General features: G+C 41.8%; 1 protein-coding gene and 1 pseudogene across 1 annotated transcript; one reads left to right on the top strand and one right to left on the bottom strand.

Annotated features, from left to right (window-relative positions):
- Positions 1-31,710: 31,710 nt before the first annotated feature.
- Positions 31,711-54,489, bottom strand: LOC114203496 (prohibitin-2-like; annotated as a pseudogene).
- A 14,358-nt stretch (positions 54,490-68,847) lies between these two features.
- On the top strand, positions 68,848-71,435 carry LOC114203812 (uncharacterized). Its single transcript, XM_088028567.1, has one exon. It carries the CDS (start codon positions 68,936-68,938, stop codon positions 71,129-71,131), a length of 2,196 nt encoding a protein of 731 aa, XP_087884693.1. The 5' UTR covers positions 68,848-68,935; the 3' UTR covers positions 71,132-71,435.
- Positions 71,436-72,089: the final 654 nt, after the last annotated feature.

Genomic DNA, 72,089 nt, shown 5'->3' with positions numbered 1-72,089 from the left:
TCCTTTATCGCTATAATGGGTTACTTTCTATTGTATCTTTGATCCTTTGGCCTTTACCATAGGAGTCTCTGGAGCCTATGTAAATATTTTATTTTAGAAGGGAGCCAGGCTGTTTGGGTGTAGCAGCTTCTGACCTCCACTCTGAGGCTCTAGTTCCTATGAAAATATAATTCTCAGCGCCTTTGTGGTGCTACTTTTGTCTGCTTGGTTTATCTGGTGCCCCTGGGGCCCCCTTGCTGGTGGTACCTGAGAGGCAGAAAAGCTGAAGTCTCTGTTTTATTCTTAAGTTTTGTCTCATGTTCTTTCTCTGTGATGAGAGCTCATCCAGCCCTATCATATGACATTTTGTTGTCATGTCACTTTAGGCCTCTCTTGGCTGTGACAGTTTCTCAGACTTCCCTTGGTTTGGATGACCTTGACAATTGAGAGGATTACAGGTAAGATATTGGCGTAGACTATCCTTCAGTTGGGGTTTGTCTGATGTTTCCCTCATGATTAAACTGGTGTTGTGAGTTACGGCAGAAAACCACAGAATGCCATTTTTATCAAGTCAAATCAAGAGTACATAATATGAACGTTAAGTTATGATCGGTGAAGCAGGCCGTAATCTCCTGGTTGTAGTCGTGTTTCTTGGGTTTCTCCAAGCGTAAAATTATTCTTTTTACCCCTTTCCACACTCTGAGCTCTGGAAGTCATTAGGAACAGATCACTCTTAACTGATGGAGAGGTATGCATACTTTCCATGAGGGGAGAGTATATGTAAAAATTGTTTGGAATTCGTCAGCATGGAACATCTATTTATGCTCCTATCTATCTGTCTGTCTATCTATCTATCTATCATCTATCTCATCATGTTCTCCTGGATTTCTAAATAATATTTGGATGAGAAGCCAATATTTTCTTTCTTTCTTCTTCTTTTTTTCTTAAATTGTTCCAGTTTTGGCCTTTGGGAGCACTGTCAGTTGGCGCCCAGGTCCCTTTGGTTTACTCCCATTGTATGGGATTTGCTCTTTTAACAATTCCTGCTTTCAGGCTCATCTTGCACATTTCCATGTTGCATGTATTCCAGCCTCATCTTGCCTATGTCCACTTCTAATCCTAGAAGCGGCCAATTCTCCAAGGAACACTGTTTCCTTTTGTTAGGAGAAGGTATTAGAAACCAGTATCTGTGTACCAGGTGTCCACGTTGCTGTTTGGATGAAGTGGCTGCTAGGCCCTCTCAGCTGACAAAACAAAGAAATATATGTGTGCATATTAACTCATATGTATGTGCACACTTCTATACAAATGTCTATACGTAAGCATCCATCTCGATATTAACCCTAATATGAATACATGCTGATGCCTCCAACTCTAATTTGTTATTGCGTGGATCATTTTCGCCTCTGTCCCTCATTATCTGCAAACTCCCACTCTAGTAGGGAGAAATCTGGCCCCCATTATCCACCATCCATTCAATGAATTGTCCGGTTCCGGTACACATGCATAATGGTATCAGTTTTCTTACGCTGTACATCCATAGGCAACAAATTTCTCCACTAGAGTGCATTGCATGTGTAATTTTTTTCTTTTTAGCATTATAGACTTCCTTCATTTCCAAAGGTACTTAGGTCAGCCCCGTTTCCCTCCCTGTCTTAGTGTAGTTTTTCTATACGTGATTGTGGTGAGATTCCCTAATTACATTCTGCATTTCGTCCTGATATCCCCTGACATCCTTAATAATATGTGTCGATTGTGCATACATGAAGTCTCAGTTTTTGTGCAGTAAATTACTGTGGATAATGACAAACGCATAGTGTCAAGTAAGCACCATTACATTATCGCACGGCGCTAAAATAGCACCTGTCCTTTACCTATTCAAGGTATTTACCTATTTACCACTTCACTCTCTCTACTTTTGCCTTTTCCGCAATTTTTTTTTAGTAATTGGATCACACAGAGAATACACACACACACGTGTGTATGTGTGTGTATATATATGTGTGTGTGTGTATCTATATCTATATCTATATAGATTTGGATATATATATAGCCATTCCGGACTGGCTTCTTAAACTTAGCAATAGGAATTTAGGATTCATCCATATCTCTCCGTGGCTTGAAAGATCATTCCTTTCTTTTGTCAAATAGTATTCCATGGTATGGATGCACCAAGGTCATTTATTCATCCATCTGTTGATGCACATCTTGGTTGCTCCCTGTTTTGCAATTATGAATAAAGGTGCTATAGACATTGGTGTGTAGGACTGTGTGCGGACTGACGATGTTGGACTTTGCTGCCGCCCCGTGATCCTGGAAAACAATGAAGGTTAAGAGATCTCCCCCGTCTGTGTTCTAGGAAAGTGCTTACCGCGAGGAGTCTTCCTTCGCCATATGACTCAGGTGAGATTCACAGGCGCCCCCTTGTTTGCTGTGACAAAACCAGACACGGTACCTCCGAACTCCCATTCCTCAGCTCATAAATGATCGGCTGAACTACTTGCGTTTACTGAACACCTGGAGCAAAATACTTGTTAATCAGACTCTGCTTAAGGTTCTGTCCTTTCCCTGGGTTCCTGAACTTTGACCCCCCAGCAGTCGGAGCCAGCGCACAGCCCTTCTGAGAGTAGGCTGGCTTCAGGGTGAAGCATTCCTTGATTCGCTGCCTGTTCACACCACCCTTTCATTCCATTCCTCCACCCTGGGTTCTCTGTGTCCTCTCTATAAAGGAAAGAGCCTTTCGGCCTAACTCTTGGGATGCTTGCTGATCTTATGGTCAGAGTATTCTCTCTGTTATAAGAGTGCCTCTCCCCACCCCTTTTCCTTACCACCATCCCTTGAAGAGTGTTCTCCTTACTAATTCTGGATTTGTACTTTATTTGACTGGAGATAAGTTTCCATTTATATTTTCCAATTCTGAAAATATCTTGCCTTTTTTTATTAATTATGTCATCTGACACCAATTAAAGCAACAAATATGTGACTACTATATAAAATAAGACCCCAGGATTAACACTTTGTTGCATGCACAGTTATCTCGCAGAATATGTGTTTGGAGGGCCAGGGACAGGAGTTTATATTTGCTTTTGCTTTCCTTAAAAAAAGAACCCCACAGCAGTGCAAGTAGGGTCAGGAAGGGAAGGGAGGAAAGGATTCTTTAGGACAAAATGTCCAAGGCTCACTAATCACAATCAAATCAACGGATAGTGGGTTTAGGGGGGAAAAAAGATGAAGGGGATGCTGCTCAGGCCCATTTGTCATCAGTCGCAAAAAGACTTCCTTTGCAAAAGCCCCAAATGGTGACGTATGAAGGTCAGGCTAACTTACACAAGCGGTCATAACGTGTGTCCCTCAAGCTTTTGACCATGTTTGCCACTTCAATATACGTACAGGAGTTGGGCTCCTCTTCTCATTCCTGTCCTTTCAGATCTCCACCGTGTGGTCAAACTGTATGGGCTCTCCCTATCTTCTGCCACATTTGGCCTCCAACATTCGAACAGCGTTTTCACCACCTCCAGATGCTGCTTCTGCTTGCCTGGCTGGCCTTAGCTGTCGGCCTTTGCTTTACACGTTCTGGGGCTCTGTTTTTTTTATTTTATTTTTTTTACTTGGTAACATCTTTTTTTATTATGTTATGTTAATCACCATACACTACATCATGTAGTGTTCCATGATTCATTGTTTGCGTATAACACCCAGTGCTCCATGCAGAACGTGCCCTCTTTAATACCCATCACCAGGCTAACCCCTCCCCTCCAGAACCCTCAGTTTGTTTTTCAGAGTCCATCGTCTCTCACGGTTTGTCTCCCCCTCCGATTTCCCCCCCTTCATTCTTCCCCTCCTGCTATCTTCTTCTTCTTCTTCTTCCTTTTTTTTAAACATATAATGTATTATTTGTTTCAGAGGTATGGATCCGTGATTCAACAGTCTTGCACACTCTGGTTTTTTTAAGTTTCTAAAAATATTTATTTATTTATTTCAGAGAGAGAGAGCAGGAGCCAGCCAGCAGGGGGAGGGGCAGAGAGAGAGGGAACAGGGGAGAAGCAGACTCCCCATTGAGTGGTGCTCCTTTATATTTTAAATTAAAGATGGTATGTATTTGAGAGAGAGCAGAGAGAGAGAGAGAGAGAGAGAGAGAGAGAGGGAGAGAGAGAGAGGAAGAGCACAGGCAGGGAGGAGGGGCAGAGGGCAAGGGAGAAGCAGACTCCCCGCTGAGCAGGGAGCCTGATGCGGGGCTGGATCCCAGGATCCTGGGATCATGACCTGAGCTGAAATCAAGCGTCTGGAGCTTAACTAACTGAGCCACCCAGGCGCCCCTCTCAGGTTCTGTTTTTAGCTGCATAGAAGTTTATAATTGCTGTAACTTCCCTATGACTGACCTTTCTTCATTATAAAACATTTTCCTTTATTTGTGGTATTATTTTTTTGTTTAAAAGTCCTTTTTCCTGGGGCGCCTGGGTGGCTGAGTCCCTTAAGCTTCTGCCTTCGGCTCGGCTCATGATCCCAGGGCTCTGGGATCGAGCCCCACATTGGGCTTGTCTGCTCAGCGGGGAGCCTGCTTCTCCCTCTCCCTCTGCCTGTGCTCCCCCTGCTTGTGCTCTCTCTCTCTCTCTTTCTCTGTCAAATAAATAGATAAAATCTATTAAAAGAAAAAAGTCTTTTTTCCTGGTATTAGCATAGCCACCATAGCTTTTTAGGATTGCTGCTTGCATGATATAGGTTTTTTCCATCCTTTTTCTTTTAACCTGTTTGTACCATCAAATCTAAACTGTCTCTTGTAGATAGCATATGGCTGGATCTCTCTTTTTTTTAATCCAATCTGACAATCTCTGAGGCTTGCTTGGATTGTTTAGTCCACTCACATCTGATGTTATTATTGATGTGGACGAACGTCTGCATTTTGCCTTTGGTTTCCTGTATGTCTCAAGACCTTTTTGTTTCTTTATTCCTGCTTTAATATTGCTGCTTAATTCCTGTTTCTTTATTCCTGCTTGGTTTTTCCTTAAGCAAATATTTTCTAGTGTTATTTCCTTATTTTTAAAGTTATTTATCAGTGCTCTCTTTAGGCCATACCATAGCGTTTTAACTTATCAGAATCTACTCCAGGTTTATATTAATTCCTGGGATATATTGAAATGTTACTTTTATGAAGCTCTATTCCCTCCTTCACCTTTTCGTGATATTATTGTTGCACATATTTAATACATGCTTGTTACAAACCCAACCATTTATTGTTATAGTAATTTATATAGGCAATGTATGAATGTATGTCTACTAAAAGAAGTTGAGAACAGAGAGCAAGTACATATTTACAGTTATTAAACCCTGTGTAGTTCTGTTCATTTCTTCCTGTGGGTTTGAACTACCATCTCATGTCATTTCTTTACAAATACAGCTCTGCTCCCACTGACCTCCTTTGTGCTGTTATTGTCAAATGTATCACATTTCTGATATTAGATGCCCAGCCAGCCGATTATATACATATTGACTTATAAAACCGCTTTTTTATATTTTTTTAATTAAAATATTTTTTAAGGATTTTATTTATTTATTTGCGAGAGAGAGAGAGAGAGAGAGAGCACGCATGATTGGCGAGAGGGAGAAGCAGTCTCCCTGCTGAGCAGGGAGCCCTACACAGGGCTGGATCCCAGGAGTCCAGGATCATGACCTGGGCTGAACACAGACACTTAACCCGCTGAGCCACCCCGGCGCCCCTAAAACCGCTTTTTAAAACAGAGAGGGAAACATGTGCATTTATACTTTGTTTAAAAAGTACATAATTACCTTTAACAGTGTTTTTTGTTTTTTTAAAATGGGTATTTAAATTTACATCTAGGTTTGCTTCCTTTTGGCCTGAAGAAATTCTTTTCCTATTCCTTACAAATAGGTCTCCAGCAGTTGAATTCTCTCAGCTTTTGTTTATCTGGGAGTTGTTATTTTGCTGTTGTTTTTGACAGGTAGTTTTGCAGGATAGAAGACTTTTAGTTGACTTTTTTTTTTTCTCTCCCGTTCAGCACTTTGAATATATCACCCCCCTGTTTCTGGACTCCATTTTAATTTTTTTTCCTAATAAGACATCTGCTGTTAATCTTAATGGGTTTACCGTGTAAGTGATCATTTCCCTTGCTGCTCTCAAGGTTTTCTCTTTGACTTTGGCCCTCAGCATTGTTACTATGATGTGTCAGGGCATGGATCTCTTCATATGTATAGTACGTGGAATTCTCTGACCTTCCTGCCTGTGTAGATTAACATTTTTAGAAAATTTTCGTCATTATTTCTTTTTTTTTGTTTTTTGGCCTGATGAACTGGAACCCCACTCTGCCTGTAGGATAATTACATTTGCACAGAGCTTTACGGATGTCGAAGCACTTCCGTATGCATGACTTGATCCTCACAAATACCCTCTTAGCTTATTTTTTAGTTATCACTTATTTTTTATTTTTTATTTTATTATGTTATGTTAATCACCATACATTACACCATTAGTTTTTGATATAGTGTTCCATGATTCATTGTTTGCCTATAACACCCAGTGCTCCATGCAGTACGTGCCCTCTTTAATACCCATCACTGGGCTAACCCATCCCCCCACCCCCTCCCCTCTAGAACCCTCAGTTTTTTCTCAGAGTCCATAGTCTCTCATGGTTCATCTCCCCTTCCGATTCCCTCCCCTTCATTATTCCCTTCCTACTATCTTCTTTTTTTTTTTAATGTATAATGTATTATTTGTTTCAGAGGTACTAGGTCTGTGATTCATTTTTTTCTACTCCTTTTTTTGGCCTCTTTTGGTAATCTTATTACTTGTAGGTTGCTGCCTTTAAAGGTATCTCACATTTTTGGGCACTCTGTTCCTTTTACTTCATTCTTTTTTCCTCTCTGTTCTTAGCATTGTGTAATCTCTGTTTTCCATTTTGTGTTTTCTTCTGCCAACTCCCATCTATAATTGAGCCCCTGTAGTAAACCTTTCGTTTGGTCAATGTCATTTTTAACTCCAAATTATCCACTGGGTTCTTTTTATAACTTGTATCTCTTTAATGGCTGGTCTCTGTTTCATGAGAAATGTCATGGTAGCTTCTTTTACTTCTTGAAGCATGATTTCCTTTAATTCTCAGAACATATTAATATTGGCAGATTTGAAGACTTTTTTCTATTAAATCCAGCATACCTGCCCTTTCGCAGGCAGTTTCTATTGCTTGTCTTAGTTTCTGTAAATGAGTCACACGTTCCTGCTTCTCTGAGTAGCCCCATTTTTTTTTTTTAATTGGGCAGTTAGGTAGTATATTGTAGCACTCTGGATTCAGGTCGAGTTTCCACCCCCCCCCCCCCACTTCCCAGGGGTTTGACTTTGTTGTTATTTGCTTATTTAATTGTCTAGTGATGTGGCTATTTTAGTTAAGTCTGTTTACCCCAAAGTATGAAGCCTTCGTTGTTACTCCCCAGTCAGTGCAGACTTGGGTGTACACACAGTCACTCGCAATGACGGGAGTTTTCGCAGGGCTCTCTTTGTCTCCTCCTCTGATCTCTCTGCTAAGCTGTCTACCTCATTTGTTGTGACACTCACCTGTTAGGCTCCACTAATTGCCAATTTATTTTTTAATTGTTTTCAACAATGCCCTGGTGGCATAAATTGTGCCACACTCTGATCTGATTCACTTCAGGTGGGAATATCCTTTAGCTGCCTCTGAGTTGTTTTCTTTTAAGATTTTATTTATTTGAGAGGGAGAGAGAGAATGAGAGATAGAGAGCACGAGAGGGAAGAGGGTCAGAGGGAGAAGCAGACTCCCTGCTGAGCAGGGAGCCCGATATGGGACTTGATCCTGGGATTCCAGGGTCATGTCATAACCTGAGCCGAAGGCAGTCGCTTAACCAACTGAGCCACCCAGGCGCCTCCGAGAGGCCTCTTCTTAGCTGCCTCTATCCCTGGTTGTCTCTGGTGAAATAGTTGGCCTATGGTTTTGTTCCTTGTTCTTCATTTGGAGGAGCCGTTATTTTCAAGAACTCTCTTAGGCTTCAATTTTCCCACACTCTGTTTCAAATAAACAGAGAGCTTGGGGGGAGAGCTTAGGAGCTCTCTTTCTTCTGGGCTGCTTCTCCTCCTTGGGAAAGATTTTTGAGCCACTCTTCTGGCCTCTGGGTGAGGCAGTAGCGGGTGGGGGGGGGTCTTCTAGGCTTACTGCTTATATTTGGAACCTCTGTCCTGTGGTCAGACTGGGGCAAGGGCAACCAGGACTGCAGTATTCTCAGCCTGCTGTGGCTGGTGTAACCTCTCAATCGTCTGAGTGGGGACTGATTGGAGAAAGAAAGCCCCTGACCTCTCGGCCTCACTCATTAAGAATTTAACCTCTTCAGTTTGGAATGGGAGGATGGCAAATACTGGTGGCCTGCCCTTACTGGTGAGCTATGGGTAACTAATAGTTGGGAGCTGAGGGGAGAGGGAGCCCCGCCTTCCTGGCGATACCTATCTGGAGGGGTCTAACATCAAACTGAGCTGGAGAGGTAGGAGGGCGGGAACAGATCATGGTTCGAATGCCAGGCTCTCACTGTTTTTACCTAGGTTAGTAGATTTTGGTTTTTTGAGGAAGTGTTTCCTTATTTGCCGTATGTTCTTAGGACAATTTGCAGAGACATTTAATAGTTGTTTTTAAGATAGTTCTTACCTTTCGCTTGTTTCTCTGGCGAGTGTGTCTGTGAAGTTTCTTAAGCTGTCATCTTCTAGGTGGAACTCTGTTTCCTATTACCTTTGATCATGGTTTCTTTTATCATACAGATAGTCCAGCCTGAATAGTTTTACATGTTCCACATTTTGTATTGTTTGAAGAAGGCCTTTCCTACCCAGTATTATAAAAACAACCTGAATTTTCCTTCTAACGCCCTTAAGGTTTTCTTTTTCATGGTAAGCACATTTAATCAATTGGGATGTTTTTGTCTGTGCGTGAATGTTTTGTTACAAGATAGATAGATAGATAGATAGATAGATAGATTTGTTTTTTCTTTTAGAGAGGGAGGGTGGGGTGGGGTGGGGTGGGGCAGGGAGAGAGAATCTTAAGCAGGCTCCACACCCAGCGTGGAACCCGACATGGGGCTTGATCTCACAACCCTGTTATCATGACCTGAGCTGAAATCTAGAGTTGGACGCTTAACCAACTGATAGAAATATAAAGAACGTTTATATTTTTCCCAATGGATAGCCACAGATGTCTCAATTGCAGCCTGTCTCCATGGACTTGAAATGGCAGCCTTATTATGAATTAAATTCTCATATACGCATGGAAGATTCGGTTACATTGACCTATTGGTCTATTTCTGCATCAGTATCCCCCTGTTTTAATGACTGTGCCATCCATTTTCTAAATTGAGACTTACTCTTGTCAGGTTTTGGCATCAGGGTTATGCTAAACTAGGAAAATAATTTAGGTGGCCTTCACATTTTTTAGTGCAATGAGACAATTTATATAATGTGGTAATTATCTGTATAATAATCAGCTGTACTATAGTTAGCTGGTAATATCTAGTATAGTTTCTTTTTAGGAGTCTTTGTTTTCTTTACTAATTTCAGTCTATTGATTACTGCTGTATTCGGGTTTCTTTTCCTTAGGCCAATTGCAATAATTATGTTACTAGAATTTACTGGTATCAATTTGTACAAACGTTCTTAAAATTTTTTAAGGAACTGCAAAATCTCCCTTCTAATTCCTGATAGTGGTTCAGTTATATCTCTGCTCTTATTTTTCATCACGTTTGCCAGACGTGTTTCTATTTGGTTGTCTTTTCAAGGAACCAGATACTGGTTGAATAGATTGCTATTTTATTTTTATTAATTTCTGCTTTATGTGTCTTAATGCCCTCTGTAGTTATTTTGTTGGTATCCGTCGAGCTTCCTAATTGGAATGTTTTCACGTATATTCAGTCTTTCTTTGGAGTGAATGTGTTTCAGGCTGCAAAGTTTACTCTGAGTCGTCTTGGTATTAACTTGCACAGGATTTGTTGGTTGTGTTTTACTATGGTTTATGTACTTTTATATTTAAAAAAATTTGAGTATAATCGAGACACAGATATTACATTAGTTTCAGGTGTACAACATAGCGACTCAACAAGTTTAAACCTCATGTTGTGCTCGCCACACGTGTAGCTCCCACCTGTCACCATACAACGCTATTGCGATATCATTGACGAGATTCCCAATGCTGTATCTTTTATTCCCGTGACTTATGCATTCCATAACTGGAAGCCTGTGGTGTATTTTTAGTGTGTAACTGCTGCTTTGGATTTCTCCTGACCTGAGAATTTTCTTGGAAAGGCATTTGCATCTGTTCAGGTAGATAGCCCTTCTTCTTGCAATTAAATCTATCTTTTGTTGTTGGTTTTTTATTGTACTGTAATGTATGGAATGCCTGCTTTTTGACATCCATTAAGATTTCTTTTATGGTCTGATACATATTTAGTTTGTATTTTCTTCTCTATTTGAATAAGAAGCATATTAATTTTCTTATTCAAATTTCCTGCATTTGAATTTTGTTTCTGCCTGACCTGTCACTTTCTGAGACCTCTGTTAAAGGTTCCACTGGGAGAGTGGATCGAATTCATCTCTCAGCTGACTAAATTTTATGTGCAGATGCATGTCGATTGATTGATTTTTTTTTTTTTAATCTGACAGTTGGAAGTATTTGGCTTCGGGAAATGGGAGAAATGTATTCAGTGGTAGCGTGAGAGAGGTAATTTTCCAAATTCCTTTTATGATTCTACTTCTGACAGCTTGTATTGAATGTAATACGATACACATATACCTATGAAAACATACTAGCAGATTGCTACCCCTGATAAGTAGGGCTGGGGGACGACCTTTGCTTCCTTTTATATAAAAGCACTCTATTTGAATTCTTTTAAAACAATGCATGTTTATAAGAATAACATAATAATATATATGATAATAATGTAATATAATGTAATAATAAAAATAATATTTAAAAAGTAATGGAAAAGAGAAGCAATTCCTGAATGATGTGAGGAACTCCACAGATGATTTGCCAGAGGGAAAAAAATATCAAACTTGCGAACATTATAAAACAATCATTTAAAGTCTCTAGCAACTGTTCAAAGAGTATATAGCAAGTGGAGAAACATTAGTTCATGCAAATGTACTAAATCTCGGTAAGAACCATGAGAGACTGTGGCATTTGAGCCACACATTGTCTCTTCACCTCCTCCCCCTGGCTCAGTATGATGGAAGCTCTACTCTGGGTAGCTACAGCTCAGAAGGTGGAGCTCCTTCTCCTGCCCACCCCCTCCCGTGCCCCGCCCCCCAACTCCAGAGCTACCGCTTCTCTGAGGGAGAGGCCGGCTGCCAGAATTTCTTCTCCTCATTCTCAGCGCTACGTTTCAGAAATTCTATTCCAGGCAAGCGCGGGTGAGAGATCTGCTGCCCCCTTACCCCACCTGGCCCGATTCATAGGACAAAGATAGACTCCAGGTGTGACAGGCTGAGACTACGGGGCCCTAATCACCCTTGCCCCAGCTCGCTTATAAGACAATTGCCACACCAGGAAAGTAAAGCTGACAAGATCGAGAGCTACTAGACTGGCCCAGAGTGTTGTTTGTACAGCAGGGGTATCACTCTGAGGGAAGAGAGCCACCGTCCCCACTACTAGTTCTGGAGCAGCAGGCAGGGCTGCCCAAGGGGAAAGGCAGGCTGTAACTCCAGAGACCTCCGTAGCTCTCTCTAAGGGAGACTGTCCTGAAGGGAACTGAGTTTATTTGGAAAAGCATGGGAAAGTGCAGGCCTAAGGGTACTGTTGATAAGAATGGAGATCTTGGTAGTGAGCTTTTTAAGAGGGGGCTGGTAGCTCTGAATGTAACAAGCCAAACGGTAGGGCATTTGGAATTTTGACAGAGCGAAGGAGGGAAAGAGATACCTAAGAAGAGTCTTCCTAGAGTTGGAGCAGGCATCAAAGAGTGACCTGAAAGATTACCCCTGCAAAGGGTCCCAAAGTTAAGAGGAACTGACTGTGGATCCGTTCATTGCCCAGGGAGGGCATTGTCAATAAAAGGAAAGCAATCAGCTGGAAATTAATGGAGGCTAAGAGCTGGAATTGAGACCAGTCGAGGCAGTCTATCCAGAAGCTTAATGAAACTATCAGGAAAAGAGACTGTGAAAAGCCTCCTGGCCCAAACCACAGTTACCCATGAGGGAGAAGGGGAGTCAGGGAGACTGTGTGCCTGCCCAAGGTCGTGCCCTTTCAGTGGTGACATCGGAAGCTGCACGTTGCAGGGAAATAGACTTCACTAATCTGGTCCAGCCACATCACTACACAAATAAATGGGCAAAACAGCAGGTCCAGAGCAACTACTATATTGTAGCAACACCAGAGCTGCTACAATATAGTACCCAAATCCCCCAGTTTTCAACAAAAATTGTAAGACCCAGAAAGAAATAGGGAAGTGTGACCTATGCACTGGGCAAAAGACAAATCAGGCAACAAAAACTGCTTGTGGGAGGACCCAGAAATGGATCTAGCAGAAAGGGACCTCAAAGCACGTATAACAAATTTGGCCCAATAACTAAGGGAAACTATGCTGAAAGGAATAAAGGAAGGCGTGATGACAATGTCGCCAAATAGAGACTATCCAGAAAGATAAATGATAAAATGAAACCAAATGGGGGAACTTCTGGATTTGAAAAGGATAATGACTGAAATGAAAAAGTCGCCAGAGGGCCTCAAGAGTAAATTTGTTTTGGCAGAAGTAAGAAAGTGAACTTGAAGAGAGATTGGTAGAGATCAGGCAATCCTAAAATCAGAGAAAAACAAGTATAAAGAAAAATTAATAGAGCCTTAGGGAAATGCGCATTCAACATTACATGTCCATCAAACATATGAACATACATGCAATGGGGTATACTAGAAGAGAGTAGACCAATAAAGGAGCATAAAAAATATTCAAAGAACGCGTGGCTGAAAATTGCCTAAATTTGGTGAAAACTAACATGGGCATCTAAGAAGGTAAATGTATTCAATAAGGGATTCATACCCAGATTATGTACCACATCAGAGTAACGTTTTTGAAAACCAAACACAAACTCTTGAAAGCAGCAAGACAAAAATTGCAGGTCCTACACAGGACCTGCAATAAGATTAGCCGATTAGCAGAATATTCCTCATCAGAAATAGTGGAGGGCAGAAGGCGTTGTGCTGATATATTCAAAGTGCTGAAAGGAAAAACCAATCTTGAACCAAGAAACATACATATATATTTTATATATACACAAATATATATATTTATAAAGAGAGAGAGAGCGAGGGCTACTTTTTGCGAATGAAGCTTAAGTATATTCCAGATAAATAAAAATTGAGAGAATTTGTTGCTAGCCGAGCCACCTTACAAAAAATGCTAAAGGAAGTCCTTCAGGTGGAAAGCAAGTGACGCTAGAGAGTAACTTGAATTTGCGTGACGAGAAGTGTCGGTAAAGGTAATGGCGTAGGCAATAATAAATGATAGTATAAATTAAATATATCTTCCTGCTCTGTAAAGACTTTTAAAAAGAATTGCATGAAAGAATCTATATAAAATTTTATTTGTAGGCTAATAGCATACAGATATGTAATTGACAATAAAAACACGAAGGAGGCGGGTGAGAGCAAAGCTATATGGGAGTAAGATAATAACACCAGATGTTAACCTGAATCCAGAGGAGCGAGCAAAGAGAACCAGAAATGGAAAATAAAACAAACTCTATAAACATAGACTCACGCTCCTTCTCTCAGCTTTTAAAAAGTACATTTATTTAAGTTTATTGAAATATATTTGACATATAACATGATGTAAGTTTACGGTGGACAACATGTGGATTTTATACATTTATATCTAGCCATATGATTGCCATTGTAGTGTTAGTTAATACCTGTAGTGTTAGTTAATACCTGTTGGCTATCATGTCACATAATCTTTTTTTAAAAAATCTTTTTTTTTAAAGTCATAAAATTATATAAGTAATGATTATACATGGGCAGAAAGGCACTCCCAGTGACTGGTCCCTCTGGCTCAGTAGAGTGAGTAGGCACAAACACCCAGCTCTCAGTTTTTCCCTGTTAAGGGCCGGACTGTGTATCTAACATCCTAACTTTCCCGGCTGTACCCTTAAGGTCAAGTCTTCCAGTTAGCCTGCATTAGGCATCTGAAGAGACAAAACTCTGTTAGAACTAATAAATTCAGCAAAGTTTGTAGGATACAGAAATCAATATGCAAAAATCAGTTATGTTTCTATACACTAACAATGAAGTATGAGAGCAAGAATTTAAGAAAACAGTCCCATTTACAATATCACCAAATTATATACAATTATATCCTTCGGAATAAATGTAACCAAGGAGGTGAAAGAGCTGTATGCTGAAAAATATGAAACATTGATGAAAAACTTGAAGAAGACACAAATAAATGGAAAGATGTCTTTGTTTTGCGTGGCCCTGGTGAACTTGTGAATGCCGATAAAGATTCCCAGCCCCCACTCTTGACCTATGAAATAGGATTTCTGCTGATGGGCCCAGAAAAGTGTTTTTAGAAGCTCCACATGAGTCCTAACGCAGCTTGTCCAAGGGCTTGCATTTGAGAACCACTGGACTTTTTTCTCATTTTTGCCAGTCTGTGTGTTGTCTCTGGCTTAGATTATAGCACTTGTAACACTCGATTATATCTGTTTACTACGTTGTATTTCCAGTATTATTCTGACAAGCTTCTTGCCTGGAGACATAGTAGGAACCTAAACGTTCTCACATGGTGTCTGCCTTTCCTTTGGTCTTTCTCGTTGAATATTTTCTCTTCTTCCTATCTTGTTTCTGCTTACCCACTGGGTGGGACTAATCTGGCAGTACTTTGTTCCCAGCCTAACCAACTATATATTTTCTTTCTCCTTACAGGATTTCCCATTTCTAACCCTCAGCTGATCTGCCTGCAAGGAAGAGGGGAAATGCCATGGGTTCCAGATTTAAGGGAAATTCAGGATGAAGAAGACCAAAGCACTTGACCGAGTGAGTGAACAAATTATGAAACAGGACATTTTCCAGGGTAGTTTTTGGTGTGGATCCCTTTTTATTAACCCTGGTGCTTATCTGGGGGACTCCTTTTGGTTTTGTTGTTGTGGTGGTGGTGGTGGTGGTGGTTTTACAAAAGCTGAAGTATTTCTTCAGTTTTGGAAATATTGCTTATATCATAAATGTCTCATCTTCATTTTTTCTCTCCTGTTCTTCTGAACCATCTTAAAATTTCTTGCCTTTATGTTTCTCATTTTATTTTCTTCCTCAGCTGTATGTTGTGAGACCCTTCGGTTCAACATCATGAGCCTCAGCTACTTCCTGACTGCTATCCATTCCATCTATTGAGGTTTCTTTTTCTGCAGAGAGAGAGAGAGAGAAAAAAAAAAGGGAGGCTGGATGACTTAATGGGAGGAGAAAGAGATGAACAAAGGTTATGTGGAGAAGAGCAACTGATGTGTCAAATGCTATCGCCCAGGTTTGGAATGTCAAGGAAAGGCAGAGGAAGGTGGCAGGTGCTGTGTCAAGAAATGGTTTAAAGCTTCAGGGAATATGGTATATCGACTGGGTCTTAGCAATGAGTCGGATTTCCGCAGATGAAGGTGGGAGAGGAAGAGCATGACACATGACAGCAACTGCATAAGCTGTGGCCCTGTGACCAAGCAGTGAGGCATGGGGGCATGAGGTGGCGGAGCCAGGGGGGGATATCTACAGTGTTGACTAGATCTATGACTGGGAGAAGCATTCCGGGCCAAGTCCTAGATCAGGCTAAGTAGGAATGGGGAGGCTGACGCTTCAAAGATGCTGCCAAACTGAAGGGATTTCTGGGAACGTATTACCGAAAATCTCCATTCATCTTACATTCCCTTTCTTTTTCTAGGCCTTTTTGTGTTTGGGCTTACTTCCTTGTGAGGTGGGACATGCCAGCACACTCTGGGATGGAAGTGAGTATTATGTCAATATGACAAACAGCTCAGTGTTCTTTTAATTAAGAGACTTTGTTTTTTAGAATAGTTTTAAATTTACAGAAATATTGAGCAGATAGCATAGAGGATTCTCATAGCCCCCATCACAGTTCCCCCTGTTATTAAGATCTTGCGTTAGTGTGATACATTTGTTATAATTAATAAACCAGTACTAACACATAATTATTAACGAAGTCCGTAGTTTACATTGACATTCAGTCTTTGTGTTGTACATTCAGTGGGTTTTGAAAATGCAAAAAGTCATGTAGCCACCATTGCAGTATCAAACAGAATAGTTTCATCATCCTAAAATTCCTCTGTGCTTCACTTATTCACCCTCCGCTTCCAACTCCCGCTACATTGGACCACTGCTAGCCACTGCTAGTTTTGCCTTTTCCAGAATAGCATATAGGTGGAATCAGGCAGTTGTAGCCTTTTCAGACTGGCTTCCTTTCCTTACCAAAATGCATTAATGCTTCCTTCGTGTCTTTTCATGTCTTGATAGCTCATGACTTTTTATCCCTGAATAATATTCCATTGCATGGAATAGCACACTTCGTTTATCCACTCATCTAGAGAAGGGCATCTTAATCGCTGACCAGTTTTGACAGAAAGCTGCACATTTGTGTGTAGGTTTTTGTGTTGACATAGGTTTTCTTTTTTTTTTTAACTGCTTTGTTGAGGTTATGACTGACATACAGAAAGCTGTGCTACTTAATGCATACAACTTGATGTGTTTGGAGGTAAGTATACACCTCTGAAACCATTATTACAGTCAGTGCCATAAAATCATCCATCACCTTCAAAAATTTCCTCTTGCCCCTGGAACCCAGGTTTGACTCCAAAGGTTGAATTCTTTTTCTTTTTTCTTTTTAAATTTTTATTTAAATTCTAGTTAGTGAACATACACTGTAATATGGTTTCAGGAGTGGAATTCAGTGATTCATCACTTACATACAACACCCAGTGCTCATCACAACAAGTGCCCTCCTTAATCCCCATCACCTATTTCACCCATCCCCCTCCCACCTCCGTTCACCAACCCGCAGTTCTTTTCTCAATCCTTAGGAGTCTCTTATGGCTTGTCCCCACCCGTCCACCTCCTGTTTCCCCCATCCCATATGTTCCTCTGTTTTGTTTCTTAAATTCCACATGTGAGTGAAATCACATGGTATTTGTCTTTCTGTGACTGCCTTATTTTGCTGAGCATAATACACTCTAGCTCCATCCACATCGCTGCAAATGGCAAGATTTTATTGACACAAGTTTTCAATCAGTTTGGCATATACCTAGGAATGTGATTTCTGTATCGTATGATAAAACTGTGTTTAAATTTGTAAGGAAATGCCAAAATGACTTCCAAAGTGGCTGTGCCATTTTGCACGTCTTCCCGCAATGAATGAGGGTTCCTGTTGCTCCGCACCCCTATCAGCATTTTGTACATCAGGTTTGTTTTTGTGTTTTGTTTTGTTTTTTTATTTTAGTCACTCTAGTAGATGTATAGGGGTATGTCATTGTTTTAAATTTCAGTCCCCTTACGACATAGATGATGTTGCCTATTCATATGCTTGTTTGCCTTTTCTGTATCTTCTTTGGTGACGTATATTTTCAGCTCTTTTCCCCATTTTTAAATTGCATTCTTTTTTTCTTAATGTTTAGTTTTGAAAGGCCTTTGTGTATTTGGAAATAAGGTCCTTTGTCACATATGTTTTGTAAGGATGTTTTACCATTCTGTGGCTTGTCTTTATGTTGTCTTAACAGGGTCCTTCACAAAACAGAACTTTTTAATTTTACTAAAGTCCAACTTCTCAAATTTTTATTTCATTGTGTCATACTCAAGTGTCATCACCAAACCCAGGGATTTCTAGATTTTCTCCTGTGCTATCTTTTATAAGTTTTCCAGTTTTGGTTCTACATATAGGTCTATGATCCATACTGGGTTAATTTTTATGAAAGATACAAGGTCTGTGTCTAGATCCTTTTTTTTTCCTTTTCTTTCTTCTTCTTTTTTTTTTTTTTTTTTTTGCCTATGGACATCCAGTTCCTACAGTGCCATTTGTTGAAAGACTGTTCTTTTTCCACTGAATTGTCATTTGACTTTATTTTTTTTAATTTTATTTTATTATATTATGTTAGTCACCATACAATACATCATTAGTTTTTGATGTAGTGATCCAGGATTCATTGTTTTCATATAACACCCAGTGCTCCATGCAGTACGTGCCTTCCTTAATAGCCATCACTGGGCTAACCAATCCCCCCTCCCCCTCCCCTCCAAATCCCTGTTTATTTCTCAGACTCCATAGTCCCTCATGGTTCATCTCTCCCTCTGATTCCGCCCCCCCCACCTTCATTTTTCCCTTCGTTCTCCTAAGGTCCTCCATGCTATACCTTATGTTCCCCAAATAAGTGAAACCAGATGATAATCGACTTTCTCTGCTTGACTTATTTCACTTAGCATAATCTCCTCCAGTCCGAATCCATGTTGATGCAAACGTTGGGTATTCATCTTTCTGATGGCTGAGTAATATTCCACTGTATATGTGGACCACATCTTCTTTATCCATTCATCTGTTGAAGGACACCGGGGCTCTTTCCCCAGTTTGGCTATTGCGGACATTGCTGCTATGAACGTTGGGGTGCATATGGCCCTTCTTTGCACTACATCTGTGTTTTGGGGTGCAAATACCCAGGAGTGCAATTGCTGGGCCATAGGGTAGCTCTATATTTAATTTTTTGAGGCACCTCCACACTGTTTTCCAAAGTGGCTGTACCAACGTGCATTCCCACCAACAGTGTAAGAGGGTCCCCCTTTCTCCACAGCCTCTCCAGCATTTGTTGTTTCTTGCCCTGTCCATTTTTGCCATTCTAACTGGTGTAAGGTGGTATCTCAATGTGGTTTTGATTTGAATTTTCCTGATGGCTAATGATGATGAACATTTTTTCATGTGTCTGGTAGCCATTTGTATGTCTTCTTTGGAGAAGTGTCTGTTCATGTCTTCTGCCCATTTCTTGACTTGATTATTTGCTTTTTGGGTGCTGAGTTTGAGAAGTTCTTTATTGATCTTGGATACCAGCCCTTTATCTGTACTGTCATTTGCAAATATCTTCTCCCATTCTGTGGGGTCCCTCTTTGTTTTGTGTGGGGTTTTTCTTTTTAAGATTTTATTTTTTATTTATTTGACAGAGAGTGACACAGCGAGAGAGGGAACACAAGCAGGGGGAGTGGGAGAGGGAGAAGCAGGCTTCCCGTAGAGCAGGGAGCCCGAGGCGGGGCTCTATCCCAGGACCCTGGGATCATGACCTGAGCCGAAGGCAGACGCTTAACGACTAAGCTACCCACGCGCCCCTGCCTCTCTGTTTTGTTGACTGTTTCCCCTGCTGTGCAGAAGCTTTTGATCTTGATGAAGTCCCAAAAGTTCATTTTTGCTTTGGTTTCACTAACCTTTGGAGATGTATCTTGAGAGAAGTTGCTGTGGCCGATGTCAAAGAGGATACTGCCTATGTTCTCCTCTAGGATTTTGATGGATTTCTGTCTCACATTGAGGTCTTTCATCCATTTTGAGTTTATCTTTGTGTATGGTGTTTGAGAATGGTCGGGTTTCATTCTTGTGCATGTGGCTGTCCGATTTTCCCAGCACCATTTATTGAAGAGACTGTCTTTTTTCCATTGCATGTTTTTTCCTGCTTTGCCGAAGATTATTTGACCGTAGAGTTGAGTTTCCATATCTGGGCTCTCTGTTCTGTTCCATCGGTCTACATGTCTGTTTATTGTGTCAGTACCATGCTGTGTTGGTGATCACTGCTTTGTAATATAGCTTGAAATTGGGCAGCGTGATGCCCCCAACTTTGTTTTTCTTTTTCAACACTTCCTTGGCGATTCGGGGTCTTTTCTGAGTCCATACAAATTTTAGGATTGTTTGTTCCAGTACTTTGAATAATGTCATAGGAGTTTTGATCGGGACGCCATCGAAGGTATAGATTGCTCTGGGTAGCATAGACATTTTAACAATGTTTATTCTTCTGATCCATGAGCGTGGAATGTTTTTCCATCCCTTGGTGTCTTCTTCAATTACTTTCATGAGTGTTCTGTAGTTCCTAGAGTAGAGATCCTTTACCACTTTGGTTAGGTTTATGCCGAGGTGTATCTTATGGTTTTTGGTGCTATTGTAAATGGAATCGTTTCTCTAATTTCTCTTTCTACAGTTGCGTTGTTAGTGTATAAGAAAGCAACTGATTTCTGTGCATTGATTTTGTATCCTGCCTCATTACTGAATTGCTGTATGAGTTCTAGCAATTTGGGGGTGGAGTCTTTTGGGATTTTCCACATAAAGTATCATGTCATTTGCGAAGAGAGAGGGTTTGACTTCTTCTTTGCCAATTTGCATACCTTTTATTTCTTTTTGTTGTCTGATTGCTGTTGCTAGGACTTCTAGTACTATGTTGAACAAAGGTGGCGAGAGACACAGTAGATCAGAGCAACGAAAACTAGAATCCGGTTCTTTGAAAGAATTAATACGTTCGATAACCCACTGGCCAGACGTGACCAAAAGAAAAGAGAAAGGACCCAAATTAATAAAATTATGAATGAAAGGGGAGAGATCACGACTAACACCAAGGAAATAGAGTCAATTATTAGAAACTATTATCAACAACCGTATGCCAATAAACTGAGCAACCTGGATGAAATGGATGCCTTCCTGGGAACCTATAAACTGCCAAGACTGAAACAGGAAGAAATTGACAACCTGAATAGGCCAATAACCAGTAACGAGATTGAAGCAGTGATCAAAAACTTCCCAAAAAAACTAGAGTCCAGGGCCTGATGGAGTCCCTGGGGAATTCTACCGAACATTCAAAGAAGAAATAACACCTATTCTCCTGAAGCTGTTTCAAAAACTAGAAACAGAAGGGAAGCTTCCAGACTCATTCTATGAGGGCAGCATTACCTTAATCCCCAAAGCAGGCAAGGACCCCAGCAAAAAGGAGAATTTCAGACCGATATCTCTGATGAATGTGGATTCCAAACTCCTCAACAGAATCCTAGGTAATAGGATCCAACAATACATTAAAAGGATCATCCACCCCGACCAAGTGGGATTTAGCCCCGGGATGCAAGGGTGGTTCAACATTCGCAAATCCATCAGTGTGATAGAACACATTAATAAGAGGAGAGAGAAGAGCCCTATGATCCTCTCAATTGATGCAGAAAAAGCATTGGACAAAATACAGCATCCTTTCCTGATTAAAACTCTTCAGGGTATAGGGATAGAGGGAACATTCCTCATGTTCATAAAATCCATCTATGAAAAACCCACAGCGAATATCGTCCTCAATGGGGAAAAGCTGAGAGCCTTTCCCTTAAGATCAGGGACACATCAAGGATGCCCACTCTCGCATAAGTATTGTTCGACAGTCATTTGACTTTAAATGGGTGGGTCTGTTTCTAGGCTCTCTTCTGTTCCATTGATCTGTTTATCTCTTCTTTTGCTAAAACCACAATCTTGATTAGTGTGGCTTTATAGGAAATCCTGAAGTCATATAGTATCAGTCCTCGACTTGGTTCTTTTTTACTATTATGTTGCTTATTCTGGATCTTTTGCCTTTCCTTACAAAGTTTATTTTTTTTAAAGATTTATTTATTTATTTGAGACAGAGAGAGAGCGCGAGCGAGTTGGGGGAGGAGCGTAAGGAGAGGGAGAGCAAGAATCTCAAGCCGACTCCCCACTGAGCATGGAGTCCAATGTGGGGCTCGCTCTCATGACCCTGAGATCATGACCTGAGGCGAAATCCGGAGTCGGACGGCTAACCGACCGAGCCACCCAGGTGCCCCTCCCTATAAACTTTAGAATCAGATTTTCAATATCCATAAAATAATTTGCTACAATTTTAATTGGGATTGCATTAAATCTGTAGATCAAGTTGGGAAGAAATGATATCTTAACAATATTGAGTCTTCCAATCCATGAACACGGAAGATCCCTCAATAAAGATTTACTTATTTATTTTTCTCTGTCAGACCTTTGTACTTTTCCCTATATATCCTGTACATATTTTATTAGATAAGTATGTCTTTGGGGGGTGGACTGCTAATGTAAATGGCATTGTGTTTTTAATTCCAATTCCAATTGTTAATTGCTGGTTTATAAGAAAAAAATTGACTTTTGTGTATTACCCTTATATTCTACAACCTTGCTGTAGTTGCTGATCAGTTCCAGGAGTTTATTTATTTTTTTGTCCATTCTTTGGAATTTTCCTTCTTTATTGAAGAAGGGTCGACATACAGTGTTGCATTAGATTCAGGTGTAGAACATAGTGATCTGACAACTCTATATGTTATTCTATGCTTACCACAAGTGATAACACTATTACAATACCAGTGACTATATCCCCTATGCTGTACCTTTCATCCCTGTGACTTATTCACTCCATAACTGGATGCCTGTACCTTCCACTCCCCTGTACCCATTTTGTGCATCCTCCCTGTCTCACCACACAGCAACCATCAGTGTTTTCTCTGTATTTATGGGTATGTTTCTGCTTTTTTGTTTCTTTGTTCATCTGTTTTGTTTTTTAGATTCCACACGTAAGTGAAATAATATCATATTTGTCTTTCTCTGTCTGACTTATTTCACTTAGCATAATACCCTCTAGGTTCATCCATGTGGTCACAGATGGCAAGATCTGATCCTTTTTATGGCTGAGTAACATTCCATCCTGTATGTATTTTCATCTATCTACCTATCTACACCACATCTTCTTTATCCATTTATCAATCTGTGGACATTTAGGTTGCTTCCATAGCTTAGCTATGATAAGTAACACTGCACTACATATAGGGGTGCTTATATCTTTTCAATTTGGTATTTTCGTTTTCGTTGGATAAATACCCAGGAGTAGAATTATTGGATCATATGGCCTCCCTCCCTCCCTCCCTTCCTCCTTCCCTCCCTTTCTCCCTTCCTCACTTCCTCCCTTCCTCCCTTCCTCCCTTACTGCTTTCCTTCCTTCCTGCCTTCCTTCTTTCCTTCATTCCTTCCTTCCTTTCCTTCCTTCCTTCCTTCCTTCCTTCCTTCCTTCCTTCCTTCCTTCCTTCCTTCTTTCTGGTATAGTTGCCATACGATGTTGTATTAGTTTCAGGTGTACAACCTAGTGATTCAACAAGTTTATGCATTATGCTGTGCTCACAACAAGCATACCTATCATCTATTACCGTACAAGGATATTACAATATCATTGACTACATTCCTTATGCTGTGCCTCTTATTCCCATGACTTACTCATTCCATAAATGGACGTCTGTGTCTGCCATACCCCTTTACAAAATTTTGCCCATTTCCACACCTGCCCTCCCCTCTGGCTCTATTTTTAAGTTTTTGTGGAACCTTCATACTGTTTTTCACAGTGGCTGCACCAATTTACATTCCCACCAGCAGTGCATGGGGGTTCCTTTTTCTCCACATCCTCGCCAGCACTTGTTAGCTCTTGTCTTTTGGTTCTAGCCATTCTGACAGTTTTGTGGTTTTGATTTGCGTTTTCCTGATGATTAGTGATATTGAGCATCTTTTCATGTGTCTGTTGGCCATCTGTATGTCTTCTTTGGAAAAATGTTTATTCAGGTCCTCTGCCCATTTTTTAATTGGATTATTTGTGTTTTTTTGCTGTTGAGTTGTAGAAATCCTTTATATATTTGGATATTAACCTGTTATGGCATATACCCTTTGCAAATATCTTCTCCCATTTGGTAGGTTGCCTTTTCCTTTTATTGATGGTTTTCTTTGTTGTGCAAAAGCTCTTAATTTTGATAGAATGCCAATAGTTTATTTTTGCTTTTGTTTCCCCTGCCCGAGGGGACATACTTAGAAAAATGTTGGTAAGGCTGATGTCAAAGAGATTACTGCCTGTGTTTTCTTCTAGGAGTTTTATGGTTTCAGGTCTCACGTTTAGGTCTTCAATCCATTCTGACTTTATTTTTGTGGACAGTGTAAGTGGTCCAGTTTCATTCTTCTGCAAATAGCTGTCTTGTTCTCCCGACACCATTTATTAAAGAAACTATCTTTTCCCCCGTTGTATATCCTTGCCTCCTTTGTCAGAGATTAATGGACCATATAAGTGTGGGTTTATTTCTGGGTTCTCTGTTCTGTTCTCTTGATCTGTGTGTCTCTTTTTGTGCCAGTACCATGCTGTTTTGATTACTACAGCTTTGTAGCACGTCTTGCAATCTAGGGTTGTGATACCTCCAGCTTTGTTCTTCTTTATCAAGATGGCCTTTGCTATTTGGGGTCCTTTGTGGTTCCATACAAGTCTTAGGATTATTTGTTGTCGTTCTGTGAAAAATGCTGTTGGTATTCTGATAGGCATTGCACTGAATCTCTAGATCGCCTGGGTAGTATGGACATTTTAACAATATTAATTCTTCCAGTCCATAAGCATGGTATACATTTCCAATTGTTTGTGTTGTCTTCAATTTCTTTCATCGGTGTTTTTTAGTTTTCAGGCTACTGATCTTTTACACCCTTGGTTGAGTTTATGCCTAGGTATTTTATTTTTTGGTTCGGTTGTAAATGGGATTGTTTGCTTAATTTCTCTTCCTGCTACTTCATTATTAGTGTGTAGAAATGCAACAGACTTCAGTGTATGAATTTTGTATCCTGCGACTTTACTGAATTCATCTATTACTTCTAACAGTTTTTTGGTGACGTCTTTAGAGTTTGCTTAGCATCGTGTCATCTGCAAATAGTGTCAGTTTTCTTCTTCATTACCACTTTGGATGCCTTCTATTTCTTTTTGTTGTCTGATTGCTGTGGCCAGGACTTCCAGTATTATGTTGTGTAAAAGTGGTGAGAGTGGACATCCTTGTCTTGTTCCTGATCTTAGAGGAGAAGCTCTCAGTTTTTCGCCATTGAGTATGATGTTAGCTGTGGGTTTGTCACATACAGCCTTTATCGTGGTGAGGTATGTTCCCTCTAAACCTGCTTTGTTGAGGGTTTTTATCAGAAACAGATTTTGAATTTTGCCAAATGCTTTTTCTGCATCTATTGAGATGATCGTATGATTTCTAGCCTTCATTTTGTTAATGTGGGTGTATCATATTGATTGATTTGTGCATATCGAGCCCCCCCCTTGCATCCCTGGAATAAATCCCCCTTGTTTATGGTAAATTATTATTTAATGTATTGTTGAGAGCAGTTTGTTAATATATGCTTGAGGAATTTGCATCTATGTTCTTCAAGGGTATTGGCCTGTTGTTTGTTTTAGTTTTTGTTTTCCTGGAGTGTCTTTGTCCAGTTTAGTATGAGGGTGGTATTGGCCTTATAGGATGTATTTGAAAGCTGTCCTTCCTCTTCTATTTTTTGGAAGAGTATGAGAAGAATAGGTATCAACTCTTCTTTATCTCTTTGGCAGAATTTACCTGTGAATCCATTTGGTCCTGGACTTTTGGTTGTTGAGAGGTTTTTAATTGTTTTTTTGTTTTTGTTTTTGAGAGTCTTTTGATTACCAATTCAATTTCTCTACTAGTAATTCATCTGTACAGATTTTCTATTTCTTCTTCATTCAGTTTTGGAAGATGATATGTTTCTAGGAATTTATCCATTTGTTTTAGGCTGTCCAATTTGTTGGCATGTAAATTTTCACAGTAGTCTGTTAAAATCCCTTGTATTTCCGTGCTACATCAGTTGTTACTTCTCCTCTTTCATTTTTAAAAATTTTAGTTAAATTTGGGTTAGTTAACATATAGTGTAGTTTTGGGAGTAGAATTAAGTGACTCATCACTTACATATACACCCAGTGCTCATTCCAGCAAGTGCCCTCCTTAATACCCATCACCCATTTAGCCCATCCCCCCACCTACCTCCCCTCCCGCAACCCTTACTTTGTTCTCTTAACTATAGAGTGTCTTATGGTTTGCCTCCATCTCTGCTTCTATCTCTTTTTACTTTGCCTTCCCTTTGCGTATGTTCATCTATTTTGTTTCTTAAATTCCACATATGAGTCAAATCATATGATATTTGTCTTTCTCTGATGGACTTATTTTGCTTAGCATACTACCTTGTAATTCCATCCACGACATTGCAAATGGCAAGATTTCATTCTTTTTGATGTCTGAGTAATATTCGAGTGTGTGTGTGTGTGTATGTGTGTGTGTGTGTGTGTGTGTGTGTGTGTGTATGTACATATCTATATCTATATCATCTATCTATCTATATCTTCTTTATCCATTCATCATGCGATAAACACTTGGGCTTTTCCCATAATTTGGCTATTGTTGATAGTGCTGCTATAAACATTGGGGTGCACGAGCCCCTTCAAATCAGCACTTTTGTATCCCTTGGATAAATACCTTGTAGTGCAATTTGCTGGGTTATAGGGTAGTTCTATTTTTAACTTTTTGAGGAAACTCCATACTGTTTTCCAGAGTGGTTATACCAGTTTGCATTCTCACCAACAGTGCAAGAGGGTTCCCTTTTCTCCACATCCTCGCCAACATCTGTCGTTTCCTGAGTTGTTTATTTTAGCCATTCTGACAGGTGTGAGGTGGAATCTCCTTGTGCTTTTGAGTTGTATTTTCCTGATGATGAGTGATGTTCAGTACTTTTTCACGTGTCTGTTAGCCATTTGCATGTGTTCTTTGGAGAAATGTCTGTTCATGTCTTCTGCCCATTTCTTAAGCGCATTATTTGTTTTTTGGGTGTTGATCTTTATAGATTCTGGATACTAGCCCTTTATCTGATATGGCATTTGAAAATATCTTCTCCCATTCCGCCAGTTGCCTTTTGGTTTTGTTGATTATTTCCTTTGCTGTGCAGAAGCTTTTTGTCCTGAAGGGGTCCCATTAGTTCATTTTTGCTTTTGTTTCCCTTGCCTCCAGAGACGTGTCTAGTAGGAAGTTACTGCGGCTGAGGTCGAGGAGGTTGCTTCCTGTGTTCTCCTCTAGGATTTTGATGGTTTCCTGTCTTACATTTAGGTGTGTCATCCATATTGAATTTATTTTTGTGTGTGGTGTAAGAAAGTGGTCCAGTTTCTTTCTCCAGCATGTCGCTGTCCCGGTTTCCCAACACCATTTGTTGAAGAGACTGTATTCTATTGGATATTCTTTCCTGCTTTGTGGCCGATTAGTTGACCATAGAGTTGTGGGTCCATTTCTGGGTCTCTCTGTTCTGTTCCATTGATCTATGTGTCTGTTTACTTACCTGGGTGTTCTCTTTTTTTCTTGATGAGTTTGGCTAAAGGCCTATCAGTTTTGGTTATCTCTTCAAAGAACCAGCTCTTGGTTTCTTTGATCTTTTTACTGAGTTTGTTTGTTTGTTTGTTTGTTTCTTTTTAGTCTCGATTGCTCCTCTGATCTTATTATTTCCTTTCTTCTCTTCACTTTGGGTTTGTTTGTTCTTCTTTTTCTAGTTCCTTTAGGTGTAAAGTTTGATTGTTTATTTGAGACTTTTCTTGTGTCTTGAGGCCGGCCTGCATCACTCTAAATTTCCCTCTTGGAAATGCGGTCGCCGTGTCCTAGTGATTGTGTTTTCATTTTCATTTGTACCCATGTATTTCTTTCATTTCCTCTTTGATGTCTTTGTTGACCCATTGGTTGTTTAGTAACATGTTGTTTAGCTTCCACATGTTTGTGTTTTTCCCAATACTTTCTTAAAATTGATCTCTAGTTTCATACTGTTGTGGTTGGAAAAGATGCATGATAGAATTTCAATCTTCTTAGATTTATTTGAGACATATTTTGTGGCCTAACGTGTGACCTGTTCTGGAAAATGATGCATGGGCTCTTGAATGTGTATTCTGTCGTTTGTGGATGGCGTGTTCTGTAGATATCTTTTGAGTCCACCTGGCCTGTTGGGTCGTTCAAAGACACTGTTTCCTTATGGATTTTATGCCTGGTTGATCTATCCATTGATGTAAGTAGGGTGTTAAAATCCCCTATTATTGTTGAATTCCTGCCAATTTCTCCCTTCATATCTGTTAATGTTTTTATATCTGTTAATGCTTAGTATGCTCTTTATGTATTTAGGTGCTCCAGTGTTGGGAGTGTAGACACTTAGAATTGTTACATCGTCTTGTTGGATTGTTCCCTTTATCATTATGTAATGCCCTACTTTGTGTCTTGTTATAGTCGTTGTGTCATAGTCTGTTTTGTCTGATGTAAGTGTTGCTACCTTGGCTTTTTTTTTTTTTCACTTCCATTTGTATAGAATATCTTTTCTATCCCTTCACTTTCAGTCTGTATGTGTCTTTAGGTCTGAAGTGAGTCTCTTGTAGGCAGCGTATAGCGGGTCTTGCTTTTTTTTATCCATTCCTCCATCCTCTGTCTTTTGATTGGAGCAATTAGACCATTTGTATTTAAAGTAATTCTTGATAGGTATGTATTTACTGCCGTTTTATTAATTGTTTTCTGGTTTTCATAGCTCTTCCCTGTTCCTTTCTTTTTCTCTTGCTCACTTGCATTTGACTGATGACTTTTTTCAGTGTTCTGCTTGGCTTTCTTTCTCTTTATATTTGGTGTACCTATTATAGGTTTTTGGTGTTTGTTTATCCTGAGGTTCATATGGAACATCCTAAGTATATAGCAGTCTATATTACATTGATGGTCACATGAGTTTGGACACTGTCCTTTTTATTTTTGTAAAGATTTTATTTATTTATTTGACAGAGAGAGAGAGAGAACACAAGTAGGCGGAATGGCAGGCAGAGGGAAAGGGAGAGGCAGGTTCCCCACTGAGCAGAGTGCCCGACACGGGGCTCGATCCCACGACCCTGGGATCATGACGCAAACCCAAGGCAGACGCTTAACTGACTGAGCCACCCAGGTGCCCTAGGTAACTTTCTAAGTGAGTGTTCTACTACCTTTACTGTACGTTTACTTTTACTCATGTAATTTATTCATTTCATAATTTTCTTACTTCTAAGTATGGCCCTTTCTTTTCTCCTTCAAGACCCCCTTCCATATTTCTTCTAAGGCCAATTTAGTGGTGATGAACTCCTTTAACTTTTAATTGCCTAGGAGACTCTTTATAGTTACTTGATTTCTGAATGATAACCTTGCCGGCTAGAGTATTGTTGGTTGTAGGTTTTTTGATTCAGCACTCTGAATATATTATGCCACTTTTCTTTGGACTGCAGAATTTCTGCTAAAAAATCAACTGGGAGCCTTATGGAATTTCCCTTGTCCATTACTAGTTTTTTTCTCTCTTGCTCTTTTTTGGTTTTTGGTTTGGGTGTTTTTTGTTTGTTTGGTTTTGGTTTTGTTTTAGAGAAGAGGGGAGAGAGGGGGGAGGAGAAGGAGGAGAGGGAGAGAGAGAATCTTAAGCAGGCTCCATGCCCAGCCCGGAGCCCAACACGGGGCTCAAGTCTCACAACCCTGAGATCATGACCTGAGCTGAAATCAAGAGTTGGATACTTAACCGACTGAGCCACCCAGGCACCCCTCTCTTGCTGTTTTGAAAATTGTCTCTTCATCTTTAATCCTTGGCATTTTAATTATTATGTTTTTTGGTGTGGACCTCCTTGGGGTCATCTTGTTTGGAACTCTCCGTGCCTCTTGAAGCTGGATGTCTGTTTCCTTCCCCAGGGTAGGGAATTTTTCACCTGTTCTTTCTTCAAATTGGTTTTTTATCCCTTTCTATCTCTCTTCTCCTTCTGGGATTCCTAAAATGCAAATATTTGTTCATTTGATGTTGTCTGAAAGATCCCTTACCTATCCTCATTTTTTTAAGTTCTTTTTTTTCCTTTGCTGTTCAGCTTGGGTGCTTTCCATTCCACTTCCAGACTGCTGATCTGTTCTTCTGCATCCTCTGATCTACTGTTGATTCTCTCTAGTGCATTTTTCATTTTGGTTATTGTCTTTTTCAACCCTGATTGGTTCTTTTTTTAATTTTCTATCTCTTTTTTTAAAAGATTTTATTTATTTATTTGACAGAGAGAGAGTGAGAGAGCACAAGCAGAGGGAGCAGCAGCGGGAGGGGGAGAGCAAGAAGCAGTCTCCCCGCCGAGCAGGGAGCCTGGTGCGGGGCCCCAGCCCAGGACGCTGGGATCATGACCTGAGCCGAAGGTAGACACTTAACCGACTGAGCCACCCAGGCGCCCCGATATATTTTCTGTCTCTTTGTTGAAGGTCTCACTAAGTTCATCCACTCTTCTCTGCAGCCTGGTGAACATCTTTATGGCCATGACTTTGAACTCGTTACCAGGTAGATTGGTTATCTCTGTTTCATTTAGTTCTTTTTCTGAGGTTTTGTTTTGTTCTTTCTTTTGGATCCTGTTCCTTTGTCTCCTCATTTGGCTTGACTTTCTGTGTTTGTTTCTATGAATTAGGTAGAACAGCCACTTCTCCTAACCTTGCAAGAATGGCCTTGTGTACGGTCATCCCCTGTGTAGACTGTGTGTGCCTGGTGACTTTGGCTGGATAGCTGGAGCTGTGGCTGGTGTGGGCTGGGATCCGGGGGCAGTCTGTGCTGGGGCTGTCCTGGTGGGATTGCTCGAGCTGAAATGGGCATGGGCTAGGTGGCCCTGGGGCAGGACAGTTGCAGCTGAAGTGGGAGCAGGTGGTGGTCTGCCGGTGCTCAGCACAGTGGATGCCCTCACTGCATGGCGGGAACTGAGGTGGGGCATGAGCTGGTGTGTCCTGGTGGTGTCACTAGAGCCAAAGCAGACATGAGCCAGGAGGTCCCACAGTGCTCTGTGCCAGGAGTGCCCTAGCAAGTCATCTGGGGCTGAAGTGGTGTGGGCCTGGTGAGTTCTGGGTTGCTTTGCCCCTATGTCAGCCGGAGTTGTAGTGAGTGTTGAGCAGGGGTGTTCCACTGTGCAGTGTGCTGGGGCTGCCTTGATGGGACTTCTTGGGCTTGTATGGGCTTGGGCTTGGGCTAGGGCCTGGGGCTCACTGAGGTGGTAGGCCAGCTATGGTGCCTGGCCCCTGCTCCCATCCAGGCTATCAAGGTGGTGGGGCAATGTAAACCATGGCACTTGCCAGGCCCTGCGACCCAGAGAGAGTTCTAGTAGCTCCCCTGCCATTTGGTGGAGTTCTGAGGCAGGATCCTTTATATTCTAGTTGTTCTTTTAAGCCACAGCTTTTTTCCTGTGCCCCAGGGCAGATGAATCTGCTCACGGTCCCTTGGTACTGTCTCTCCCCACTGTAGTTTGCAGCATCGGGGGTGGGATTCCCTTACTGTGTCTCCAACTCAATGTTCTCTATGTGGTCTCTCTATCTTTTGTTGTGCAGAAGTTGTTCAGTCAGCTCTCTGTTCTTCTTTGGGAGGAATTGCTGTATAAGTAGGTATGGATTTGCTATGTCCATGCAGGAGGTTAAGTTCAGGCTCTTCCTACATTGCCTTCTTGGGGCAGAACCCTTTGGAATTTTCTACATAAGAGAATCATGTCATCTGCAAACAATGACAGTTTTATTTCTTCCTTCCCAATCTGTATACCTTTTATTATTTCTTTTTATTGAGAATTCCTGGGATGGTGGTTATCACCCCCAACCTGGAAGGAGGAACCAATACTATACAAAATCACTCAGAAATCGTACTGTCCCAACACCCCTGGCCAACACCGAGAAGAGGAAAGCCATTCCCTTGAAAATTGGCCAGTCTGTGTTCATCCAGGAAGGGCTGGGAGAACAGACACAGAGGGGACTATGACATGATACCAGGGGCAGGATGGGGGTCTGTTGGACCCCACACTGGCTCCTCAAAAGCCAAGGGAGAAGCAGATTCACTTTTTCTCTGGGGGAGGGGAGTTCTTCATCACTAGGCCCATTTCTTACCCTTGCTAAGGCTGTCAGTTTTCAAAGTGAAAATTTCATCCTGTACATTGAGCACAAGGTTTTCAGCAGTGAGACAGACACAATTCTGTGATGTGGCAGTCGTCTTGGAGATGTTCCGGGCTGCCTGGATCTTGCCCAGTTTGATGTAGCCAGGGTTCTTGCTCAGGGCTTCTCCAAGCATCCTGGTGGCCTTGGCCTCACCTTTAGCCTACACAGTCTTCTGCTGCTGTTCCTGCTTTGCTTTTTCCACCTGAAACTGGGCTCCCTGGGCCTCCTGCTGAGCTACTTGTTTGCCTCCCATAGCAGCTGTGTACTCCCTTGGCTAAAGCTCAGCTCTGTCATGACTGCATCATCCAGGATAAGGCTGAATTCCTTGGCCCTCACTGTCAGCTCCCATGAGATCAACAAGGATATCTGGGCCCGCTGGGTAATCAGCTGCAAGGTGTTGAACTTGGCCACACCTCCCTTGAGCACCTCCTTGACAGTTGATGGCAGTCCTCACTCCTCCTAGTCTAGCCCTGGGCACTGGTACATGCTGGGACGCTGCATGGCATTGGGTTGAGACAGCACTCACAGATGCTTACCATCTGCAGGTCTTTGGTGCCTGTGGGAGAGGAAATTTTTTAGGGTCTGGCCGGAATGTCCTAGGTGATGGGGTACTGGAAATCAGGGGATCCTAAGGTGAAGGCCCTCATCCGATTAGAGAAATTGGCTCTGTGCCCACCTTCTATGGTGAAACAGACTCATGGATGCCGTAGGCCATGGCGCCGGCCCCAAGCAGCAACTTCAGCACCTTGCCCGTGTCCCTCTATGTCTCTCAAGCTCTGGGCCACGTCTGATCCTGAGGCCAGTGACCCCAAAGGTGAGAAGGGGGTGCCGGCCTGCCTCTACCCCACTCCAGTTTAGAGATTGCACCCTTCACATGTGGATCCAGGGCCCAAGGTCCTCATAGGAGAAAGGACACCAGAGGTGCCCCAATCTGTATACCTTTTCTTGTCTTGTGTTGTCTTCTTACATTAGCTAGGACGTTGCTGTTGAGGAGGATTGGTGAGAAGGGACATCCTGTCCTTGTTCCTGACGTTAGTAGAAAAGCATCTAGTTAATCACTAAGAAGTGTGATGTTATATGTACATTTTTTTTTAAAGATTTTATTTGTTTTTATTTGACAGAGGTAGAGAGAGAGAGCACAAGCAGGGGGAGCGGCAGGCAGAGGGAGAGGGAGAAGCAGGCTCCCTGCTCAGGAAGGAGCCCGACGTGAGGCTCCCTCCCAGGACCCTGGGATCATGACCTGAGCCGAAGGCAGCCGCTTAACCGACTGAGCCACCCAGGCGCCCCTATATGTACATTTTTATAGATGCTCTTTATTAAGCTGAGGAATTTCCCCAATATTCCTACTTTGCTGAGAGCTTTTATCTTGAATGGCTTTTGCATTTTTGTCAAATGTTTTTTATGCATTGAACGATATGACCGTATGATCATATACTGATGGGATGGATTACCTTAATTGATTTTTGCATGTTGAATCAGATTTATATACCTGGAATAAATCCCACTTGGCTGTGGTACATAATTCTTTTCATACATCATTGGATTTGGTAAAAATCTGTCAGATACTTTTGCATCTATGTCACGAGATATATCGGTCTGTAATTTTCCATTCTTGTAGTGTCTTTATCTAATTTGATCTTAGGGTAATGCTGGCCTCATAGAAGGAGTTAGGAAGTGTTCCCTCTGTTCCATCTATTGAGTTTTTTAAATTAAGATTTATTTATCTGAGAGAGAGAGAGAGAGAGAGAGAGAGCATGTGTGCACGCGAGAGCCGGGGGTGGGAGTGGTAAGGGGCAGAGGGAGAAGGAGAGAGAGAATTTTAAGCCGACTCCCCGCTGAGCACAGTGCCCGATGTGGGGCTCGGTGTCAGGACCCATGAAATCATGAACCTGAGCCGGAACCGAGAGTCGGATGCTTAACCCACTGAGCCACCTATAGGCACCCCATCTATTGAGTTTTTAATGTGCAGAATCATTCCTTTCATTTTTCAAGATTGCTGAATATTTTATTTTGAAATCATGCTGTCAGATTTCTGCTTTTTTAAAAATTTTATTTTATTGTGTCATGTAAATCACCATACATTACATCATTAGTTTTCGATGTAGTGTTCCATGATGCATTGTTTGCATATAACACCCAGTGCTCCGTTCAGTACGTGCCCCCTTTAATACCCATCATCAGGCTAACCCAACCCCCCCACCCCCCTCTAGAACCCTCAGTTTGTTTCTCAGAGTCCATAGTCTCTCATGGTTCGTCTCCCCCTCCGATTTCCCGCCTTCATTTTTCCCTTCCTGCTATTTTTTTTTAACATATAATGTATTATTTGTTTCAGAGGTACAGGTCTGCGATTCAACAGTCTCACACAATCCACAGCGCTCACCGTAGCACATACCCTCCCCAATGTCTATCACCCAGCCACCCCATCCCTCCCACCCCCCACCACTCCAGCAACACTCTGTTTCCTGAGATTAAGAATTCCTCATATCAGTGAGATCACATGATACATGTCTTTCTCTGATTGACTTATTTCGCTCAGCATAATACCCTCCAGTTCCATCCACATCGTTGCAATTGGCAAGATCTCATTCCTTTTGATGGCTGCGTAATATTCCATTGTATATAGATACACCACATCTTCTTTTATCCATTCATCTGTCGATGGCCATCTTGGCTCTTTCCATAGTTTGGCTATTGTGGACATTGCTGCTGGAAACATCGGGGTGCACATACCCCTTCGGATCCCTACATTTGTATCTTTGGGGTAAATACCCAGTAGTGCAATTGCTGGGTCGTATGGCAGCTCTATTTTCAACTTTTTGAGGAACCTCCGTACTGTTTTCCAGAGTGGCTGCACCATGTCATGTGTCTGCTTTAATTTTTTTATTATTTGTAATATAGCCACATATCCACACACGACAACATAAATGTGGTTATATATACATGCTCCCCTTTTTTAGGGCAGTCTACTACTTTCCTTACTTTGGGCTTGAATTTCCACCTCCTTCGTTTCTCAAAAGAAGCCCCTCATTAACTCATTTTAACAATCTAATGTGTATCCTTCTATATTTTTCTGCATTCTTATAATCCATTACAATAGAAATACACATGTATGCGTATGTAAACAAATACACGTTTTTTTTGTCGCTGCTACCAAAATAGTAGCATATTCATCATGCTTTTCTGTATCTTGTATGTTATATGTAACGATAACCTTGTGTAAATGTCTCCGAGTCAACCTGTATTGTTCTAATTCATTGTTTTAAATGGTTGTATAATATTTGTGGTGTGGGTATATTATAGTTTATTTACCCTTCTTGTTTTGATGAGCCTTTCATTTTGTTTCCAGTATTACTATAAACATCCTCAGACATATGACTTTATATACTTGTGCTTATATTTCTATGGAATAGATATCCAGGAGTTGGGTTACTGAGTACAAGGGGTGTGTGTGTGTGTGTGTGTGTGTGTGTGTGTGTGTGTGTGTGTGTGTAGTTTTAATACACGTTTTTACGAGTTTGGGCTCTTAAGTTCCAAAAGTCTTAAGACTTGAGATTTCCCCCCCAATGTATATGAATAACATTTTCCCTGCATCCTTACCAATAAATAGAATTATAACGCTTAATGTTTAACAATCTCATGTATGCAAACTAAAAATCTCATTATTTCTCTAATTTGCATTTATCTCACTCTCATAGAATTTTAGCTCCCTCTGCCCATATTTATTAATTTATTGGCAATTTAGATTGGCTACTCTGGGAATTCCTGATTCTTATCCTTTTCCCATTTTCTTTAAGTTAGGTTGTCTTTCTTCTAGTCAGTTTGTCAGACTGCTTTCTATATAGTTTGGATATTAAAGCCTCATCATCTTTATTAAAATATATTTCCTGATTTGTAGTTTGTTTGTGTATCAATGATATGTTTTGTCATTCAAAAAATTTTAATTTGTATATGTTAGTCTTTAATTTTTTTGAACCTTCAGAGTTTCCAGTGTAGGTGATTTTCTCTGACTCCTCTATGGTACATCTAGCTTCCTAGCTTTTCTTGCAACATTCATATTGTTTTTCCTATAGTTAACTCTAATTCATCTGGATTCTGTGATGTACTGTAGTGTACGTGCTATAAGATAGCAGTTCAATGTTATTAACAGTCAATTATATGTAAATTTAATTACCACCTTCATTTTAAATTAAATTATATGTACACATACGTAATTATATTGGCATTATAGCATATTGGTATCCACTAAGGCAGGTTCCCCTCACTATTCCTTTTCATAATAACCTTGCCTACTCTTGGTCATTTATTTTTCCAAATAAACTTTAGATTATTTTATGCAATTCCAAAATAAGAAATCCTGTGCATTCTAGTTAATATTGAATTAATTATATTCTAGTTTTATGATATCAATGAAATCTTCTCATCCAAGAACGTAGTTGGTCTTTCTAATTGCTCAGATTTTGTTTTCTGCCTTTCCAAGAGATTTTATGGTTTTCTTCATATAATTCTGCTTTACTTGTCAAGTTTATTTCTGAATATTTTGTGTTGTTTCACTCTAGTAAATGGAATGTTTTCCCAGTTCCTGCTTCCTTCCTCCTTAACTTCTGGTATTTAAGCTCTACTCGGAGCATCTTGTTTTAAATATTGTCAAAGGTTCCCACAAGTGGATTGATTTCGGAGATGGTGAAAAAGGTTAAATCACTCGATGATATGGTCCAGTTCTTACCTGGGGGAAACTAGGTAAGTTTATCCAACTATCTAAACATCCTCTGCTGTATGTCTTTCCTTTGTGTCTCCAGTTCCATTTCGTAATCTTCTGCACCCTGCTGTTTGCCCCAGGAGTTGACTTTGCCCTCTGGCTTCTGGATGAGCCTGTCCAGTGGGAAGCCCTGTCAGGTCAAAGGGTAGGAGAGTGATGTTGTGACATTTATGCCACTGAGCTCCCTCTCTGTAGGCTCATCATTGGCTGGCTACATCCCTCAGATGAAGGTGTCAGCTTCTGGATGGTGTCCCTCTATACTTAGGTCTCTTGAGCTTGGGATATATGTTAAAGTTCTTTCCCCTCACTCCTTCGGGCCTGGAGTTGCAAAATCACCCTGCAGTTACTAGCCTGGGGAGGCTGATTATCCTTTTTGTTTTTCTTATACCCCTGCCCGCACCTCATTAGTTCCTTTATTAAACTCTCCTGAAGTTACCCAATTTGAGTGTTATCTGTTTCCTGCTGTGACCCTGACTGATACATACTTGTAACTCCGTGTATTAGTTCCTCCTTCCTCCTAGGGCAGTCTAACTCTGGAGACTCAGAGTAACTTAGATGCACTAGATGGATAAAAGCTTTTGGGTGAACTTCAATACGTAGTTTGAGATGTCTAAGAGGAAACATACTAAGCAAGATCTGAGATGTTTGTCTAAATCTCCTTTCTAAACCAAGACTGTAAGGCTGTTAAGCTTACCTAGGAAAATTCTGTTGTCTAGACCGTACAGGACACTGCCCAGGCTCCATCATTTCTTTCACCTATGGTATTAACTCCCTTCTCTCTAGCAGACCGGAATGCACTCCCAAGGCTGAGTAGGATTCAGTTTTGCTTCTTTATTCTTGCTGCACTGCAGAAACACAAATAGTCTTGCTTTATTGTCTTCTCTCCCTCTTTTTAAAATTCTCGCAGGTTTCAAATCTTTTACATAGTTTCCCAAGTATTATAGCTATAGTAGGAAATTCTATACAAATTGAAATACAAATTGGTGTGCGTGTTGTGCAAAAAAGTAACAGTTCTCAAACTTTGATATCTATTCCAAGATTTGTTATTACTAGCCATGTGAGTGTGACGTTCTGTTTTTAGTCTCTGATTCCTGATTTATGAAACGGAATCCTCCTTCTTGGCTCACTGTGAAATATATGATAGTAAATGGGGAATTTTAAAACAGCATATCGTGTGTGTGTGTGTGTGTGTGTCTGTGTGCCCGCACACGCACACACGCCCAGTGTGGTGGCAGGGGCGGAATCCTGTTTTTCAGTTTGCTCATCCTGTCCTTTAATATGATGGCAAATGGGCATTTGTTTGAATTTGGTAATCCTTTCTCCAGGATTTCAGACTGGCAATTGATTTATTCTCAATATAGAAAACAGTTGATACTTTTTAATTTTATTTTTATCATTTCAGTTGACAAACCCCAATGGACATAATAGAATCTTCTTTTTAACCAAAAAGTACCTGGGGCGCCTGGGTGGCTCAGTAGGTTAAGCGTCTGCCTTCAGCTCAGGTCATGATCTCAGGGTCCTGGGATCGAGCCCCGCATCAGGCTCCCTCCTCGGCGGTGAGTCTGCTTCTCCCTCTCCCTCTGTGATCCCTCTTGCTCTCACTCTCTCTCAGATAAATAAATAAAAATCTTAAAAGAAAAATAACCAAAAAGTACCTGAAGAGGCTAAACCCAAGTGGATTTTGTTGGCCGGAATTCCATGGGCCCTTCTTCAGGACCCTGCCTTTGAAGAAGTGAGTCGGTTCAGAGATATCCCAGGGAAACTCGGCGTGGGAAAGACTGGCACCCATTCCTTCCAGAGATTACAGTTTCAGAATAATGGCCGATGGACTGAGCCCCACAAGGGAAATGAACTATGAATTGTTTGAATGTGGCAGGAGCTCTGATGTGAGGGCAAACTCGGTGTCATCAGAGGAAAATCCTTATTTGTGATAAAGCCCCATTTTATGACTCATACAATCCTAGTTTTGAGCCCAATGCAGAATGTATAAGACACATGAAAGGTCTGCATACAGAGAAACCCTCTGAATGCAATGAACGTGGTAAACTTTCAGCAGTAGTTCACATCTTATTCGACATCAGAGCTCTCATATGGGGAGAGACCTTATAGTGTAATGAATATGAGAAAGCCTTCAGTCAGAGGTCATCTCTTAATGGGAAATTCATAGTGAGGAAAGCCTTATAAGTGTAATATATGTGGAATAGCATTTATTTGGAGCTCACATCTTATTCAGCATCAGGAAAGTCATAGTAGAGAAATACCATATGAGTGTAATGAATATGGAAAAGCTTTTGGCCAGAGTTCATACCTTATCGAACAAAACAGAATTTATAGTGGTGAAAAACCCTATTTGTGTAGCCCAAGTGGAAAAAGAAAACTAAGGTGGAGATCTGCTCTTAATGACCATTAGAATATCCATAATGGGGAAAAGTCCTATGAACGCAACCACATGTGATGAAGCCTTTGTGCGGCTATCTCACCTTGTTCACCTTCGTCAAATTCACAGTGAAGAGAACTCCTATGAATGCAGTGAGTGTGAAAAGGCCTTCAGTTGGAAATCTCATCTTGTTTGACATCAGAAAAGCCACAATGGAAAAAATTCTGTGACTGGGACAGGGAATAGGTTCCAATCAGAACCCAGGTTCTGTGGGTTAAGCAGTTTTTGGTCTCTAGAAACGTGTTGCTGTGGGCGGAATTAGAAAAATACAGTACTTAAACTAACACTGATCATAAAGAAGAAAAGACTATAAGAGTAATCATTACTTAGTGTTCAAGTGTAGACAAATGGAGATAAAACTTGAGTCTGATTTACAGGTTTATTAGGTTTCAGATAACCCGAAGCTGAGCCAGGCCCACAATAGACTGTAAAATTCTAATATGCTGATTTATAGATTTGTTAACAATTCCAATGCCATTCTGATTATCCCTTAATTTGGAGGCAGCGTGGCCTCCATCACATATCTTTCACTTACCACCACTGAAACCATGGGTATATCTGCTGACTCTCTGAGCATCAGTTTCCTTATCTGTCAAACAGGAATAACAACACCTATCAACCTTGGGAAGGTTAGCGAAGATTCTGTATATGAAAAATTTCTGGTATAATGTGTGGCACATACTACAGGTGCCGTAAATTATTACTAATTATCTAGCTTCTCTGATTTGTGCTTGCCATTCCAGTTCCATTAGAACCAGCACAGCCTGTTTTCTTTATCTTTATTGTGGGAGTGCTTACCTTATAGACCTCTTGTACAGTTGAGAGAGCCTGGGCTTATGCAGTCAGACATACCTGCTGCTTTCTAGCTCCGTGACCTTGGCAAGATACTTAATCTCTCTGAGCTTTACAGTTCTTAACTGTAAAAATGGTGATGGTAATGACTGCCTTGCAGAATCAGAGGGATGATTAGAATTACTACTTAGGGAGTACTTGGCACACAGTAGGCATGTCATAAATCATACCCATCATCATTCTCTACTACAGGTCTTTCTCCTTTAGAATAAATTCTTTACAGCTGTGAAACTGATTCTAGCTCTCACTTAAACTGGTGACTTTCTTATATCTCATTCTCACTCAAGAAAAGAGAACGTATCCTACAAGTAGGCTTTATAGCAAGCTTGTGAAGACTGGGATTCAGGGCTCTGCAATCTGGATTCCACCTTCCTGTATAGAGTATCTCCTATGTGCCAGGCCATTGACATAGATTATCTGCAGCTCTCACAACTCCGCCTCTTGGGCAAATTGAGGACTATTATCTCCATTTGACCAATAAGAATACTGAGGCTCCGAGAGGTTAAATAACTTTCTCAGGCACTTGAAGCCAGCGTTTGAACCCAACTTTGACTGTCACCAAGGGCTATGGTAATTATACCATACTACACTGGTAGCCATTTATTTTATTGAATGCCTGCTGTGCCCCCAGCACTGTGCTAATAAGACACACATGAATCATATTGGATTTTTAGAAATGAGATAATTGAGGCTCACAGAGGGCCATTTCCCCATAGTTACACAGTCGGTATTGTAATAATAAGTGCTATCATTTATTGAGGGCTTATTGCATGCCAGGCACTGTGGTAGATTCTTTACATAAATTATTGTATTTGCTTCCCAGAAGTAAGTTTGTGTAAATTTGTTTGCACTTTAAAAAGGGGACAACTGAGGTTCAGAGAGGGTGAAGTAACTGCCCTAAGATGACACAGTGACTAAGCAACAGAACTGGGATTTGGAGCCACTATTTTCTGTATTTTTTTCTTTCAAGATTTTATTTAGAGTCAAGTTAGTTAACACAGAGTGTAGTATTACTTTCAGGGGTAGAATTTAGTGATCCATCACCTGCATATAACACCCAGTGCTCATTACAACAAGTGCCCATCACCCATTTATTCCGCCCCCCCACCTACCTCCCTTCCGGCAACCCTCAGTTTGTTCCCTGTAGTTGAGTCTCTTATGCTTTGCCTCCCTCTCTGTTTTTATCTTATTTTCCCTTCCCTTCCCCTGTGTTCATCTGTTTTGTTTCTTAAGTTCCACATATGAGTCAAGTCATATGGTATTTGTCTTTCTCTGACTGATGTATTTTGCTTAGCATAATACCCTCTAGTTCCATCCACGTTGTTGCAAATGGCAAGATTTCATCCTTTTTGATGGCTGAATAATATTCCAGTGTGAGAGTGTGTGTGTGTGTGTGTGTGTGTGTGTGTGTGTGTGTGTGTATCTGTGTGTCTGTGTGTCTGTGTGTCTGTGTGTCTGTGTCTGTCTGTGTCTGTGTGCACGCACACGCCCAGTGTGGTGGCAGGGGCAGAATCCTGTTTTTCAGTTTGCTCATCCTGTCCTTTAATATGATGGCAAATGGGCATTTGTTTGAATTTGGTAATCCTTTCTCCAGGATTTCAGACTGGCAATTGATTTATTCTCAATATAGAAAACAGTTGATACTTTTTAATTTTATTTTTATCATTTCAGTTGACAAACCCCAATGGACATAATAGAATCTTCTTTTTAACCAAAAAGTACCTGGGGCGCATCACATCTTCTTCATCCATTCTTCAGTTGATGGACATCCCTGGGCTCTTTCCATATTTTGGCTATTGTTTATAGCAGCACTATCCACATTGGGGTGCCTGTGCCCCTACAAATCACTATTTTTGTACCTTTGGATAAATACCTAGTAGTGAAATTACTGGGTCATAGGGTAGTTCTATTTTTATCTTTTTGAGGAACCTCCATACTGTTTTCCAGAGTGACTGAACCAGTTTGCATTCCCACCAACAGTACAAGAGGGTTTCCCTTTCTCCACATCCTCGCCGACATCTGCCGTTTCCTGAGTTGTTACTTTTAGACATTCTGACAGGTGTGAGGTGGTATCTCATTGAGGTTTTGATTTGTATGACGAGTGATTTTGAGCATTTTTTTCATGTGTCTGTTAGCCTTTTTTTTTTTTTCTCTTCTTTGGAGAAATGTCTGTTCATATCTTCTGCCCATTTCTTAAATGGATTTTTTTTTTTTTTACTTTTTGTGTATTGAGTTTGATAAGATCTTTATAGATCTTGGATAGCAGCCCTTTATCCAGTATGTCATTGGCTAATATCTTCTCCCATTCAGTAGGCCACCTTTTAGTTTTGTTGATTATTTCCTTCGCTGTGCAGAAGCTTTTAATCCTGATGAAACCCCAAGAGTTCATTTTTGTTTTTGTTTCCCCTGCCTCCAGAGACATGTCTAGCAAGAAGTTACTGTCGCCACGGTCAAAGAGGTTGCTGCCTGTGTTCTCCTCAAGGGTTTTGATGGCTTCCTGTCTCACATTGAGGTCTTTCATCCATTTTGAGTTTATTATTGTGTATGGGTGTAAGAAAGTGGTACAGTTTCTTTCTTCAGCGTGTCGCTGTCCAGTTTTCCCAACACCATTTGTTGAAGAGACTGTCTTATTTTTCCATTGGATATTCCTTCCTGCTTTGTGGCAGATTAGTTGACCATAGAGTTGAGGGTCCATTTCTGGGTTCTCTGTTCTGTTCCGTTGATCTGTGTGTCTGTTTCCATGCCAGTACCATACTGTCTTGATGATTACAGCTTTGTAATACAGCTTGAAATCTGGACTTGTGATGCCTCCAGCTTTGGCTTTCTTTTTCAACATTCCTTTGGCTATTCGGGGTCTTTTCTGGCTCCATACAATTTTTATTTATTTATTTATCTTTCTTTAAAGATTTTTATTTATTTATTGAGAGAGAGAGAATGGTAGAGAGAGAGCATGAGGGGGAGGAAGGTCAGAGGGAGAAGCAGACTCCCTGCTGAGCAGGGAGCCCGATGTGGGACTCGATCCAGGGACCCCAGGATCATGACCTGAGCCGAAGGCAGTCGCTTAACCAACTGAGCCACCCAGGCACCCTCCATACAATTTTTAGAATTGATTGTTCTGGCTCTGAAAACTGTTGGTGTTATTCTATTAGGGATTGCATTGAATGTGTAGATTGCTTTGGGTAGTATAGACTTTTACTTTTTAACAATATCTGTTCTTATGATCCATGAGCATGGCATGTTTTTCCATTTCTTTGTGTCTTTTTCAATTTCTTTCATAAGTGTTCTATAGTTCTCAGAGTACAGATTTTTTACCTCGTTGGTTAGGTTTAAACCTAGGTATCTTATGGTTTTTGGTGCAATTGTAAATGGGATCGATTCCTTGATTTCTCTTTGTGCTTCATTGTTGGTGTATAGAAATGCAACTGACTTCTGTGTATTGATTTCATATCCTGTGACTTTGCTGAATTCCTGTATCAGTTCTAGCATGTGTTGGTGGAGGCTTTTTTCTTTCTTCTTCTTCTTTTTTTTTTCTTGAGGAGACTCTTAACTTAAATTCAACTAGCCAACACATAGTACATCATTAGTTTCAGATGTAGTGTTCAAGAATTCATCAGTAGCATATGACACCCAGTGCTCATCGCATCACGTGCCTACATTAGAGTTTCATGTGGTCTGCGAAGACTTACAGTTTGACTTCTTCCTTGCCAATTTGGATGCCTTTCATTTCTTTTTGTTGTCTGATTGCTGAGGCTAGGACTTTCAGTACTATGTTGGACAACAGTGGTGAGAGGTGACATCCCTGTCATGTTCCTGACCTTAGGGGAAATGGTCTCAGTTTGTCCCCATTGAGGATGGTATTAGCTGTGGGTCTTTTTGTATACGGTCTTTACAATATTGAGGTATGTTCTTTCTTTCTTCCTTTCTTTTTTAAGTTTTATTTATTTGTCAGAGAGAGAGCCAGCACAAGCAGGGAAAGCGGCAGGCAGAGGGAGAAACCTGCTCTCTGCTGAGCAGGGAGCCCGATGCGGGACTCGATCCCAGGACCCTGGGATCACGACCTGAGCCGAAGGCAGACGCTTAACTGACTGAGCCACCCAGGCGTCCCGAGGTATGTTCTTTCTATCCGTACTTTGTTGAGGGTTTTTATCAAGAAAGGATGCTGTACTTTGTCAAATGCTTTTCCTGCATCTGTCATGTGGTTCTTATCCTTTCTTTTATTAATGTGGGGTATCAAGTTGACTGATTTGTGGATATTGAAACCACCCCTGCAGCCCAGGATTAGTAGCCACTATTTTCTTTCTTTCTTTTTTTTTTTTTAATTTTATTAGGTTATGTTAGTCACCATACAATACATCATTAGTTTTTTATGTGGTGATCCACGATCCATTGTTTTCATATAACACCCAGTGCTCCATGCAGTACGTGCCCTCCTTAATACCCGTCACCGGGCTAACCAGTCCCCCCTCCCCCGACAAAACCCTGTTTGTTTCTCAGAGTCCATAGTCTCTCATGGTTCATCTCCCTCCGATTGCCCCCCCCTTCATTTTTCCCTTCCTTCTCCTAAGGTCCTCCACGCTATTCCTTATGTTCCACAAATAAGTGAAACCATGTGATAATTGACTTTCTCTGCTGGAGTTATTTCACTTAGCATAATCTCCTCCAGTCCCATCCATGTTGATGTAAAACTGGGACATTCATCCTTTCTGATGGCTGAGTAATATCCCATTGTCTATATGGGCCACATCTTCTTTATCCATTCGTCTGTTGAAGGGCATCTCGGCTCTTTCCAGATTTTGGCTATTGCGGACATTGCTGCTATGAACATTGGGGTGCATATGGCCCTTCTTTGCACTACATCTTTGTCCTTGGGGTCAATACCCAGGAGTGCAATTGCTGGGTCATAGGGTAGCTCTATTTTTTATTTTTTTGAGGCACCTCCACACTGTTTTCCAAAGTGGCTCTACCAACTTGCATTCCCACCAACAGTGTAAGAGGGTTCGCCTTTCTCCACAACCTCTCCAACATGTGTTGTTTCTTGCCCTGTCCATTTTTGCCATTCTAACTGGTGTAAGGTGGTATCTCAATGTGGTTTTGATTTGAATTTTCCTGATGGCTAATGATGATAAATATTTTTTCATGTGTCTGGTAGCCATTTGTATGTCTTCTTCGGAGAAGTGTCTTTTCATATCTTCTGCCCATTTTTTGACTTGATTATTTGTTTTTTGGGTGTTGAGATGGAGAAGTTCTTTTTAGATCTTGGATACCAGCCCTTTATCTGTAGTGTCATTTGCAAATTATCTTCTCCCATTCTGTGGGTTGCCTCTTTGTTTTGTTGACTGTTTCCTTTGCTGTGCAGAAGCTTTTTATCTTGATGAAGTCCCAAAAGTTCATTTTTGCTTTTGTTTCACTAGCTTTTGGAGATGTATCTTGAAAGAAGTTGCTGTGGCCGATATCAAAGAGGTTACTGCCTATGTTCTTCTCTAGGATTTTGATGGATTCCTGTCTCACATTGAGGTCTTTCATCCATTTTGAGTTTATCTTTGTGTATGGGGTTGGAGAGTGGTCCAGTTTCATTCTTCTGCATGTGGCTGTCCAATTTTCCCAGCACCATTTATTGAAGAGACTGTCTTTTTTCCATTGCATGTTTTTTCCTGCTTTGTCGAAGATTATTTGACCATAGAGTTGAGGGTCCATATCTGGGCTCTCTATTCTGTTCCATTGGTCTATCTGTCTGTTTTTGTGCCAGTACCCTGCTGTCTTGGTGATCACTGCTTTGTAATATAGCTTGAAATCGGGCAACGTGAAGCCCCCAGCTTTGTTTTTCTTTTTCAGTATTTCCTTGGCAATTCGGGGTCTTTTCTGATTCCCTACAAATTTTAGGATTGTTTGTTCCAGCACTTTGAAAAATGTCATTGGAATTTTGATTGGGATGGCATTGAAGGTATAGATTACTCTGGGTGGCATAGACATTTTAACAATGTTTATTCTTCCGATCCATGAGCATGGAATATTTTTCCATCTTTGTGTGTCTTCTTCAATTTCTTTCATGACTGTTCTGTAGTTCCTAGAGTATAGATCCTTACCTCTTTGGTTAGGTTTATTCTGATGTATCTTACGGTTTTTGGTGCTATTGTAAATGGAATCATTTCTCTAATTTCTCTTTCTACAGTTGCGTTGTTAGTGTATAAGAAAGCCACTGATTTCTGTGCATTGATTTTGTATCCTGCCCCATTACTGAATTGCTGTATGAGTTCTAGTAATTTGGGGGTAGAGTCTTTTGGGTTTTCCACATAAAGTATCATGTCATCTGTGAAAAGAGAGAGTTCGACTTCTTCTTTGCCAATTTGAATACCTTTTATTTCTTTGTAGCCACTGTTTTCTGAATTGGTGTCAGTGCTATTATCTTATACCAAAGTATCCCTCAACCTTATTTCCCATGGCTTCCCACCAAATTGCCCCTCTTGTGAATACAAGAGTTGTGGCGAACTAGAAGATAGCAGAGGCAAAGGTTGAAGGAAAGACTGAGCACATTACCTGGAATGATGGCCTCCATCGCGTACCTTTCACTTTCCACCTCTAAAACTGTGGATACGTCTGCTGACCTCTCTGAACATCAGTTTCCTGATCTGTCAAACAGGAATAACAACACCTTGTCAACATCGGGAAGATTAGATAAGGTCCTGTACCTGAAAAATTGCTTCTATAACGCATGGCAACATAGTAGATGTTCAAGTAGAACAAAATATGATATCCCAAATTCTCTCATTCCACAACCACAAAATTCACATTACGGGAACATCTAAAAATGGAAGAAATGAATATTAAATCATTTTTTATCATCACAGAACTGGACAAAAGCACTCCTTTGCTCTATAATAGTCCATGACTCCCCTTGCTGTCAGGATGGCCCAGACTTCTTAGCATGAATATAAAGTCCTCTAGGATATACTCCCTTCCTACGATTTCAGCCTTATCTGTCTTCAACCCCTACCCTTCCCAGTCGTTGCGCCCTATGATCCATGAATCCTACGGAATATCCCAGTTGTCTGAAAGCGTCATACTTTCTCTCATTTCTGGGCACTTTAAAAAAATGTTCTTCCCTATACTTTAAATGATTTTCACTGTACTAGTTTCTGTTTATCTTTCCATACAGGTCAGAAGCCATCTGCTCAAGAAGACTTCTGTAAGCCTCCTGATGAGCTGGCTGGGTTAAATGTTCCATCTCTGTGCTTTCCTAGTACTCAAAGTGTTGTATTGCCATCCTAATGCTCTCAATGTTCTCTTGGAATAATCTGTTTACTCAGCTATCTCTTCCATCTGTCTGAGCTCCTTGAGGGGACCAGATTTTGAAATCCACAGTGCCTGGAACACAGTAGTGCTGAATAAATGCTTATCCAGCATTTATTGCCAATGCAAGTAAGACTGTTTGATGAAGTGCAAGTTTTAGACAAAAGCTTTGCTTGTCATAAGGACACTTACCATGAGATCTAGCCTCTTAACAAATTTTAACTGTACGTTATTGGTGACTTTAGGTGCAATGTTGTATGGAAGATCTCTACAGTTTATTCACTTTACTTAACTGAAACTTTACGCCCGTGGATTAATAACTGCCTAATAATTAATAACTGCCTAGTTTCCCCTCCCCCTGAGTCCTTCCCTGTTAATTACCATTCCAATTTGATTTTATGAATTTAACTATCTTAGCTACCTCTTAGAAGCGGGATCACGCAGTACTTGTCTTTTTTTGGTCTGGCTTATTTCACTTAGCATACTATCCTCAGGGTTCATGCATATTGTCACATGTTGCAGAAGTTGCTTCATTTTTAAGGCTGAAAAGTAATCCACTGTACGTATACACCACGTGGCCTACCTTCATGGCCTACCTTTATTCTTTTGCATGTGGACTTCCAGGTTTTCCAACACCATTTGTTGAGGAGACTGTCCTTTTCCCATCGAATGACCTTGGCACCCTTGCTCAAAATCAACTGACCCCACGCACAAAGGTTTACTTCTGACTATTCTATTCCATTGGTCTGTGTGTCTGTCTTTATGCCAGAGCCACCCTCTTTTGATTACTGTACCTTTGCAGTAAGTTTGGATATTAGGAAGTGTGAATCCTCCACCTTTGTTCATTCTTTCCCAAACTGTTGGGGGTCCCTTGAGAGTCCATATGAACTGTAAGATGGATTTTTCTATATCTGCAAAAAAATGTCATTGGTATTCTGACAGGTACTGCATTAAATCTATAGAATGCTTTGGGTACTATTGACATCTTAACAGCATCAAGTCTTCCAATAAATGAACATTGTGTGTCTTTCCATTAATTGATGTCCTTTTAAAATTCCTTTCAGCATTTTCTTGTAGTTTTCTTTTTTTAAGATTTTATTTTTATTTATTTGAGAGAGAGTGAGTGAGCGAGCGAGAGAGCGAGAGAGAGCACGGGCTGGTTGGGGGGGTGGGCGGCGGGGAGAGAGGCAGAGGGAGAAGCAAACTGCCCGCTGAGCAAGGAGCCTGACGGGTGGCTCGACACCAGGACCCCAGGACCCCGGGTCCATGACCTGAGCCGAAGGCAGACGCTTATCCGACTGAGCCACCCAGGCAGGCGCCCCCCAGTTTTTTGTAGTTTTCAGCGTATAAAACTTTCACCTCGTGGGTTCAGTTTATTTGTAAGTATTTTATTCTTTCGATGCTATTGTTGTTGTCAAGTTTAGAGTTTTTGTAAATTCCAGTACTAATCCTTTTTAAGATGTGTGGTTTGAAAATATTTTCTCCAAGGATGTAGGTAGTCATTTCATCTTTTAGCACGTTCTTTCATTTCCAAAGTTGCTTAGGTTAACACTGTTTCCCTCACAACCTTCAGTGAAGTTTTTTTTTTTTTTTTTCCATGCATTTGAAATACGGTCAGAACTTTTTGTCACTTTCTGCATTCCGTTCTGATATTCCTGAAATTCTTTAATGATGTTCTAAAATTTTGGATACATTAAATTTCATCCTGTGTGCTCTAAGTCTCTATGGATTGTGACAACTGCATAGTGTTATGTAAACACCAATCAAACATCACACAGTCTTTGTCTGCTCAGGTTCCTATAACAAAATACCATATACTCGGTGGCTCAAACAACAGATATTTATTTCTCACAGTTCTGGAGGCTTAGAAGGCAAAGATCAGGATACCAGAACACCAGAGTGTTCTGCATGAGTACAGTCTTTCTGGCTTGAAGATGGCCTCCTTCTAGTTGTGTCCTCACTTGACAGAGTGAGAGAGAGCTTTGGGCATTTCCTTTTCTTACAAAGACAGTACTACTCTCATCATCATGGCCATACTCACATCCAAACCTAGTTAATGGCCACGTCCAAATACCATCACATTGGAGGTTAGAATTCACATATGACTTCTGAAGGCCGGGGTCACACAGGTTCAGTCCATAACACACCTCTATAGTACTTTCAAAGCTCCTTTACCTGTTCAAGTTCCCCTCCCACAACTCTTGCCAAGCACTGACCACTTCACTATCTCTAGTTTTGCCTGTTCCACAATTCCTTGTAATTGGATCACACAGAGAATACACACACACACACACACACACACACACACACACACACACACACACACACACACACGTAGCCATTTGAGACTGGCTTCTTTCAGTTATCAATAGGAATTTAGGATTCATCCATGTCTGTCAGTGGCTTGAAAGATCATTCCTTTCTTTTGCCAAATAGTATTCCATCGTGTGGATGCACCAAGATCATATTTTTTTGATGTAGTGTTCAATGATTCATTATTTGTGTATAACACCCAGTGCTCATTACAACACGTACCCTCCTTAATACCCTTCACCGGACTACCCCAGCACCAAGATCATTTATTCATCCATCTGTTGATGCACATCTTGGTTGCTCCCTGTTTCGCAATTATGAATAAAGGTGCTATAGACATTGGTGTGTAGGATTGTGTGCGGACTGACAATGTTGAGCTTTGCTGCCACCCTGTGATCCTGGAAAACAATGAAGGTTAAGAGATCTCCCCAGTCTGTGTTCTAGGAAAGTGCTTACTGCAAGGAGTCTTCCTTTGCCATATGACTCAGGTGAGATTCACAGGCGCCCCCTTGTTTGCTGTGACAAAACCAGACACGGTCCCTCCGAACTCCCATTCCTCAGCTCATAAATGATCAGCTGAGCTACTTGTGTTTACTGAACACCTGGAGCAAAATACTTGTTAATCAGACTCTGCTTAAGGTTCTGTCCTTTCCCTGGGTTCCTGAACTTTGACCCCCCAGCAGTCGGAGCCAGCGCACAGCCCTTCTGAGAGTAGGCTGGCTTCAGGGTGAAGCATTCCTTGATTCGCTGCCTGTTCACACCACCCTTTCATTCCATTCCTCCACCCTGGGTTCTCTGTGTCCTCTCTATAAAGGAAAGAGCCTTTCGGCCTAACTCTTGGGATGCTTGCTGATCTTATGGTCAGAGTATTCTCTCTGTTATAAGAGTGCCTCTCCCCATCCCTTTTCCTTACCACCATCCCTTGAAGAGTGTTCTCCTTATTAATTCTGGATTAGTTCTGGAGGCTGATTTTTATTTGACAGGAGATAAGTTTTTAAATCAGTTGGGCAAATACTTAAGGGTTTGATTATTGGCTCCTGTTACTGTAAGACTCTCTTTGACTTTGGTAAGAACCTATCAAACTGTCTTCTTAAGTTGCTGTGCGATTTAGAGCTCCAACCGTAAATGAACGACTGCTCCTCTTGTTCTGCATGCTCACCAGCAGTTGGTTTTGTCAGTTTTCCGGGTATTAGCCGTCTGAGTAATGTGTAGTGTTCTCTCATTATTACCGTAATTTGCATTCCCCACATCCCAAATGATCTTGATCATCTTTTCATATGCTCACTTGCCATTTGGATATTTTAATTGGTGAGGTGTCTGTTCAGATCTTTTGCCCATTTGTCATTGAGTTATTTGTTTATTAGTTGAGTTATATCAGTTCTTTTTTAAAAGATTTTATTTTATTTTATTCTGTTATGTTAGTCACCATACAATCCATCACTAGTTTTTGATGTAGCGATCCACGATTCATTGTTTGTGCATAACACCCAGTGCCCCATGCAGTACGTGCCCTCCTTATTACCCATCACTGGGCTAACCCAACCCCCACCCCCCTCCCCTCTAGAACCCTCAGTTTGTTTCTCAGAGTCCATAGTCTCTCATGGTTCATCTCTCCCTCCGATTTCCCCGCCTTCATTTTCCCCTTCCTTCTCCTAATGTCCTCCATGCTATTCCTTATGTTCCACAAAGAAGTGAAACCATGTGATAATTGACTTTCTCTGCTTGACTTATTTCACTTAGCATAATCTCCTCCAGTCCCATCCATGTTGATGCACAAGTTGGGTATTCATCCTTTCTGATGGCTGAGTAATATTCCATTGTCTATATGGACCACATCTTCTTTATCCGTTCATCTGTTGAAGGGCATCTCAGCTCTTTCCACAGTTTGGCTATTGTGGACATTGCTGCTCTGAACATTGGGTGCATATGGTCCTTCTTTTCACTACATCTGTGTCTTTGGGGTCAATACCCAGGAGTGCAATTGCTGGGTCATAGGGTAGCTCTATTTTTAAATTTTTGAGACACCTCCACACTGTTTTCCAAAGTGGCTGTACCAACTTGCATTCCCACCAACAGTGTAAGAGGGATCCCCTTTCTCCACAGCCTCTCTAACATTTGTTGTTTCTTGCCTTGTCAATTTTTGCCATTCTAACTGGTGGAAGGTGGTATCTTAGTGGGGTTTCGATTTGAATTTCCCTGATGGCTAATGACGATGAACATTTTTTCATGTGTCTGGTAGCCATTTGTATGTCTTCTTTGGAGAAGTGTCTGTTCGTGTCTTCTGCCCATTTTTTTGACTGGATTATTTGTTTTTTGGGTGTCGAGTTTGAGAAGTTCTTTATAGATCTTGGAAATCAGCCCTTTGTCTGTGGTGTCATTTGCAAATATCTTCTCCCATTCTGGGGGTTGCCTCTTTGTTTTGTTGACTGTTTCCTTTGCTGTGCAGAAGGTTTTTATCTTGATGAAGTCCCAAAAGTTCATTTTTTGCTTTTGTTTCGCTAGACTTTGGAGATGTTGGGTACAATTCCCTTTATCAGATATGAGTTGTAGCAAATATTTTTCTTCCAGTCTCTATTTGCCTTTCATTTCTTAACAGCCTCTCTTGCAGAGTGCAAGTTTTTTATTTTTAATAAAGTCCAACTCAGCTTTCTTTTTTTTCTTTTTCATGGATGCTACTTCTGGTGTTCTGTATAAAAGCTCAGCAGCAAACACAAAGTCATGTTGATTTTCTCCTACGTTTCCTCCCAGATGCTTTATATTTTGAACTTTAAATATAGACCCTTGGTCCATTTTGAGTTAATTTGTGTAAAAGTGTCAGGTCTGGGGCTCGGTTAAACTTTCTTGTCCTAGGACTCCAATTTTTTCCAGCACCATTTATTGAAAAGACTATTCTTTCTCCATCAAATGGTGCTTGTATCTTTGTCACGTTCAACTGAGTCGTATTTGTGCAGGTCTGTTACAGGTTTGCTGTTCTGATGCACTGAACTCTGTGTCTGTTCTTTGCCAATACCACACTGTCTTAATTATTACAGCTTTATAATAAGTCTTGAAATCAGATAATATGAGCCCTGGACCTTTGTTCTCCTTTTTCAGAGTTGTGAATTCTTCTTTTTCAGAGTTTTTCAGAATTATCTATTCTAGAGCCTTTGGTTTCCAATATAAGTTTTAGATCAGTATGTCAGTATTGTCACAGAGCTTGCTGCAATTTTGATGGGTATTCTGTTGTTTCTATGGATAAGTCTGGGAAGAATTGAAATTTTAACAAGTGCGAGTTTTCCAGTCCACGTATATGAAATATCTCTCTTTTTAGCTAGATTTTCTTTGATTTCTACATCATTGTTTGTGGTTTTCCACAAACAGATCCTGTATATATTTGTTATATTTATACCTAAGTACTTCATATATAGGGTTGCTATTGTAAAAGGTAGTTTGGGGGTGGGGGATGTTAGTTGGATACTAACCCTTTATCCAATTAAAAACTGTGCAGTAGACATGAACCCACATTTCTTCAAAGAAGACATACAGATGACCAACTGACACATGAAAAGATGCACAACATCACTCATCATCAGGGAAATGCAAATCAAAACCAAAATGAGCTATCACCTGTCAGAATGGCTAAAGCCCAAAACATAAACAACAAGTGTTGGTGAGGATGTAGAGGAAAAAGAACCCTCGTGCACTGTTGGTGGGCATGCAAACTGGGGCAGCCACTGAGGAAGGACAGTATGGAGGGTCCTCAAAAAATTAAAAATAGAACTATCATATGATCCGGTAATTGCACTACTGGGTATTTACCCAAAGAATACAAAAACACTAGGTCGAAGGGATATATGTACCCCTATGTTTATTGCAGCAGTATTTACCATAGCTAAATTATGGAAGCAGCCCAAATGTTCACTGATAGATGAATGGATAAAGATGTGTGTGTGTGTGTGTGTGTCTGTGTGTCTGTGTGTCTGTGCATGTGTATGTGTGTTTTATATAGAACACCAGAAGTAGAATCCCTGTATACACACACACGCGTGCGCGCACACACACACACACAAATATGTATACACACACAATGCAATATTGTTGAGCCCAAATGTTCAATAGACGAATGGATAAAGATGTGGTACACACACACACGCACACACACACACGAATATTATTCAGCCATATAAAAGAATGAAATCTTGCCATTTGCAACGACATGGATGGATCTAGAGAGTATAAGGCTAAGCAAAATAAGACAGTCAGAGAGAGACAAATACCATATGATTTCACTCATATGTGGAATCTAAGAAACAAAAGTGAACGGAAAACAAAAGAGACAAACCAAGAAACAGACTCTTAACTATAGAGAATAAGCAGATGGTTACCAGAAGAAGGGAGGTCAGGTGAAATAGGTGAAAGGGATTAAGAGTACACTTATTTTGATGAGCACTGAGTAATATATGGAATTGTTGAATCACTATCTTGTACCCTGAAACTAATATAACACTGTTTTTTGACTACACTGGAACTAGAAACACAAACAAACAAACAAACAAACAGTAACTGTGAGAGAAGACTCAGAAATGGACATGGTTGAAGACCTGATGCGAGTTAATCACTTTTTTAAAAAAGGTAATTTTAAAAAATATATCAAATTCTGATTGTTCAGTGTTCATATATAGATAGGTAAGCAATTGCCATGTGTATATTGTACCTTCTATTGTGGAGGCTGTACTAAACTCCCTTATTAATGCAGCAGTGTTTTGTAGATGCTTTGGTGTTCTCTACATAAATAACCGTGTCCTCTGCAAATAAAAATTGTTGTATTTCAACATTTCCAATCTGTACACCTTTTAATTCCTCTTTCCTTTCTTATGTAACAAGCTGGGATTCCATTACATGTTGAATAGGAGTGATGACAGCGGACATGTCTGGGGGGTGGGGAGCGTCTGACTGTCTTCCTTCAGCATGACGTTACCTGTAGGTTTTTCATAGATCTTTTTCATCAGGTTGGGAATGTTCCCCTCTATTCCTGGTTTACTGAGAGTTTTTAACATGAAGCCTGTTGAATTATCAATTGCTGTCTGCATCGCTAGATATGACCGTATGATTTTTGTTCTTTAGCCTGTTGATGAGGTGAACTATATCCGTTGATTTTCAAATGTTGAACTGGTCTTGTGTGCCTGAAAGATATCCCGTTTGGTCATGATATACAGTTCTTTTTATGCATTGTTGGATTCAATTTGCTGATATGTTGTTGAGGAATTTTATGACAGTGTTCATGAGAGATCATGGTGTGTAGTTTTCCTTTCTTGCAATGTCTTTGTCTGTCTTGCTATTAGGGGAAATGCAGACCTCAGAGAATGAGTTAGGAAGTGTTCCCCGGCTTCTGTTTTCTGGAAGAGATGGTGGCAAATTGGAATCATTTTTTTCTTTCTTTAAATGTTTGTTTGGAATTCACCAAGGAAAGAGTCTGGGCCCAGGGCATAAATATATAACTGTTCAGGTTATCTATTTTTCTGCGTGAGATTTGGTGGTTAATGTCTTTCAAGGAATCTGGCCATCTCCTCTAATGGATCAAATTTGCAGGCATAGGATTGCCGACGGCATTTCTTTATTATCCCTTTAGTGCCCACGGGATCAGTAGTGATGTCCATTCTTTCCACTCAGATATTGGTAAGTTGTGTCTTCTCTTTTTTTTCTTGGCCAGAAAGAGGTTTGCTTCTTTTATTGGCCTTTGCAAAGAACCAGCTTTTGGTGTCACTGATCTTTGCTACATTTTTCCTGCTTTCGATTTCATGGTTTTCTGCTCTGATTTTTATGATGGATTTCCTTCTGTTTACTTTAGGCTTAAATAGGTCTCTTTTCCTACTTTCTTAAGGTTATTGATTTTAGATCGTTCTTCTTCTCCAGTATGTGAATGTATGCTCTAAATTTCATCTCCCTCTGAAGTATTGCTGTTTCACAATAATTTTAATAAGTTTTATTTCATTTTAATTTAGTTCAAAATGTCCTTAAGTGTTTCTGGAGCCTCCTTCTTTCGTCCATGTGTCGATTAGAAATGTTTTGTTTCATTTCCAAACATAGGCAGCTTATCCATCTACTTTTCTTTTTTTCTTTTTTTAAAGATTTTATTTGTTTATCTGACAGAGAGCTAGAGAGAGAGAGCACAAGTAGGCAGAGCGGCAGGCAGAGGGAGAGGGAGAAGCAGGCTTCCGACTGAGCAGGGAGCCCGATGCGGGACTCGATCCAGGACCCTGGGATCATGACCTGAGCCGAAGGCAGATGCTTAACCGACTGAGCCACCCAGGCGCCCCTCCATCTACTTTTCTGTTGTTGATTTCTAGCTTGATTCCACCGTGGTGTGAGAACCTACTTTGTATGAGTCCTATTCCTTTATATGTGTAAAGGTGTGTTTTCTGTCCCCACATATTGTCTATCTTTGTCAGTGTTCCCCGTGAGCTTGAGAGGCTATGGATTCCGCTCTTGTTGAGTGATGGAGTGTTCTATACAAGTCAAGTAGATTGAGTTGATGGATAATGCTGTTCAGGTTATCTGTATCTTTTCGGTATCTGCTTGTCTGCCCGCTTGATTTACCAATTAGTGACAGAGGGGTGTTGAAATCTCTCACTACCATCAGGGATTTATGTATCTCTCCTTGACCTTTTATCAGGTTTTGCCTCATATATTTTGACACCGTTTAACATTGTTAGTAGGGGCTTATACAATTAGGATTGTTAATGTCCTCTTGGAGAATCGACTCCTTAATCATTATGTGATGCCCCTCTTTATACTTGGCAATTTTCCTTGTTCCGATGTCTGCTTTATCTGAAATTAATGGAGCTCCTGCACCTTGCTTAGGCTCGGTGTTAGCATGGTAAACTTTTCCCTGTCCCTTTACTTTTAAGCTATCTGCGCCTTTGTGTTGAGCGTGAGGTTCTTGTAGGCAACTTATACTTGGTACACTTGGGTCTTCCTTGTGTCCACTCAGAAAATCTCTCTTTAGCGGGTGTACCTAGGCCATTCTCATTTAAAGTCATTATTGATATAATTGGATTGATATTTGCACCTGTTTTCCCCTCTTTTGGTTTATTGCTTATACTGCTTCTCAAACTGTTTCCAGTGGTTGCCCTAGAGTTTACAATATACACTTTTACTAAGCTGAGTCCACCTTCAAAAAACACTGTATGGGTTCACGTGTAGTGCTGCAGGTGCCTCATCACAGAGTATTCCTAATTCCTCCCTCCCATTGCTTGGGATACTTCTGTCTTCCCTTTCATCTATCTGTGTGCTGTGATGACTCAGTACATTGTGCTATCCTGTTTTAGAGAAGAGTCATCTTTCAGATGACACAGGAATAAGAAACATGAAAGATGTTTTTTTTTTTTTTTTACCTCCATTTTACTTCACGAGTCTCTTCCTTTCGTTAGGTAGACCCATGTTTCCAACCCATATTATTTTCCTTCTGCCTGAAGGACGTCTCTTAACATTTCCTGCGAGGCAGATTTCCTGGAGATGAATTTGCTCAACTTTTCTTTGAGAGAATTTTTACTTTTTGTTCATATTTTACTGGAAATAGATTTCTAGGTAGATGGTTTTCCTTTTCAGTCAGCACCTTAAATATTTCATTTCACTCTACTCCTTCTTTGCATGGGTCGTGATGAGAAGTCAGTTGTAATTTTTATTCACATTCCTCAATAGGTAAGATGATTTTCTCTTCTAGTTTGTTCTTTCAACATTTTCTCGTTGTTTTTAATTTTATACAGTTCGAATATAACAACTCTAGGGGTGTGTGTGTGTGTGTGTGTGTGTGTGTGTGTGTGTGTGTACTTAGTGTATATGCTGCTTGGTATTCACTGAGATTCCTGAATCTATGATTTGGTGTCTGTCACTTATTTTGGCAGTTCTTGGCCCTTATGGCTTCCAATTTTCCTTCTTCTCTGTTATCTCTACTTCTTTCCTTTTTTGGAATTTGGATTAATACGTGAAACGTTTTCCAATTTCACATGACAGGAAGTCCAGTTATGGTTTTTTTTTTTTTTTTTCTTTTTCTGTTACTATTTCTTAGCATTTCTGTTTGGAAAGTTTTATTGACCTATGACTTATCTTCAAGCTCACCAATTCTTTCCTCCATTGTGCTGAGTCTACTGACAAACCCTCCTTTCTGTTACTGTGTTTTAGTTTTCTAGTATTTCCTTTTAATTCTCGCTCAGAATTTCCATCTCTCTGCTTACATTACCCATCAGCTTTTGCATGTTGCCTATTCTTCCATTAGAGCCCTTAACAAATTAATCATAGTTATGTTAAATCCCCTATTTGACAATTCCAAAATGGGTGTCATATCAGAGGCTGGCTCTGATGCTTGCTTTGTCTCTTCATTCTCTTAATTTTCGTCCCGCTTTGTAATTTTTTTGTTGAAAGCCAGACATGTTTGGGTAATAGGACCTGAGGTAACTAGGCATTTAGTGTGAATATTTATATTAATCTGGCTTGGAATCTGGGCTGTGTGTTATGTTTGCTGTAGCTATAAGTGCCAGAAGCTTCCAGTTCTTCGAGTGTCCTTATTTTGGTCCCCTCTCTTGAATTTGAGCTTCCCAAATCACTCCTGTTCACAGGGAATCTGCGGTTTTGCAGTGCTTTCAGCTATAATCCACAGTTATTTCTCTGGAACCCCATTGATGTGGTAAGGTGTGGGGAGAGGGAGGTAATTCTGTAGCTTCATGGTTAAATCTCTTGTCTTTTAGTGGGGGCCGGGTCTCTGGGCTACAGCCTTCACAGGTGTATCTCTAGTGGCGTTGCCTTCTCCCATGCCCTCTCTCCTTTCCCTGGCTGCAGTATTCTCAAATTAGTTCCTGGAAGGCTTGACCCCTATTGCCTACCCCCATTCCCTCAGGTGGGACAGGAAGTCTAGAGGGGGCCTGTGTGGGAGGAATACCCTTCCTCCACCTAGGGTAAAGCTCTAGCCAATTGTTTTCCCTGGAGAGTAGGCCTCTGTCATGGGGAAGGCTCTGGGGGTTATTTTGACAATGATTACTCTTCCTCTCTCCCAGCCAGAAGAACTAAGGCACCTTTCTCAGAACTTCACCATGAAAATCCATTTCCTGGAGTGAAAGACCATGAACATGTGGCTGCCCCCTAAGACCTCAGGGGATGGAAGGGGGGGCAGGGTGGAGATGTGGTAGGGGAAGCAGATTCTCACTCTCCTGTTAGTCCAGACTCAGCTTCAAGCAATTCAACTTATTTACCATTTGAGTGCTCTTACCAGTTTATGATTACAGAGGATTCTGATGCAGGAAAGCAGATCTCAGTTTCGACGGCCTGAATTCAACACTCTCTCGAGATTTTATGTGGTGGTTTGCCCTGCCACCCCAGCACTCTGATGAGTCAAAAAAAAAAAAAAAATAGGTTGCTTCAGCTTTTGCACTGTTTTCTTGTTTTAAGGAGGGATTGCTGATTTCCACCTTGTTTCATATGTTGGAGCTGAAACCAGAAGTCTCATTTGTGACCATTTTTGAAACCCAGCACAGTCATTATAAACCGATGATTTGCAAATATCACGGTAAGTACCAAGAGAAGCAGATGCAAGTTGAAAGTATTTGTCTGAGTGAGCCAGTAGGAAGTGTGTGGTGTTTGTGGTGGGAAGAGTGTGTGTGTGGAGGGGGTTGTGGAGGGGTTGGATTTAGAATCAAGTGTTTCCTACTTTCATTCAATGCTAGTATCATTTAACCTTTAAAATCTCCCCACACACACACACACGTGTGTGTGTGTGTGTGTGTGTGTGTGTGTGTGTGTGTGTTTTGAGAAAATTAGGAAATAGGTGATGCATTTTATGTAGAAATAGTCTGCAGAGATTTTATGTAGAAGAATACAAAGCAATTCTAAGCATGATTTCAAGGAGCTTGAATAAACACCCCCAAATACATACAACTCCTGAAACAGTCTCTCTCGGTTGTGGATGTCAGCCGTCACTGTTTGTTAACTATTTGTTTGTGGATGTCAGCTGTCACTAATATGCATGTACTACTTACGATCGTGGCAGGTTTGCACACTAATTGGCTAGGGTAATAATGTGAAAATTGCCCTGTCCTAAGTCTTGGGGAAGCAATGAGAGAGGGGACTAGAATCTCATTTCACGAGTGAAGAAACTAAGGCTAAAAGAGATTAAGTAACTTGCTGAAAAGTCATGCACAAGTAAGGTCTTGGACAGTGTCCCAAGTCTATCTGATATCAGCACCGATGTCCTGTGTGGAATAGTTCTCTGCCTATCCTGGAATGTACATTTTTGAAGAGTTGCAGCTTTATCAGAAAACGGTGTTATTTTTTTCAACTAGGTTTGGGAACCAAACTTACTGAGACAAGTACAAGGAGAGATGAATACCATCATCCAGTTCTTTTCAGAAATCACAGATTCCTAAGCCTTATTAAATTGATTTAGAAGTTAGAAACCAAGATAGAAATCTTCCAAGTTTATTTAATAAAGATAGCCTAAACCCTGATTCCCAGACCCGGAAAAGACGGTACGTGGACGCAAGCCCACAGGTCCACATATACGCACAATGCACAAGCCCACGTGCACACTCCCACATGTGCCCTCAAGCACAGAAATATGGATCTATCTCACTTAGGAGCGTAGATTTAATGTTTTATCCATCAATTTGGAGTATGTAGTGTTTAACGATGTATAGAAAATCTACCACATCCTGGTAGTTTTTCTTGAGAGGATATTGTAATATTGAGAAATATTTTAGTATTTTAATAATCCATTTTATCAATAGGGCCAAGGAGGAGAAAAACATATCATTTGAAATGCTGGGGAAGAAACTCAAGAAATTCAGTCCATCTCTGACAAACAGTCTGTGGTCCTTCTTAGTTCTTGCCTTCAGCTGAAAAAATTGCATTAAAACCCTTTACTACTACCCATCCACCATCCCTTATCTGAAACCCTTGGGACCAGATGTTGCAGATTCATATACCATACTTTCCATAAGAGCCATAAGCAGGGTCTGGAATAGCACTGCTGAATCTAATAAGACAATATTTCCATAGAGAAACACAAATATCCATGCTGAGAAGGATAAATAAAGACTTAAAAACAGCCTCCTGTCAGTTCGGGTCACGTTTTACGTGCATATGAGACAGGAAAAATAACGCTGGTTTTCATAGCTTTTGAGATTTCAGACTTAGAGTAAGGGATTTAGATTCTGAAGTGTGTTTCTGTCAGTTCTTTTTGCATTTTTTTTAAAAAGGATTTATTTACTTGCCAGAGAGAGAGAGAGAGAGAGAGAGAAGGAACACAAGCGGGGGGGGTGGGAGAGGGAGAAGCAGCCTCCCCGTGGAGCAGGGAACCCGATGTGGGACTGGATCCCAGGACCCCGGGATCATGACCTGAGCCGAAGGCAGACGCTTAACGACTGAGCCACCCAGGCACCCCACTTTGCATTTTATATGTGTTTTTCCCCGCTATTTTTGGTAGATTTTCTTTTTATTGGAGTATAACATACAAAGAGGAGAGAGCACTAGTCATAAATGACAGCAATTTGATGACATTTCACAAAGTGAACACATGCATGTAACCACCACCGAGATCAAGACATACGACATAACTGGTGTCCCAGAAGCCTAAACTGTGTCCTTCTCTAATGATTACACCTGACAGTTAACCACTCTTCTGACCTATGTCACCGTAAGGGTTTTTTTGGGCTGTTTTTAAACTCTCTACAAATAGAATTATCAATCATGTGCCTTTTTATGCCTGCCTTCTTTTGCTCAATGTTCTGATATTGAGATCTGCCCATGTTGTTGCACGCAGGGATATATTTGCCTGTTTCATGTCTGTACGGTAGTCTCTACTATGAGTATACCACACTGTGTGTATTCACTCAGCTGTTGATAGATGTTCGGATTGTTTCCAGTTCCTGACTATCACCGATAATGATGCCGTGAACGTTTTTATTCATGTGTTTTGGAGAACATGTTTGCACTTCTGTTTGATTATGTACATGGATTGTGTGGTAGCCAGAATTCCATGATGATGCCCAGTGACCCTTGTCTTGGCACAATCTCCACCCATTGGGTGTGGATGGAACCTGTGGACATGAGGAGATAGCACTCTGATGATGATGTGAAATTATATAGCAAAAAGGATTTTGCAGATGTAATTAAGGCCACAGATCAGCTGACCTTAAGCTAGGGAGATTGTTCGGGGGTGGGCCAGACCTAATCAGGGGAACACTCACAAGGGCCTAGGCCCCCTTCCGAAAGAGAGATTTGAGGCACGAGAGAGCATGTTCAGGGGGCCACATGGTGAGGAGCTGAAGGCAGCCTCTAGGAGAGGAGTGCTGTCCCTGGCTGACAGCCAGCGAGAGAAAGGGGCCTCAGTCCTCCAGCAGCCTGGAACTGAATTCGGCCAACAACACGGATGTGTTTGGAAGGGACTATTCCCGAAAGCCTCCAGAAAGGGGTGCAGCAAGTCCACTGCCCTCTCACCCTGTGAGACCCGGAGCAGGGAAGCCAGTCACACTGGGCACAGACTTCTGACCTGCACAACTGTGAGCTAATAAAATGGGGGTTGTTTTAGGCTGTTAGGAGTGTGGTCATTTATTCCACACCAATAGGAAGCTAATACAGATTTTGGTACCTGAATGTGGGGTGCCGCCACTGCAAACAGCTAAAGATGTAGGCCTGGCTTTGGCACTGGGTAGTGGGCGAGGGCTGGAGGAATTTTGATGTGCACGCTAAAGAAAGCCCAGGTGGCCTGAGAGAAAGCCCTGATTGCCTCAGACAGACTGTTAGTAGAAATCTGAACTTTAAGGACATCGCTGGTGAGGGTTCAGAAGGAAGCAAGGGACACGTTATTGGAAACTGGAGGAAGGGGATCCCTGCTACGTAGTGGCAGAAAGTTTAACAAGATTGTTGCCTGCGGTTACGTGGAAAGAAGAAAATATAAATGACAAACTTGGCTATATGGCTAAGGGAGAAGTTGGAGGTAGCAGAATTTGGATAGTATAATAGGAAAAACCTAGATTGCCTTGAGCAGAGTGTTAGTGCCGATCTGGAATTGAAAAACCAAGGATTATTCTAGGCTTTGAAACTTTATCAAAGAATTCTGGCTGTTGTTCTCCCAGCTGGATTTCCAAACTGCTTTGGGACTCTTAACTCCTTTCTGCCTTCCTACCCCTGCCCCTCTTTTCCAACCAGAGTGTTCTAGCTGTTATCTCGTGCCCATCCCACCGTTGTGTGTTGGGGAAGATAGCTTGTCTGTCACTTTAGTGTCACCAGTCCTCAGCTGGAGAGGGATTGTGCCCCGGGAGTTGTACTGCATGGATTATACCCAGGAAACCTCATCCATGCCTGATTTGGATGACTAGGATGATGAGATTCTGGACTTTGAGCTGTGCAGTTTTGATGAGCTCTTGGACTTGAGCTGTTGCCATAATACCATGAAAAATTTGGAGACTGTGGGATGGAGTGAATGAGTTTTGTATGTGGGACAGACTGGATCACTGGGGGCCAGAGGGCATACTGTGGTAGGCAAAATTCTAAGAGGACCCCAGGTGACCCTCAACCTTGTATAATCCCCTCCCGTTCAGTGTAAGAGGAGCCCATGAATATGGTCAGATATCACTCCTGTGATGATTATGTTACATTACATGGGAGAGGAGATTTCACAGCTGTATTAAGCTTCTAAGTCAGTAGACCTTCAAATAAGGACGTCATCCTGGATGGGCCAGCCCTAATCAGGTGAGCCCTTATAATGGGCCCCTCCTGAGAGACTCAAGCATGACAGGGTGTCTGGAGGGGTCCATGTGGCAGGGAACTGTGGGCAGCCTCTAGGAGCTGAGAGTGGGACTGAATTCTGCCAATAACCCAAATGAGCTTGGCAGTGGACTTCTCAGAGCCTCCACTAAGAAACACAGTCTGCCCAACACTTGATTTCCCCCTGTGATACACTGAGCATAGAACAAAGGCATGTCACACATGGACTTCTCACACACAGAACTGTGAGCTAATAAGCAGACATTGTTTTTAAGTAGCTGAATTTATGGTACTTTGTTATGCAGGAATCGATCATTAATACAGATGGCAATTCTGGTATAGAGAATGTACATGATCAGCTTTGATAGATAGTGCCAGTTTTCCAAAGAGGTGGTACCAATTTACACTTGCACCAGCATTAGAGAGTTCCTCCATATCCTCACCTAATCTTGATATTGTTAGTTGTCTTGGCTATTCTAATAGATGTTTCGTCAGGGATTTTTATTTATTTAGTTAGTTAGTTAGAGGGCACGTGCGAAGAGAAGGGAGGGGCAGAGGGAGGGGAGAGAGAGTCTTAAGCAGACTCTGTGCTGAGCGCGCAGCCCAGTGCTTGGGGCTCAATCTCACAACCCTGAGATCTCGACCTTAGCCAAAACCAAGAGTCCGAGGCGTAACAGACTGTGCCACCCAGGCGCCCCAGCTCACTGGGATTTTAATGTACATATCCCTGGTGACCGAGGTTGAGTAGCTTTTTGTTTGCTCATCGGTTAGTTAGTGGGATGTCCTGTTTTGTGAAGGTCCTGTTCAAATACTGTGCCAGTTTTCATTGCATTGCCTTTTTTTCCTTCTTGATTTTAGGAGGTATTATAGCCTGTACACGAGACGTCCATGAAATATACATGTTGCAAATACCTTTCTCCTATTCCGAGGTTTATCTTTTCACTCTCTAAATGTGTCTTTTGATGAACGGAAGTCCTTATTTTGATGAAGTCCAAATTACCAGTGTTTCCCTTTCTCATTAGTGCTTTCTGTGTGCTGTTTCCACTCTCTTTGCCAATCCCAAGGTCATAAATATTTGTTCATAACGTTATTTTCAATAAGCTTTAACTTCTGGAATTAATTTTTGTGTACGGCATAAGTTAGGGGCCAAAGTTATTTTTTTCCAAGTGGATGGATATCCAGTTAGTCTAGCTCCACTTATTTAAAAGACCATCCTTTCCCCAGAGCACTCTAAGTGGCACAGTTGTTGTAAATGTGGTGTGGTGACTGTGCTTGTGTGAGTCTATTCGTGGACCCTTCTCTTTGTGTCTTTTGGCCTATTTGTCTATTCTTGTGCTCATACCACACTATCTTAATTATAGCGTCATAGTTGGTCTTGTTATCTGGCTGTGAAAGTCCTGAAAAGTCTTGTTTTTTGTTTTAGATGGCTTTGGCTGTTCTCGGATCTTTGTTATCCATATATAATTTAGAAGCAGCTTGACAATTTCCGTTTTCAAAAGAAAAAACTCCTGGGAATTTCATTGGGACTGCATTGAATCCATAGATCAGTTTCACAAGAATTCTCTCTTCCATTCACTTTCATACTGTTGTCTTCCAATACATAAACATGACATATGTCTGATTTATGTAGGCTGTCTTTAATTTCTCTCAGAAGTGCTATCTGTGGGCAGAGGTCTTGGGACTCCTTTGTTAGATTTGTTCCTAGGTGTTTGTTCTCTTCTGATGCTGTCATAGATGGCATTTAAAAATTTTTTCTCCTTATAATTCTAATGTCAGTATATAGAAATCCAATTGTATTTTGTAAAATTGACCATATATCCAGCAACCATGCTAAATCATTTATTAATTATAGTATCAGATACATATGCTTTTTGACATTTTTAATGTAAACCATCTGTTGTGTCTCTTTTATTTCTTTAAGCGCTGAGAAAACTTATCCCAAAGACTGCAAGCAGACGTGCATCTCATTGATATGGGGGAATATCGACGGGAGAATGCCCATTCCTAAACCAGTCACTGGAAGGGTAATGAGATTACTATGACCTGGTTAGTCAACCACACTGTCCGGTATAATCAGATACGTTGCATTGTGGGCCATGGTTTCTCTTTATTTTAACCAAATATGTAAATACTTGGAAATGAAACCTTGATCAGAAAGGTAAAAATCAGGAGATTGATGATGATGGATTGATAGTGGTGGAATGTCCCTCCCCATAAATGAGCTGAAATTACAGTTCTTAAGGTACATCATTTCTTAAGCAAAGATTAGTATGGTTAATATTTGAAAACCGTTCTGTGCATTGCGAAGGAACAATTAAGATGAACTAGTTTACTTCTTACATACCCTTCTGGTGATTATAAAATACAAAGTTATCACAGAAAATTTAACACCTACACATACCAAACTTTTAACAATAGTTACTGATCACTGACAAGATTGACTATGATTTAAATTTTGTTTTAAACTTTTCCAAATTATCTAAATACCCCACCACAGGGTTTGTCAACCTGGACACTACTGACATTTGGACCGGATAATTGTTTGTTGTAAGAGGCTAGCTTGTGCATTCAGGGATTTTTGAAGCAGCATCCCTAGTTTTGATCCACTGGATGGCAGTAGCATCTCCCCTTTCCCCAAATTGTCACAAACAAAAATGTCTCCCAACATTGTCAAGTGCCCCCTGGAGGGCACCATGCAGCTGGATGAGCATCATTACAATATAGTAAATGAGATTTTAATATATATCCAATTCTAGATATATAGATAGTAAATGAGATTTTAATATACATCGAATTCTAGGTATATGTATAGATAGTATACATATATTCAGTATATTCAGTATATAATTTTTATTTGCATAACATAGCCATTTTCCAATAGCATTAAAAGTTCTTCAGAAACATCCCATAAACTCTACATAAGTTTATTCTGTGGACCATCCAGTATCCTGCCAGAAATTTAGGTGGTTTCAATTTTTTTTTTTAAACAAATGACACCAAAATAATCACTTCCGATCAAATAACATTGTGGTTTAATATATGTATATTTCTTCCGAATCAATGCCTAGAAGAGAAATTGTAGCACCAAATGGATTTCATGTTTATATATGTTTTGTCAGATTTCCATCTGGCAGGGTGCTCTGAATGTAGAACCCCAATCCGGTAACATATGTGAGAGCCTGGTTTCTTACAACAGCTTAAATCATAATTAAACACTAAAAATTAGTTGCTTTCCATAATGCAAATATCTGTATTTTTCTGAATGCAAGAGTAATCTATGCTCGTTGAGAACATTTAGAATATAAAGTATGAGGCAAACAAAACTTACTTTCCCAGGGATGCCTGGGTGGCTCAGTCGGTTAAGCTCTGCCTTCGGCTCAGGTCATGATCCCAGGGTCCTGGGATTGAGTCCTGCATCAGGCTCCTTGCTCAGCAGGGAGTCTGCTTCTCCCTCTGCCTGCTACTCCCCCTGCTTGTGCTCTCTCTTTCTCTCTCTCTCTCTGACAAATAATAAACAAAAAACCCTACTCTTGCAGATTTTTTTTTTTGAGAATTGAGAATCACTAGATTCCTACTGTGTCCCCAATCTGCAAGTCTTCCCAATTCCAGGAAGTGGCACCACCATCCACCCAGATACTATGGCCAAAATCTAAGAGTCCTGATTGCTGTCCTTCACTCATGATCCCACAGACATTCATGTTTTCCCAGCTGAGGCCTCAGACGATATCGTAGAGCAGAGATGAGCCATCTGCCGTCTGCCCTGTCTGAATTCTAGCTCTACAGGATGCCTGAGCATGATCAAATGGTCATTGTTCCATGACACTAAGTTATGGAGCGGTAGATGAGAACACATTCTCTTCATTTAAACACATCCTCTATTTCATCAGTATTTCATTTTCCATATTCCATTTTATTTATATTCATTGTCTATTCCACCCTTCATAACTTTGTATTCTATATTTCATTCCAGGTTTCATTCCATTTGTTGCTATTCCATCCTGGTACTTTTAAATCTATAGTGCAAATTTCATAGTCCATTGATTTCATGACCTTGCAAATTCTATTCCAACGGTTTCCTCCCATTTTCTTTAATATTTTACTTCACTGTATATTCCACTCCATTCTTTTTCTCATATAAAGAAGTTATTTTTTTATTCCACATGCCATCAGATATTTATTTCCATCCTCCTTTCCATTCCATTTTCCCATTATATTCTATTCAATTTTCATCCTGTTCAATTTTCCATTCCATATCCTGTTTAAGTCCGTATTCCATCCCCCATTTCATTCCAATTCCCACTGCAGTTAGTCTCCACTTCATCCCGTTTGGCATTCCATTTCAAATCCATTTTCCCTTCCATATTATTTAACACTCCAAATTCCATTCCATTCTACTTTGCATTGTGTTTTGCTCCAGTTGCTCTTCCGGTCCAGTAAGGCTCCCATTCCATTCGGCCGAAATTGTCATAATGGTGACTTTCAGAACATCTTGCTGATATTTTAATCAAAGAGTTACAAATGTGCATGGCCTGTGCCAAGAATTTCTTCATCTGGGAGTTTATCGATAGCAAGGACACAATTGAGGATATGAACGATTTTTAGTAAGAAGGATGTGCTTCACAGTGATGTGTTATAGATGGTGAGACGTTGGTTGATATTGGAATGTTTGAAGATGTAAGCTTCTGGTATAAATGGAATATTTTCTACTTAAAAATTGCCTTGTGGAAATTTACTTATTGACATGGAGAGAGTTTTCTGGACCCAAAAAAGCAGGTGACCAAACAATATGGATAAGTGATCCCATTTCATAAAATAAACTATGTGTAACTTGCCTTATAGGTGTGTCAATTTAGGTGCTGGCTTTCTTACATTTGCTTTTCTGTTTTGGGTACTGAAATGGCAGCCCTTCTGTAATAATGACTAAAAATCTGGTCTAAATATTGGACTTCAAGCGTGTGCATCACAGCATATTTGTATTAACAAAAACTAGAGAGTAGATCACACAAATGAATGTACATTCATCAGTGGATTGCTATGCAGCCCATACAAATGTTGATGCATATTTAAGGACAGTATCATCCTTAATCCCAGGCAACCCCAGTCTGTGTTCAGGGGGCAAGGCAAGGAGAAGCATCCTACTGGAAAATTCTAAATCCAACCTCTGGGTGCGTGGCAGCAGTGCTGAACATCCCGAGCCCAGGCAGTGTGGGCCCCATCCCTTTTGTTACTTTCAGGCCGTTCTCCAACCCTACAGCCCACTAGAGGAGTTCTGGGACAGTCTCTTCTGGAGTCACACATGGGCCCTGCGTCCTGACGGGATTCCAGGAGGGATGCCCAGCTCAGCGGTATCTCCTCTTGGCCAGTGTGGTATTTCTTTCAAGCCACTGCTTGAAAGTTTCACCACCAGAGTGGTGCTGACAAGCTAAACTGATTTGGGGTGACTCAAACTGTTTATACAGACAGTATCGCTGCCCTCGCCCTCGAAACACACACACACTCTCTCTCTCACTCGCTCTCATAGGGGCCCAGGTATGGATCGGAAATTCACATCGTGGACCCGGCAGCAGCGGCCCCCAGAATGGTGGAGCACACGGTTTGGTTTGGCGCCAGACGGAATTAGGTTGGCTCGCTCCCTTTAAGACGCGAGTCACGTGGCAACCACCCGACCAATCAGGTGAAGATCCGACCAGGACACGCCCATCCTCACTCCTCCCCCTCGGAGCTCTACCCAGGCGGCGTCTTTGGCCACGCTCTCGCGTCTCGGAGAGAGAATCTGGAGTTATGTCCACTCCGTCGTCCGACCAGAAGGCGCAGATGCAAGAGCAGGGTGAGGTGCCCACAGGGCCGAAGAACGAGGTTGCCCCTGCCCCCGGCAACGCCCGTGGGGCCGGGAACCCCGATCCCAGTGCCTTGGTCCCCTCGGTCTCGAGCGGCCTTTCTCCCTCGGGTGGTGGCGCCCCACACAGTGGCACGGCAGGTTCCTCTGTCTTTGCCCTGGCTGCCGCCGGCGCCATTTCGATCAATGGCGAGGGCCCGGAGCTGCCCTCCATGGGCTGTGTGCCGGAGAGAGAGCGTGCTGACCTCCAGGGCGGCTGCAGTCCCCACGCCGAGCTGAGATGGCTGGTGCCCGGGGCGGGCCTAGGTCTCCAGGCCTCACACGCGGGCGGCGTGGCCGCCATGGTGCAAGCCATGAGGGGAGTTGGTCAGGCCAGCGGGCTTCCGACCCTGACCGCGAGACCGGGGAAGGGCCGTGGGAGGAAGAAGCCCGGCCGCGAGGAGGCTGCCCAGGCTCAGAAGCCCCCAGGGCGGCGCTATCCGTTTCCTGCGCTTCCTACAGCTCAGTGCCCCGTGCCCTTGCCGCCATCTTCTCCGGGGTCTCAGCCCAGCGGCCGCCGCCGTTCTCGGGCTTCTCGGTCGGGTCACGCATCCCAGCCAGGCCCAGTCCTCCGCAGTCAGGCCCGGGCACCAGGCCCAGTCCTCCGCAGTCAGGCCCGGGCACCAGGCCCAGGACTCCGCAGTCAGGCCCGTGCACCAGGCCCAGTCCTCCGCAGTCAGGCCCGGGCACCAGGCCCAGGACTCCGCAGTCAGGCCCGGGCACCAGGCCCAGTCCTCCGCAGTCAGGCCCGTGCACCAGGCCCAGTCCTCCGCAGTCAGGCCCGGGCACCAGGCCCAGGACTCCGCAGTCAGGCCCGGGCACCAGGCCCAGTCCTCCGCAGTCAGGCCCGTGCACCAGGCCCAGTCCTCCGCAGTCAGGCCCGGGCACCAGGCCCAGGACTCCGCAGTCAAGCGGCCAGGCCAGGCCCTGCCCTTAATGGGCACGCCACCCCGCCAGGCATTGATGACCTCAGCCGTGAATCTGAGCCAGGCTCTGCTCGCCGCCGCCGCCATGCACCTGAACCAGGTCCTGTTCGTCGTCGCCGCCGCCGACGCCGCCGCCGACGACGCCGCCGCCGCCGCCGCGGCGCCCGCGGCGCCCGCGGCCGCGGCCACCGCTCATCTGAGCCAGGCCCTGCCCCGCGAAGCTGCACCACTCCGCCAGGCCCGGCCCCTTCTAGCTACACCACCCTGCCACGCCCTCTCCGCAGGCAAGTGGCCGTGCCGGGCCCTGCTCTCCGCAGCCAAGCGTCCGAGTCGGGCCCAACACTTCGCAGCAGTGCATCCGCACAAGGCCCTGCGCGCCGCCGCCGCCGTCGTACCACCCCACCAGGTCCTGCTCTTCGTAATTCCACAACTAGGCCTGGCCAGGCCCTCCGCCGCCCCGCCACCCCACCGGGTCGGGCTCTCAGCAGTCCTGCGTCCCACCCAGCTTCTCTTCGCCGCAGCGGTGCACCCTGTCGAGGCCCTGTTCTCCACGACGGCGCTACTGGGCCAAGCGTTGCTCTCGAAATCCACGCCTCCCCTCCCGGCCCTACTCTCCGCAGCAGCCTCGCAGCCAGTCCAGGCCCTGTTCTCCGGAGCCACGCCTCCACACTGGGCCCTGTCCTCCGGAGCCATGTTACCCAGCAAAGATCAGCAGCTCACAGCCTTCCTTCTCCACCAGGGCTGGCCGCCCAGAGCCCTTCTCCCCCTGGGTTTGCCTTAAGAAGGCTGGTCTTCTGGAGCAGCTCAGATTCACCTGATCCTGCGGTCCTGTTCTTTGCCTCCCAGCCTGGTCCTGCCATCCGCGCGAGTTCCTCCTCACCATCCTCTCTTGGCGCGTTCTCTTCTCTCTTACCTAGGCGATATAGTGAGAGCTTCTCCTCCTCATCCCCTGGGTCTCCTGGCCTGAACCCCTGCCCCTCCCCTGCTGGGTGTTCTGTCCTGACCTCCTCTTCGTCCTCCCCTTGGTTTTGTGGTCTGGGCTCCATCTCCACCCCTAGCCCTGCTAGCATTAGGCGTGCCTTGCTGCCAGCACTTGATGCCCTGAGCCCTCTCTCTCCAGGAGAACAGGCTGAAATAGGGAGCACACTGTACCCACCTATACCTCCTATGCTGTGACCCTCCTCATAAGACCCAAAAAAGGAACCCGCATCCACCCACTGTCCTAAATGGGCTGCCTGCCCTGCAGTTAGGTGTGAGGTTTCCAAGTTTTGTGAGCCAGCAACCAATGTCCTGAGTTTTGAAACTTCCTCTCCCCAAGACTCCACCACCCAACACTTACCTGCTGTTGGCCCTTGATTCCAGGGCCCCTTCTCCCTCAAAAGGGCTAGCCTGCCTTTGCCCCTGAGTTGAGATTCCCCTTTTCCAGTGTTGCCACTTATACAATTAATTTTTGATGAATAAAATTAAAATGTTGACTTCATTGTGTTTTATTTTTTAATGTACTGTGGGTTTTGATCGAGGTACAAAGGTTTTTAATTTTGTGTTACAGTTGGAGAATTAGAAAAATGTAATCAGCATAGTAGCATTCCTTTTGAATGATAAGTGGAGTAAAATATTCTGAGTCATTTTGCCAAACTTTGAAGTGGGGGTCTGTCCAAGACGTTTTCACTAGGTACTGTGTATGCTTAGCATAAGTATTAGTACTGGGGTAAGCCTAGGGAGCACCTTGATGGGGATTAAGAAGTGTAGTTGTTGTGATGAGCTCTGGGTGTTGTATGTAACTGTTGAATCACTAAATTGTCCACCTGAAACTAGTATTATACTGTATGTTAACTAACTGGAATTTGAATGAAAACTTAAAAAGAATAGGGGGCACTTTAACCCAAGTTGGCTAGAGAAATGGACAGGTGGTGGCGATATTCTGAGTCAGGAAAGAGGCAGTGCATGGTCAGGTATGTAGGAGGAGGATAGAAGGCATTGCTGAAATCAAGACCCACAAACAGGAAGAGGGAGCAGTTCTTCCTTTCTAGAGGAAGAAATTCATTGTGTTGGGAACTGGGGCTCCTGAAGGTGGGTCAGGAAGGGGGTGGACTTAGTTGGTGATTTAACATTAATGACTGATAGGGGAATAGTC

Source organism: Eumetopias jubatus, unplaced genomic scaffold (assembly GCF_037043125.1).
Source record: "Eumetopias jubatus isolate StellerSeaLion01/CBP00866 unplaced genomic scaffold, mEumJub1_p1.0 scaffold_11, whole genome shotgun sequence".
NCBI lineage: Eukaryota > Metazoa > Chordata > Mammalia > Carnivora > Otariidae > Eumetopias > Eumetopias jubatus.
This window is presented reverse-complemented; position numbering and strand designations above follow the sequence as displayed.

Excerpts from the sequence above, each read along its gene's own strand:
- LOC114203812 (XM_088028567.1), top strand. The coding sequence starts at position 68,936 with ATGTCCACTCCGTCGTCCGACCAGAAGGCGCAGATGCAAGAGCAGGGT.